Source organism: Synchiropus splendidus, chromosome 13, assembly GCF_027744825.2.
Source record: "Synchiropus splendidus isolate RoL2022-P1 chromosome 13, RoL_Sspl_1.0, whole genome shotgun sequence".
In the NCBI taxonomy this organism is placed as follows: Eukaryota; Metazoa; Chordata; class Actinopteri; order Syngnathiformes; family Callionymidae; genus Synchiropus; species Synchiropus splendidus.
In genome coordinates this window covers 1,346,483-1,413,175 of record NC_071346.1, presented here as the reverse complement: position 1 = coordinate 1,413,175, position 66,693 = coordinate 1,346,483, and the positions used below count along the sequence as shown (strand labels likewise).

General features: G+C 50.3%; 8 protein-coding genes across 23 annotated transcripts; 7 read left to right on the top strand and 1 right to left on the bottom strand.

Annotated features, from left to right (window-relative positions):
• Positions 1-29,627: 29,627 nt before the first annotated feature.
• Positions 29,628-30,540, top strand: LOC128769665 (ATP synthase subunit g, mitochondrial-like). The gene is made up of 3 exons (XM_053883581.1): positions 29,628-29,724; positions 29,924-30,084; positions 30,361-30,540. Exons 1-3 carry the CDS (start codon positions 29,673-29,675, stop codon positions 30,457-30,459), a joined length of 312 nt encoding a protein of 103 aa, XP_053739556.1. The 5' UTR covers positions 29,628-29,672; the 3' UTR covers positions 30,460-30,540.
• On the bottom strand, positions 30,522-38,724 carry ift22 (intraflagellar transport 22 homolog (Chlamydomonas)). 7 transcript variants are annotated; one of them, XM_053883575.1, is made up of 7 exons: positions 32,573-35,261; positions 31,806-32,467; positions 31,653-31,729; positions 31,283-31,365; positions 31,090-31,173; positions 30,827-31,029; positions 30,522-30,757 (listed from the first exon to the last, which is right to left on the bottom strand). In XM_053883575.1, exons 3-7 carry the CDS (start codon positions 31,689-31,691, stop codon positions 30,609-30,611), a joined length of 558 nt encoding a protein of 185 aa, XP_053739550.1. In that variant the 5' UTR covers positions 31,692-31,729; positions 31,806-32,467; positions 32,573-35,261; the 3' UTR covers positions 30,522-30,608. The 7 variants fall into 7 exon arrangements, with proteins under 7 accessions (XP_053739550.1, XP_053739551.1, XP_053739555.1 ...); XM_053883576.1 differs by lacking the exon at positions 31,653-31,729 and having other exon boundaries at positions 32,426-32,467; positions 32,573-35,260; XM_053883580.1 differs by lacking the exons at positions 31,653-31,729; positions 31,806-32,467; positions 32,573-35,261 and adding an exon at positions 37,960-38,517 and having other exon boundaries at positions 31,283-31,363.
• On the top strand, positions 32,006-38,056 carry LOC128769663 (outer dense fiber protein 2-like). 3 transcript variants are annotated; one of them, XM_053883571.1, is made up of 16 exons: positions 32,006-32,404; positions 33,344-33,464; positions 33,526-33,657; positions 33,745-33,819; positions 33,896-33,967; positions 34,036-34,152; positions 34,224-34,409; positions 34,751-34,860; positions 35,780-35,915; positions 35,973-36,083; positions 36,151-36,260; positions 36,335-36,455; positions 36,665-36,765; positions 36,835-36,997; positions 37,055-37,180; positions 37,244-38,056. In XM_053883571.1, exons 1-16 carry the CDS (start codon positions 32,301-32,303, stop codon positions 37,379-37,381), a joined length of 1,923 nt encoding a protein of 640 aa, XP_053739546.1. In that variant the 5' UTR covers positions 32,006-32,300; the 3' UTR covers positions 37,382-38,056. The 3 variants fall into 3 exon arrangements, with proteins under 3 accessions (XP_053739546.1, XP_053739545.1, XP_053739548.1); XM_053883570.1 differs by having other exon boundaries at positions 32,363-33,077; XM_053883573.1 differs by lacking the exon at positions 36,335-36,455 and having other exon boundaries at positions 32,367-33,077; positions 36,151-36,255.
• A 2,789-nt stretch (positions 38,725-41,513) lies between the features above and the next one.
• LOC128769144 (mucolipin-3-like) lies at positions 41,514-47,299 on the top strand. 2 transcript variants are annotated; one of them, XM_053882499.1, is made up of 13 exons: positions 41,514-41,681; positions 42,111-42,342; positions 42,408-42,575; positions 42,898-43,051; positions 43,204-43,282; positions 43,351-43,447; positions 43,507-43,606; positions 44,128-44,234; positions 44,299-44,448; positions 45,420-45,521; positions 45,584-45,706; positions 45,774-45,980; positions 46,044-47,299. In XM_053882499.1, exons 2-13 carry the CDS (start codon positions 42,115-42,117, stop codon positions 46,194-46,196), a joined length of 1,668 nt encoding a protein of 555 aa, XP_053738474.1. In that variant the 5' UTR covers positions 41,514-41,681; positions 42,111-42,114; the 3' UTR covers positions 46,197-47,299. The 2 variants fall into 2 exon arrangements, with proteins under 2 accessions (XP_053738474.1, XP_053738473.1); XM_053882498.1 differs by having other exon boundaries at positions 41,515-41,681; positions 44,125-44,234; positions 46,044-47,298.
• Positions 47,300-47,442: 143 nt separating this feature from the next.
• Positions 47,443-52,405, top strand: ssx2ipa (synovial sarcoma, X breakpoint 2 interacting protein a). 4 transcript variants are annotated; one of them, XM_053882496.1, is made up of 14 exons: positions 47,443-47,690; positions 48,865-48,987; positions 49,162-49,307; positions 49,756-49,962; positions 50,036-50,146; positions 50,228-50,363; positions 50,428-50,503; positions 50,575-50,755; positions 50,919-51,066; positions 51,137-51,246; positions 51,313-51,486; positions 51,547-51,664; positions 51,774-51,927; positions 51,988-52,405. In XM_053882496.1, exons 2-14 carry the CDS (start codon positions 48,945-48,947, stop codon positions 52,154-52,156), a joined length of 1,773 nt encoding a protein of 590 aa, XP_053738471.1. In that variant the 5' UTR covers positions 47,443-47,690; positions 48,865-48,944; the 3' UTR covers positions 52,157-52,405. The 4 variants fall into 4 exon arrangements, with proteins under 4 accessions (XP_053738471.1, XP_053738470.1, XP_053738472.1 ...); XM_053882495.1 differs by having other exon boundaries at positions 48,753-48,987; XM_053882497.1 differs by having other exon boundaries at positions 47,443-48,987; positions 51,319-51,486.
• Positions 52,406-52,620: 215 nt separating this feature from the next.
• Positions 52,621-53,945, top strand: LOC128769148 (guanine nucleotide-binding protein G(I)/G(S)/G(O) subunit gamma-5-like). Its single transcript, XM_053882505.1, has 3 exons — positions 52,621-52,772; positions 53,383-53,525; positions 53,623-53,945. Exons 1-2 carry the CDS (start codon positions 52,692-52,694, stop codon positions 53,506-53,508), a joined length of 207 nt encoding a protein of 68 aa, XP_053738480.1. The 5' UTR covers positions 52,621-52,691; the 3' UTR covers positions 53,509-53,525; positions 53,623-53,945.
• Positions 53,946-54,219: 274 nt separating this feature from the next.
• On the top strand, positions 54,220-65,052 carry gpt (glutamic--pyruvic transaminase). Of its 4 annotated transcripts, none has more exons than XM_053882502.1 (12): positions 54,220-54,311; positions 57,765-57,951; positions 61,385-61,474; positions 61,539-61,647; positions 61,718-61,851; positions 61,929-62,172; positions 62,719-62,798; positions 62,870-63,006; positions 63,076-63,250; positions 63,319-63,474; positions 64,425-64,537; positions 64,594-65,052. In XM_053882502.1, the coding sequence occupies exons 1-12, from the start codon at positions 54,235-54,237 to the stop codon at positions 64,682-64,684; spliced, it is 1,593 nt and encodes a 530-aa protein (XP_053738477.1). In that variant the 5' UTR covers positions 54,220-54,234; the 3' UTR covers positions 64,685-65,052. The 4 variants fall into 4 exon arrangements, with proteins under 4 accessions (XP_053738477.1, XP_053738476.1, XP_053738478.1 ...); XM_053882501.1 differs by lacking the exon at positions 54,220-54,311 and adding an exon at positions 54,574-54,756; XM_053882503.1 differs by lacking the exon at positions 54,220-54,311 and adding an exon at positions 57,031-57,396.
• On the top strand, positions 54,767-56,746 carry fuz (fuzzy planar cell polarity protein). The gene has a single exon (XM_053882504.1). It carries the CDS (start codon positions 54,897-54,899, stop codon positions 56,193-56,195), a length of 1,299 nt encoding a protein of 432 aa, XP_053738479.1. The 5' UTR covers positions 54,767-54,896; the 3' UTR covers positions 56,196-56,746.
• Positions 65,053-66,693: the final 1,641 nt, after the last annotated feature.

The window sequence follows — 66,693 nt, the reverse complement described above, 5'->3', positions numbered from 1 at the left end:
ACATTTCAGCGCTTCCTCTGCTTTTCTGAGGAATGAACCAAAATGTTAGCAATTGAGCGTCAATGCTATTCAACCACCAGTAGTGTGGAGAAAATCCCGTTGATACCTTTCCTTCTTTGTTTGCTGTGGGTGCCGCGCCAGGGAAAACGGACTGGTAAATGAATAAGTGAGTAAATATAGAGAGGTGTCAGCGGTAGGGGCCTCAGTGATCTGTAAACAAATCAGTTCTTCACCCGACAAAGACCTGGGGAAGGTTCGATGTTCCTGAAACCCCAAATGATGAAAGCAGAACTGCACAGCATGAAGTCAGAATTACTCTGCAGGATCAAAACACAAATAAGGACGTGGACCTCAAGCCTTCAACATGTGACCCATGTGAGCCTGAATGTACAGGAGCCTTATGCTGCTTGGAAAAATGAAAAATAGCAGCCTGGCACTTGAAAATTACAGCAGTGGAGGAGAAACAGAATGGAAGAGAAGAGAGGTTCACACTCTCATGTGCTGAAGCCTTGTCTCACAACAATAGCTTCCCCCTGGTGAGCCAGCTCGCCGAAAAATACGAGTAATAAAAGTGCACGCTGCTCAGATGTGTGGACGAGATGACAACCTTGGAAGCGGTAAACACTCGAGGCTCCCATTCTCAGCGAGATGCCGTGTGAGGAGGGGTTGGAAGGTTGGACGGGGTTCGGATCAAGGCTGGAGATACGACGTGCAACGAGTGCAACACAGGGCAACACGGGTTCCTCTTGAACTGAACTGCGAGCTGAGCGCCACATCACCAGAGGAGGAGCAACGCACACAGACATGAGCAGGAAACATGCAAAATTAAAACCCCCAGAGTGCCACTTATCCAAGTCTGAAGCTGATGCAGGTGCCTCCAGGACCTGATCGCTGATCCAGTACCTTCAACTCAGAGAGCCGTTTATCCGGTCGATGGAAGCGAGCTGCTTATACTGAACCCTAGAAGCACAGCACCTCTGTCTGCTGAGCATCTGGGCTGAACAGGACCTGCTGCAGCTATTTAAATACGTGAACAATCAAAACCAAAACACTGGACCACGCTCCTTGTGTGAACATGGATGTGGCGCAGTGATCGGATGGATCATTTCAGCCTGGATCAGACCCAATACCGACCCAGTGGATGAGCTGGGAGCCTCCCTAGTGGGAAGTGGATGGACTTCTGTGTCAGAGGGTGAGGAACCAGCATCTAACGCTGTAAATATGTCTGTCTCCCCAGGCCTCAATTAAAAGAAAAAAAAAGACTCATTTCAACAGCGACTTAAAAAACAACAGACAGAAAATCAGTCAAATCGAGAAGAAAAACTAAACAAGAAAATACACAAAATTAGATTCAAATTTCCTCAGGATGAAATCTACCTTCCAAAAAAGCAGCCGTGAGATTAACACTCAGAGACACAGGCAGAGTCCAAGTAATAAAAGGTTTCCTTTCAACACACACACGCACACACACACGCACGCACGCACACACACACACACCCTCACACACTCACACAGTCCGCGTGTGTCTTGGTGCCCAGTCTTTTGACAGCGTGCCAGTCTGAAGTGCACATTTCCACCGCGCCGCCGCCTGTTCCAGTAACCGGATGGCACACTTCCCTCTTTTCCATGCGAGGAGCGGAGGAGCAGGGCAGGACGGAGGGTGTGGACCATTTGAGCGGGCACTTCTCATGCCTCGCTGGCAGTTGGAAAATGGTTAGCTGTGTTCTTCGTTTGATGTGACTGACAGAGCTAATGGAGAAAACAAAATTTGGGGTTGAACCAGTTTGGCTCGCTGACCTTATGAGCCCCCGACACATGTGGTGAACCGTAAAATAGGGCACTTAGAGGACATGACAGCACAACAGAGCTGAACTCTGGCAGGTTGCTTGTTCTGCTTAAGCTTGAATGACCTTCATGAGCAGCCTTCTGTTTGTAGCAAAACCAGGGCAACGCACAAATCAGGTCGAGTTGTTCCCCCAGAGGTGAGCGAGGAGGTACCAGCCTGGGCTCCAGACAAGGACTCTCACCAAGCTGGGGCTCCGGTGACTCACTAGTTTGTGACTGAAGCGACTACAGAAATGACATGTTGAAATGACAGTGAGGCTCTGAAAAGTGTCAGTCAGAGGGATGGTGATGCTGGGGGTCAGCGTTGACCCGTCCGAGGCCACACCTCCAGCACACTCAGCCACAGAGAGTTTCTATCGGACAAGTGTGTTTGTTGTGGCAGGAGACCTTTCCACGAGGACCAGCCAGTGCCCACGCAGTGTGGACAGTTGGAGACGGCAAATATTTATCTTCCTCTGCAACTGTAGCGACGACAAGAGGAGAGGGGTTTGGAATAAATGTCCTGAGTGAGTCATGGTGTTTCCCATCAGGGGGTTTCTCCAGCCAGGACATGCTTCTAACAGGTCACCTGACCAGCGTCCGGCGAGCTGAACCTGAACCGGACCAAAGACCGTGTCTCCATTACAAGATAAACTTGTTGCTATAGCAAGAGGAACAAGCCCTGTTGAAGTGAGCTGACACACGGAAAGAAAAGAAAAGAGTCAACACAAAGTTAGTTCAGGTCAAAGTTCGACTCGCGCCATGATTCATATCTGGTTTGATGGGGTTGGAATCATAGCAAATAATGTTCGTTCTCCGCCGTCACGCTGCTTAGATGTGACGGCGCCTCATGCGCACACAGGTGGGATGCGAGCACAGTGAGTTCCCTCAGGCTCCCGGGGTCTGGGTCACGTCTGTCTGCCACTGTTAGGGACGGTCACATTCTCCTTCTGGAGGTTTCAAGCGTCACGTACGGTGGAGTTCGTGGAGCGGCTTGTCAGACGCGCTTCGGAGGCGAATCCTGGGCTGCAGCAGTAACAATATCTGTCCCTGTCAGGACCAATGGAGCCACATCAAGTGCGCGACGGGGCTGGAGGCCGAGTCTGCTGCGCCTCCGCCGCCTCGCCCCCTAATGAGGGCTGACGAGAACACAGATTAACGACGGTCTGGCTTACGTTAAGCTTCACGAGCCTCTGATAGAGATGAAGCGGTGGGTGGCGCTTCCAGCCCCCCGCTTGGCTCCACGCTCCAACTACGCTGAGGTCATGTGCCATCAAAGGCCAGCCACATGTGGCAGCAGTGTGTACGGCAGGAGTGAAGCTCCGCTGACCCCAAATGATCCGATCAGTCCGGGGCAAAGGTCAGCGACCTTGACCCTCAGGAGGAGCATTTTCAGCCTCTCGCCATCAGCTGCTCCTCCTGCTCCGCCCCACACGCTGACTTTCCAGTGGAACCAACCAGAGTTCAAGCATCCCAGCAGACAGCTGCCTGTGATTCCACTTCCTGTTGGTGAGTTTTCTCAATGCAGCCACGGTGGAGCGGGTCTGGTTCTCCATCAGACCCAACTCTTTCGCTTGAAATTTCTCTTGCTTTTTCAATGTATCTCTTGTGTGAACAGCAACTTGGTGAAGAGCCGCATGTGGCCCAGGAGCCATGGGTTGGTCAGGCCTACTCTCCCTGGTCTGAGGTGATGGGGGTGGCAGGGTTCTCAGACTGGAATTTTCTTTGGGTCTTGCTCGCGAGTGAGCGAAATATTGAGTACGAGCTGTGGTCCAGGCATTAGAGGCAGGGACCAAAGAGCAAGGTCACTGATGCCAGCAGGCAGAACAAGGTTCTGCGGGGGGTTCTGGATCCTTGCATTAAGAAGCATCTGGTCAGGATGCTTCCTGGGTGTGAACTGGGCCTCTCTACTCCAGTGGCTGCCCCCACAATCCAAGCCCAGATAAGAGGAAGAGATGGAAGGAGAAACATCATGTGAGTGGCGATGATCACGCCAGGCCTTATAGGGTCTCTGACATCAAGTTAGAAGAGATGTTTTCATTCTGTGGATACAAAAACATTCAATGAAATATGGTTTCCATATACGACCTTAATTCCACCGTGATCCAGTGTCCATCACCATAACTGGGGCAAACACCGGCGGCATCTTGTGACGTAACCAGAGGCACCAACTCTGCAAACAAGCACTGAAGAGGAAGGAAGAACCGAAACAAAGGACCGGTTTTATTCGAACCTCGATGCTCTGGAAGTGAAGACTCGCCTTCACCCTGCGTTGATGTGACTCCACTTTTACACGTCTAGTGCAGCAGAAGCAATTGATCCACCATGTATGATGCACAGCAACTCATCCAGAGTTTGATGAGAAACATGAGGAAGCCAGGCTCCGCTGGAATCATTAATGAGCGGCTTTAAACCCACTTGTGAAGGTGGGCGCTAAACAGGACCTGCTCCCCAGTAAAAGCTGCTGCCAGAGAGCCGTAGACCTCCCAAACACTCTGACCCAGGCCGTAAAACTAGGCGAACAAATTACCTCAAACTTTATCACTCAGCAAAAAACGGCGGGCGATTGCTCGCTGGCGTCACATGCTCTGCACCACACGCTAAGATCATTGTTTCGCTGCTGTTTGAGCGAGAAACGCTGGCAGCCTCTTGATGTGTCACGACAGCGCCCCGGACATGTCGACAGCCAGACTTTCACCAGGGCAACAGAAAGAGCTCCAGGAGTTGAGGAGGTTTCAGGGTGTTAAAATGGCCGTCTCCTTTAGACGGCGGGTGGCGGGAGAGTGTGTCCGAGGTCCTAATGGAAGGTCCAGTAGCTCCAGAGAGAAGCCGCTGAGACTCAGACCCCCTCCACTCTTTGAACCTGAGTCCTTGACTGAGGTTTTCTGAGTGGCTGCGTGGCAGCACGGCAGCACCAGACACTGACTGCTCATCAATGAATCCACATCTTATCCGGTTTGGACTCAATCTCCCTGAAATCTTGCACATAATTCCTCCTCACAGTAACAGAGTCTGTGCTTGATTGGTGACTAATCCGCTGGTGATTCACTGCTGTTTCCAGTGAATGAAGGGAAGCTACACTGGAGCGGGGTGTTACGGGCAGAACAGGAGGCTGGGATGAGACCGAATGGTCTGGGAAGGTTCTTCGTCATGAACCTGGGCCTGGTGTCTCTGAAGGTGGTCGCCACATTCGTGGGCTTGCTCTTGTCTTGTCTGTCTCTCACTTCCCAACGTTCCGGAGCAGACAGATGCGCGTAGTTTAGGGGAGAAATCTTGAAGCGGTTTTCACGCCGGCTTCTCTGAGCCCCTGGAGCGAGCTGGATCGAGCTCACTTTCTGTCTGGAGACGTGCGCTCGCTCCAAACCGCAGCTCTGACTCATGGGTGCATGAGCTGAGGACGGGGGGAGTGGGCCGACGAAGTGGCCGGGAACGATCTGTGGCGCAGCTTCAGAGGAACAGCGGCGGAACGCTCGCGGCTGCTGCAGACCTCGGTGCCGCCGTGGCCTGGAATAACAAACAGCAACTGTCAGGAGGAGCAGCGAGGATGGTGGTCTGCGCTGAGGACGGCTTCCTTTCAATGTTCAACGTCAGACGCACTCAGTGCTGACGCTAACTCAGGCCAGGGTCGTGTCTTGAGCTGCTCGCTGTCTGTGAAGCCGCAGGTTGAAACATTCACTTCAACGCAAAAACCTCCATGAGTCAGCTCATTTGGAGTCAGGATTATAACCCAGTTGATTCATCAACAACAACAAAAAACACCTGTCACAAGGTGCTTTACGTCAGAACAGAAATCAAACCACACTGCAGCTTCAGCTTGAGACACTGAAGGACCTGTTTGATCCCTGCTCTTCACTGGGTCTGTGAGGTCACAGCTAAAACCTAAACTGAATTTTCAGGGACACAGACTACACATGCAAAATAAAAAAAACAAGGCTAACAAAGAAGAAAGCCATCATGGATAGTCATCAACAATTGAAGCTTAAAATATGTTTTGATGGGACTTTTGGTTTCCTGGAAGAGAATATGATAATATGAAAAGAATGGCTACTGAGTTAATGTTTATGGGATTTATTATTTTTGTTGAATAAAAAAGTGTTTCCTTTTAGCCCTGGTTTCAGTTTTTGGCCGACCAGTAGAAAGATTGTTGTCAGGTGTGCAGCTTGATGGTATCTGTCTCTGCAAATATGCGCTGCGTGTGGAGATCACAACATGAGATGAGATGAACTCCACATGACAGTAGACCAGGGGTCACCAACATGGTGCCCACCAGGTAACCCGCACAGACTGAGGCAGTAGCCCACGGGCGGTTAAAAGAAAAAAATCCTGTACTAAACAGAAGTGTGTGCAGAAGCGATGGCAGCCCTTCAGGTCACACAGGAGCTGGCGGCTGCTAAAAGGTCGGTGAACCCTGCTTTAGATATTAGAAGGATAAGATCTTGAATATCAGAGAGAAGAAGGGAGAAAAAGAACATTTTTCTGTGATAACAGTCCAGTTGTGTTACAGATATCTGAGTAGATTATAGCAGGGGATATTTGTGATCAAATTAAATCAATGAATACACACGTAGACACACACACACATTGGTGTAGAATGCCGCCATTGTTTCTCACACACACACAGAGCTGAGTGGAAATGAGCCATGACAGTTGGAGAGTTTCTCAGTTGAGTTTCTCAGCTAAAGCGGAGGCACGGCTCCTTCCTCAGCGCAGATGGTTACAGTTGCAGAGGTGGCAGGGAGCCAGTCCACCTCACTGGAGGAACTGGAGAACCGTCTGCTGGCCACGGTCCAGACAACGGCGTCTCCTTTGCACATCAGACGGACGCAGCTGCCTGTTCACTCCAGAAATCACTCTCTGAGGACGCTGCACCTTTCTCTGCATCATCAAACAAAACAGAGACAAACACAGTCGTGTGTCTGCCGTGGGGTTCAGATGTGTGTGTTGTGGAAGAAGCCCGGGTCAGATGATCAAAGTGAAGGTCAAAACCGAGCCCAAACAGCCGGGAGCCCCGCTGGCTCGCATGGATAACACACGCGTCCTCTTAGGAACACCTTTCATTCATGTACGACCAGAATATTTCCAACTTATTACGTCCATGTCTCGCTGACGCTCCAATGGCCGACACAGGATCATGAGAAGCTCACACCAAGGCTCCCTCCGACACCCGCCGCTCCTGTGGCCCGGGCTGAACCCCAGTTTATCCTACTACCGTGTGCGGTGAGTTGTCGTCACGTTTCTGCGCCGCAGCTTTGATTCTCTGCCTGCTGGAGTCCGGCAGCACAGCAGCAGTCGTGGTTCACACTCTGGCCATCGGCGAAGGCGCAACAGTGAAGAAAAAAAAACTCGAAATGACGGCATCCTGACAGGAGCGTCGATTACGTTGAGCGACTGCGGTGAGCGCCGGCGTGGTCCGGACCTGTCACTAATGTGGAGCAGCGTCTCGCTAATGACCTCACTCCCGAGCTGCAGCTCAGATTTCTGGCTCCCGGCACTCTCCGCTGGTGGAAATGAAAGCGGCATGGGGCCGGGGTCGACTGAGGCGGCGACAGGATCCAGCTGAGAGCATGTGTGTGTGCGTGAGCCGCTCTCCACATCTGCTCACGGCCTGCTGACAGGCCGGACCAGCTGACCGGACAGACAGAGGCAGGTTCTGGATCTGACCTGTCGGGGGAGCAGGACGCCGCTCACATGGTCCATGGCTGAGTTGAACCCTAGACGATGGAGCGAGATATGAGCGTGTGTTGAGTCATCTGTGGTCTCATAGTTGAGATGTTTCGGCTCAGGTTTCACATTCATGACAAGGAGAGCGTCCTCCGCCCTCAGATGAACCTTCATCCCTGCTGTCCTCCAGCCTGGCGTCCCAGCCTCTGAAGCCGGTCGACTTTTTCTGGATGACCTCATGGAAAACAGCAGGGCCTGCGAGAACCAGAGTGGAATGATTCCTGTTTTCTCAGTAACCTTGAGAGGATGTTTGAAGCAGGTCTCTCTGTGAATCTGAACGCAGCCATCAACATCACAACACCAAGCCTGGATGCCGTATTCCCTCAGAGGGAGGGTTCGTGAGGAAGGATGTGCTTCTGAGGTGCTGATTCATCTTGTGACGCAGCAGAAAAAGCATCACCATCAAAGCTCTTTCTGTCACCACAGTCTCCAGGAAGTTGATTCAGCTTCAGCAGTGCGTTGTGTTTTAGCTGCTTCTGGACGGCGCTGGGCACCTGACTTTCAAACCTCCTCCTGGATCCACATGAACCCCAGCTCTTCCAAGAGAGACACTCTTGAAAACGTAATGACATTCTGAGTTATGCTGTTTACCAATAAGAGCTGAGCTGAACTGAACCATCTCCTGCGCCTGACCTCACGCACACGCAGGCTCGCTTTCAGAAAGGAAAAGTGAAAATGTGAGCTGCTTATTCCTGCCACACAGAACATGCGCAGGGATTCCCACAGTGTGTTTGGGGAGGAAACTCGAGTGCCTGGAGGAAGATACGAACATGACATTCTGGACTTTTGCTGTTGTCCTGCAGCACCAGCCTCTGTCAAGACAGAGAAAATGGGGACCAGTTGCAGAAGTGACGATTATTGTCGTTGTTGGGTGTGTTTGTTTAGACTTCCAGTCTAAAACGTGACATTGTAAAACCAGACTGAAACAATAATCGAGTCTATTTTGATTAGAAAATGTCATCACTTCATTATATTTAACGTTAGAGCTAATAAAGAGTTTCACATTGCCACAGCGGTCACAGTACAGATCCGAGGAACTCACGGTTGCAGGTTTGCATCAGTTTAAACAAACAAATGGATGCATTATGTCATGAGCTAATTCAAGATATCAGACTAAAAAAACGAGGCGCCACAGTCGGCTATATCGCCAACTGAAGGAGCTCTCATGAACGCCATGTTTACCTGGCTGGTGATGCAGGTCGGAGGGGTGGGAGGGGCAGATAGAAACTGGAACGTTGCTTTGGCGTCGCACGGAAACGAAATAAACAGAAACGCCGTCAGCTTAAAAAGGAGCGCTGTTTATGAAAGAAAATCCTCCTCACAAGGAGCACACATTCCCAAAGTTAGGTCACATGAACTGAGACAGTTTCGACAGAAAAAAAAAGTCTGACCACAAGAATCGACAGGTATCAACTGTCACAAACAAAACCCACTAGTGACCACCACCAAAAACAACAGCAAGAGAAGTCACATTTGGATTGTTACACAATGAGTGGGTGAGAGAAAGAGGCTAGTTTCCCCTGTAGAATTTAGGAATGAAGAAAGAAAGGGGCTCCTTTCTCGGCCACGAGGGCCCGACCTGTGCACGTCCCGCCATTGTTTCGATAATATACTGAATAGCTTCAAAACAATACGGTTCCCTGATTCCCTTTGGCCCCTCACATGTCAGCAACAGCAAGAGGCTGCGCGGGTGCTTTCTCCGCGAAGCGACCGCTCGCTAGCGTCCCGTGCGCCTGCTCCATGGCTTCCTGCGGCGGCGTGAGTCATGCTTTGTTCTGCTCATGTCGTATCCCACGGCCTGTATTTCCCATCATCCTGACACAGATGTAATTACACAGTGGACGTGATGGAGATGCCTCTCCTGCGCCTCAGCCTGGATCTGGACACGGCAGGGATCAAAACAAGCCCGTCTCTGTTGTAACCGCCAAAACAAAGAAGCGTCCCAACGTGGAAGTCATCAAAACAGCATGTTGTGAGTGAATGGAGCCTCCTTCCTCTTGTCGCCTCTAACCAGTCTGCTGCTGTTTTTCATGTTGTTTTCCTACACAAGGTTTGGTGCGATAAAAGCGAGCGCTCCGGCCACTGATGCCTGAAGAACGTGGAGCTGAGCTAGTGGGCAGCGTGTGCGGCTGAGGGCCGGCCCGTTTTAAAGCTCGTCCGTCGCTCCTGTGTTGCAGCGAATCGCTGGCAACGTGCTCAGTGATAGCGTCTTTTCAGGCGAGCCCGATGCCCCTGAGGTCTGAGGGCCGTGACTCATGCTTGAAACCTTTGCGCCTGCGACACAGAGAGAGGAAATAAGAGCCAGATGCCAACAGATATCCACAAGCACATGGCTCACGCGACAAGACCCGCTTTGTTTGTGTGTGTGTGTGTGTTTTCTGGCGCGAGCGCTGGATGGATTCAGGTGATTTTCCAGTGTCAGTCTTACATGAGAGGCTACATGTGATGTTTACAGTCCTGAGAGGCACCAAAACAAAACAAACTGGCTGCAGAGCGCTGAGAAGAGCCTTTGTATTGCAGCCTGAACAGGTTTGTCCGACGGTTGTTCGGTCGATTTACTGACACTCGACTTCTCATGCCGTCTTTGAGACTTCTAGCACCACAGCAGCTTTACAGTGGTTCATAACACCTCAACTTTGAAGCTGATTTTTAGCTTGTCGCTAGAAGATAAAAGGAACGTCCCTCTTCACAAGGTCGCCGCATTTTCAGCACTCAAATGTGTTGCAAATGAGAAAACACCATCTGGTCTAAACAGGACCCAGGAACCGTCGTCACTGACACTCGACAGCACCACTGCCACCTACACACCGTTTCTATCAATGATATTTCAAATGGTAAAATGAATTGTGTGGATAAATGTGGGTGGAAGTGAGCTGCCTGGCAGTGTGCTTTTCTAATCTTCCTGACGTTTTAATCCTCTAAACCTTGTGAGGACTATCCAAAATGTCCTCACAAGACGGTGTTAAGACTTGGCACTCACAAGTATGGCAAAACATAAGCACACACACTCGTGCTGACAGGCTTTCGAAGATTACAGTGAGTACACAATCTATGAACGAATACCTAAACTACCAATGTTATTGAGAGTAGTGTGGTCATCCAGACCAGGGCAGAGACCAAGAGCAGACTGAAGACAGAACAACCAAAGAAAGCATTTCTGTTCTTGATTTCTGTTAGAAAAATGTCTAAGTGTCTACTGGATACACACACACACACGGTGATGACTGAGATGACTTATTCTGCTAGTAAACGGGGACATCTTGAAAACAAGCAGAGGAAACTGCTCTGTATATGGAGGAGGAGCCAAAAAAGAAGGCTGAGATGACGCCTCTGTGCGGCCCGGCCGGGCCCACACAGTGAAATCACCAATCTGGCAAAGCTTCCTCCCGACTGCATCAGCCGTGAAGGAGGCTTGATGTCTCAGCTGGCCTTATGACAACTCAGAGACTGTACATCTGGAGCATGAGAGGAGGCTATTATGCACGATAGGGATCAGTCCCTGGAGAGATCCATCATTTGTTATTAACCGGAGGATGGACGTCTTCCATCATGGCGCTTACAAATTCATTCCTTCCATGAGTGTTCCAGGTTGTGAGGGGGGCGGAGCCAGGTGTCTTTCAGAGAACACTTCTCCACAAACATCCATCAGCAGCTGAACAAGGACGGCGCTTAGACAAAGACTCAAGATAAACGCGTCCACTCCGTGAGTCATCGACCCGCAGAGCTACTGCGCGTCCCAGTGAAGCCTTTCAGTTTGACACGAAGAGACTCGCCATGTTTACCCTGCGCGCCATATTTCTCTCCCTCTGTTTGTGCTGCTTGACAGAAAAGTCCGATTCGGTGTCGAGTCCATTACAGCTCATTCACAGTGCAGTCAGCTGTGCAGCGCTGAAACGGGTCTGACGGACTCACATGGGACAGGTTGAGTTACACGCCGGACTCTATTGCCATAGAAACACAGTGCTGCATAAGGTCACGGAAATATGAGGATACATGTGACACCGAAATGATCCGCTAAAAAGTCTTTAGTGATCATGTACTTTATACCTCAGGGTTAGGTTCGGGTCATATACACTATTGATCGATTACCCTCTTCCTGCTGAGACATTACAAAACTGGCCTCAGGAGAGTGGCCCACCGCTCCAGGGAGATGCCGTTACTCCTGCCTCCTGAGGCTCAGCGATGCAGTTGTTGGACTCGCCGTCACGACAGGTCACGGCAGGTCAAATGCCACCTGGGAGCGAGGACATCTCGGAGTGGTACACAGCTGCCTCATGTAGCCCTGTAGCTGTGTTGTAGATGTGGCCCTGGCCCCTGAATCTGACACGTGTTTGTCATGCTTGCTGAGCTACTCTGATATCTAAGCTCTAATTCACCTCCTAATCTCTGAAGAAAGAGTTTGTGCCGAGCTAAAGCTGTGAAATCAAACCCTTCCCTCCACGCTGAAGCAGAGAAGGCTGGGGCCCCGACACGCTGCTCCCCTCCAGGCCTGGGGCAGGTGCAGCGTGGAGTCAGTCCACATGGACACCCAGCTCCAGCGCGTGGCCCCTGAAGAGCAGCTCTGTCAGTTGTATCTCAAGCTCACCGCAATCCATGTGGAGGTGCTTGATCAATCGTCACAGGTATTTCAGATAAACTCATCTCACAATAAGGAAACCGAGTTGATCCTGAAGACAGAGGAGCCGGCCGCGTCACACACGGGCAGGCAGGACAAAAGCCCTTTAATCATTCACAGGCTCCAAACGTCCGGGCCACTTCAAAGATGCGGCGTGTTTCGCAGCCCACTGCTTAATAAAACTGACTTTCTCCAGACTGTTTTCATTCAATTAAAGTGACAAAAACCATTGGACTGCTCACATGTGATCAGTGACACGTCTATAGAAGCGCAGGAGCCAGATTATACAACACTTGTCGTCTCCGCTCGTGGGTCTGTCTCCACTCAGCGGCCCAATGAAGCCGCCCCCGTTTAAGTGCTTCCATGCCGCCTTTCACAAACACGAGCATGTGACCCGTCTCCTGCCAATCCAAGTGTCAGTAAACATCAGGGTCGGGCTGAAGGGGCTCTGGCTCCCACACGGATGTGGGGCGGGGTGACTGCAACCTACTGGCTGATCCATCTCACCCATCACTTGACTTTGCTGTTTGCAGCGCCACATCCACTGATCCTCCGGAGCCTGTTCCAGACCCTGCTGCAGCTGACATGTGGCGGCCGCTGGACTTCCATCGCTGGCTCGGTGATATCAGACACTGAGGAAGCCACTGCCCCGCACGACACCCCCGTGAAATCAGTGTTACTTTTACAGAGAGAATTTCTCAGTGCAGGCCCGGTGAGGAGGGTCCGTTTGGGGGGAGGGTCGACCAGTGCTCGGCTTCAGCTGTTGCAGCTCCTGATTCTGACGATGGTCGAGCTGAAGGTTTGATACATTCATGCCTTCAGTCGAGGACGTCAATTATAACCAAGAGTTTCATCTCTAAAAACTCTGTCGTCTAATGCAGTGGCTCTCAACCACATAGGACTCCTGGGGGAACTTGGAGGTAATGCAGGGAAATACATTAATAAGTCAATAAAAAGTGCAGAAGAATATTGGGCAACGCTTGACTCAAATGGCCCCTCTGTAATGCAGGACATTCATAAAGCACATACATGGTTTTAACCCGGAACCTGCCCACACAGTGTAATATGATTAAACAAGAGAACACAATTCTTTTGAATTCTGCACCTTATAAAACTGAATAATCCTCAATACAAGGGACCCATACAAGATTATGAACCTTCCTAACAGCCTTACAAATGCACTAATAATGGATTATAGATGAGACATTGAAGCAAAACTGAATGTTGCTCTCCACGTGAGATTTATGTCTGTTTTAAGTCTTTATTTAACATTCTGTTAATACAGTTTATTTATTTATATCATCTATTGTGAGTTGGTAATGAAACGGTTCATCAAAAATGATCCTTTCGCTCCAGTCTACAATGGATTTCTTTGTTTTTTATAGTGACGTTGCAGCAGCCAGTCAAGCTCTCTAGACTTGAAGGACGAGGTGCTCTATGCTGGACGTCATGAAGCCAGGCGAAGGCAGCAGAAGGTGCTGCGCCGGAGAAACTTGATGAAGTAGGATCTGACTCGCCTCGTGAGCAGCGGATACGTGTCTCACTCGACACTCCGAGGCAGCTGCTGGAGTCTGGGCCCAGGCAGACAAAGAGATCTGGGCTCTTCCTTTAGAGAGCTCTGACATTTGGAACAAAGAAGCCAGTTATGCGAGCAGCTCTTTCGAGGACGGGCAGACTGACAGGGGCCAAATCAGTCGCCCACGGAGGGTGTGGTCGGTCGGCCATGACTCACACGGGCAGTCGCGGGAAAACAGGGAGGCAGATGCAGACAAGTTCACAAGCAATTATAGGTGCAGGATCCTGAGCACGAGTCCAGCGCACGGCTGAAGCGAGCCAGACCAAACAGCACTTCCACAGATGCTCTCCGGAGCGTCTTGTTCTCGTGAGATCACGCCGCATGGACAAGCTTTGTCAGTGGCTCGGCATCCACTTCATCTGAGTCAGTGACGGAGGCCAGACAAATAAACAGTGTTTACTGGAGGTTGAATGGATCTGCTATCAGCCGCAGTCGCCACTGTCTCTGCCGCTCATTGAGCAGCGCAACAATGTGTGGTTCAAAGAGACGGAGGAGATTCGGCCAATAATGCTCCAGCTAACAACCCAGCTGTTGCCGGGCAACATAATATTTGTCCACTAATAGCAACTAATGCATAAATATCAGTCGGCTTGGCAACTCTCCAAACACCACCTCTTTATTTGAATGGCCATTTCAATGAATGAGTCTTTAGGAAACCACGCAAGGAGGAAGTTTCCATGACAGTGTTTGCATTAGTCAGAGCAACTGCAGAGGAAAATATAAATCACTTTCCTTCACTCAAGCTATGAAGAAGCAACACACTTAGATCGGAATATAGTTCTGTGATGTGAGGACAGAAGACAAACTGCCCCAGATGTAACTTAGATCTTCTTTCTTGTATATATTGTGCAAACATAAATCCATAACCATGTTGCTGTGTTCCAGTGACCTGTCTGGGAGGTGGGAAGTGGGAAGCACATTGTGAGTTCCTTTTGACATATTTCATTGATTCAGAACTTCTACTTCCTGTTCATGTTCGGGAAAGCCATTGCACACCCAGGGTGGTGAGGATTCTCCCTCTTGTATCGGTCACAACTGAAACCTTAAAATTTCCAAATAGAAAATTCCGACACTACCGCATGTCCTCAAAATACACGGATACATGCTTCACCCAAGAGAAAGAAATGAGAAAAACTACAAACCGGAGCCATGATGCGAACGCTCCCGCGGACCGTCACCTGCAGAAGAAACGTATTCCTTATTTATTTCAGCCTGATCTGCTCAAGCTGTTAGCCCACGCAGCTTGATGGACGGTGGTCTGAAGTGGACAAAAAAAGACATTCAATAGGGGTTCATGAGAGAGGACAAATATTTACAGCAGTAAAAAAATATATTTCACCTAAAAATACAATCAGACTGTGCCAGAGTAAAACCCATTGTAATCACCCCAGTTCTCAAAACCAAAACATCGAATCATATTTTGTCCTACATCGTTTTATTTTACTCACACGTGTTTAAATTTGTTGTCAGTTTGAGCACTGGAGTGATGAATATCTCGGTAACAGAAAGGTATATGATATGAAGGTGCTTTTTCCCCAGTATAAGAAGTACAATTAAAATGACTCATAGAAAGACTTTTAAAGAAGAAACGGAAGATCTAAACATGACGAATCAGTCATGGTTAGAACTGAAACGTGAATGAACAAAGAAAAAAAGTGTCATTTCCTAAACTTCACCTCAGGTCTCAGGTAACAAACCTGGTCGTACGTTGGTCTCCTTCTGCAGTGGAAGCTCTTCACACTGAATCAGATTTGGGGCGACAGAGAGCTCCAGTTCTCTCTGCTCAGCAGCTGAAGAGCGCCAGCCTCCATGATAAAATCATAAAGAGAAGGGAAGAAAGGACGAGGGGAAGCCTTCCATCGCCAGCCCTCCGCTCACACGCCATGCAGTCCTTCACCTCAGCTGGTCTCCACCTTCCTCCGTCTCAGTTTCCTCACACCACTTTAGCCTGATAACGTAGTGTAAGGTGAAGTCAGAAAGGCTAGTGAGGCGACACGTCTGGCTTCAGAGGACGGAGAGGGAGCCAGGTTCAGGCGCTCGCAGTGATGGAGCCAGACCCCACAGCTTCTCCTCGCACAGCACTGTTAAAACTTCACATGAAAGAGCCCAGAAGAGTTAGGCCACACTGAAGCCAGATCAAATGAGCGGCAGGGGCAGAGAAATGGCTGCGGCGTGGCACGTGTTGGGCTAACGGCGACCAGATGTACGGCTGCCGCTACATGGCTGGGCCTGGATGCCCACTCAGACAGGAAAGAGATGGCAGCTGGGAGCCATCAGCCTGGAGACGATAGCGTGGGCCTACACAAACACCGTCAGCCGGACCTGCTCGCACAACGTATCTGCAGCGTAACATGAGGATGCCCCGCCCACCGCCACGGACGTCAACTTCCTGCATCATAATTTACTTTTCATGGCTGTTGCACGGTTGTTTCGAGGCACCGAGTGACCCTGAAAGCAGAAGTTTCCTCACTCCCCCTCGGCAGTTATTTAAAGAAAACTTCCCATTCTCTTCCCCCTCTCTCCCTCTGTCTCTCTCTCTCCCTCTCTCTCTCTCTCTCTCCCTCTGTGCTGGGTGTGGTTATTTTGAGTCAAACTTGTGTGAATGATGTAGACGCACCAGAGCAGACGCTCTTATTCAGTCCGCACCCTTCAACTTCTGAGGAGTTTGGTGAAGGTGCAGCTGGGAGTTACGCCTGAGCACGGAGTTTGGAGCCTGGAGAGGGAAGCAGAGCAGCGCGTGAGAGCTGGACCCGGCTCTGAAGGTAAATCACTGGAGCTTCTGTGGACCTTCTCACTGCTGCTGTTTCACTCAGTTGGCTGCTGTTACATGGATTCAGCGAGGATGAAGTGAAATTGACGGCTTCAAAAAAGAGTTTGAACTCGTGAATGTTTTTCAAAGTGGAATTCTACTGTACTTACCGGAACAAACCTCAGTGGGAGCACAACGTTTAACAGGCAGCAGCCACGTTTTCCAAGTGTGAGTCATCAATGCAAACTAGATCAAATTGGAAGTGGAATGAATGTTTTTTCCTGCTTCATTCTAGTTAAAATCCACCCTGTGATTTTTTCAAAAAATCCTATTTATTCACTCAATATAGAGAATTACTGATGTCCTGGGAATCTTCCCGCGGCGGCATGGTATTTCACTTTCTACAGGAAATAAGACTCAAACGCTGGTACACAGCATTCAACACGTGGCAGTTAGACTTTAAAGCGACTCCCCAGTTATTTATGTAAAATAGTTCCAATAATAATAACAACAGTTCCCTCTGACTCCAGAAATCCAATTATTAAAGCGCAAACTAAGCTGAGTCCCGGGGACTGCACTTGATTGGAATCGGTGTTGCGTATATATGTGTATATATACTGTTTTATATTTAAAATATATTTATGTTTTATATTTTATATTATCTTTTATTTTGTCAGGAAAAAATGTAATGATGCACAATGTGTATTGTGAAATGAAATTCTATATAATATATATTTATAAAGCAGTTAAAAATCAACAACACAAGAGCGTCACTAAGTATTGAGCGTGTATTGCCTCGGCACCACTCTGAACACTGCTGAAAAGTCTCATTTAAGTGCAGTTGTATCTGTCCTGTAGCTAAATGGTTAAACATACATTTCCCGTGTGTGAGTGATGGTGGTGTGGCTGAGGTTTCCAGTGGGACCTGGGCTGGATCAGACCTGCTCTCTGTCCTGGTCCTCCACCAGCAGCAGCTCAGTCTGGAGCAAGTGAGCGCTGGTTTATGGGACGTGCTTCCTCCGCTGCCCTCTCTGGCTGAGCAGCTTCCTCCCTTCACTCTATACGTTCCACCGTGAGCCGACGTTTCCACCTGACATCCTGATCTCTGCTCTCCCGTCCGTCTGCGTCTGCTTATTGAGCAGCCAAATTGAACGGACTCTATTGCTCTCCATACATTGGTCGTTTTAATGTCAAGTTCACATTTGACTTTTTAACGTTGCAGTCAAGTATTTTCTAACGCTCTTTATAATAACGTTGTTGTTGACAATTATGATTATAAATTGGACATTTTGTTTAAAGAATTAGAAATGTGTCTGGTTACCAGAAAAAAAAAACTTTCATAGTCAGTGCTTTCATTTTGTTTTAAAGTGCAAAATTTACGTCACTAGCAGCATCTTAGCTTATTGAGCGCATAAAATTGAAATAAAGAATAAAACAAGTGACAATATGAGGCCGGAGTTTGAAAAACGCAGCTCAGTTTCAAAGGTTAAATGATGAAGCTCAACATCAAGTCTCCTGTCCATCGCTGGAGCGGGTGATGGTGTGAGAAGCTACATGCTAGTGACCAGAGATAAATGCGGACCAACCAGAGTTTGCAGTGATAGACAGCACCGTCGGTGAAGCCACATTTCAAAGCAGACGAAGAACGTGAATCAGCACTGCAGCATTTGAAGAGCAGGAGGGAGTAAAAAACAACAAATAAAAGATGACGTTCGGTGGAGTGAGGAGTGGATTTGTTTTTCTGCGGCGTTGTTTACAGGAAGTTCCTTCAAACTGCATTCTTGTTACTGCATTTTTCTCAGAGGCCTGTAAAAACCCTCCTTCACTGACGTGTGGGAACGAACAATAGCTGCTGCTCGGCTGCTCATTTGTCTCTTACGGAGCCTTGACTGAGGACCGTAACTCTGGGGTCCAGCGCACGTGCATGTGCGTGTGTGTGTCTGCACTGTAATCATCAGTGTTATTACAAATCATTTCTTCTAAATCAAACCTTCAAAATATACACATTTTCCATTTTTTTAATAATCATGTAAAAAGTAAAGAGGCTGTTTTGAAATGATATTTATGATCCAGGCCTGAAAGTGAAAGCAGAACAAACCTTAACGGATGGTGGAGGAGAAACTGACGCCTGCTCTCAGTCTTCCACGGGTGGAGGACTGGTGACAGGACTGATCCTCTGTCAGGACCAAAAAGAGCGGGCAAAAGCAGCTTTTATGCTTTTCTTTTTAGATTACATGAATCATGACCAGTTTCCTCCCCTCAATATCGTCGTCGGCCAGAGACTCAGAGTAGAGTTACTCCACTCTCTCTGCCCTGGAAAACTGAACTGAACCTTAAAGACCAAACTTTAAAAAGACCAAACTTTCACGTTCCCTAAGAACTATCTAGAGAACATGAGCCCAGTCTCGAGGAACAAGTCTGTGTTTGAGATTTGCTCTCAAATCCAGAGTTACATCCCGCCACAGTGGCACAGTGACACCCGAGCGATGAGCATGCGCTTACAGAACGAGGAGGCAACATTGACCTGGTGCGGCGAGACGCAGGCGAGTGTCTCCACTCACTTCAGGTGCTCGATGTTGCTGCAGCTGAAATGGTGGAACAGAAGTGAGATGCAGTGTCTGCTCAGTAAATAAGCAACAAATGACTGGGATCATGTCGACAGGCTTCTGATCTGTTTATGAAGAGGTTCTCGCTCCGAACTCTGGATTAATGGATCTAATTCTCATCACGCAGCATTGGGTCTGTGTTTATTGCTCTATGACAAGAGATTAGTGAGGAAATCCCCACTTCTCGCTCAGCACGAACACACACACACAAGTGAAATCCATCAAGCCGATTGGTTCCTGACGACGGTGTAGGTGGGCAGCCTGGTTCCACACGTGTCAGGTGACATTTCCAACACACAAGCAGCACTCAGAGAGCAAACCGTGGCACGGCAGGGCTGAGTCTGTAGCCAGCGCTGCGCCTTCTTTCAGGTCCGACGGCGAGTCGCAATGAGGGTGCGACGAGCGTTTGCTCTGGCCTGTCATGAGCTGAAGCGTGAAGCTTGAACCACGCTGCTTCCAGGACTCTTCACTTGAAGAATCTCGTATTGTAAACAAAGGTTTTTCAGGCTGCTAACACACGGTAATGAAGTGATCTAAAGTCTAAAGGTATCTACACGCGGCGTCAGTAGTTGGAGCTTGAAGGTCACAGCAGAAGAAACTGATGTCTCAGTTTCTTCTGCTGTCACAGCAGACGAGAGCGGTTCGATCGCAGTGAAGCGGCGCGTCGGTGCTCAGGGCTGTGTGAAACCATGGTGCTGAGGAGCGACACATGCGTCGCTTTCATTGACAAGTCCCAGTCAGATGTGGGTCACACCAGGGACATCAGGACGGCAGATGAGCTTCCTGAAGGCAATTTCTGGCTGATATTCTTCATCTATTTATACAAGTACAAGTACCTGACAAAGGCAGGACAGAAGAGAAATGTGTTGGCTCTCACAGGGTTGAGTGGAAGTGAGGGGAAAACACGCAAGGTCAGTCAGTGAGGATCATCTGCTGTCAAGGTCGTGAGACTCAGAGATGAGCGACTGATATTTCAGGTGAAAAGATTTGAACCAAGCGAAGCACAACTTGGACATAGCGTGATTTTTTATTTTCCTCCAAAACTTCATTTTCCTGCTTCTGAACTGATCAGATTCACTTTCATCTCATTCAATTTAAACACTTTCAGCAAAGATCGAGCATGTTTGGGAAATAGAAGTCGAGCGACAGTGTCCACAGTGTTGCGGTCTTCATTGGAAAGGCGAGTGTCGTCTGAAAGACTCAAGCTGTTGCCTAGAGTTAAGACCCTGACAGTGCTCAGACTCAAATGTGGAGACGCTGAGAGCGAAGTGTTGGGCAGAAGGCCTCGCTTCAGGACCGTTCTAAAGGACTGACGCTGGAGTCCCTAGAGATTCCCCTGCTAACAACCTGTGGAGGCCCATTCTGGCTTGTTACGTCGTCCCCGGTGACAGGCTGCTGCAGGCGACACGTGAGCTGACGTGGAGGCAGCGATCAGACACACTGCGACCGTGTCACGGCTCTGAGTCACTTTTATTTTGGGGTACAGTGATCCTGCAGACGGGGTGGTCCCTCCCACAGTACAGTTGTCGCTGGGCGATCGGCATTGTGAGGCGACGAGGGAATGTAGACTGGCAGTCGGCGCGGACGCGGGCTGGCGTTGACAGGCCGCCCAGCTGCGGCTCCAGACCTCGGTGACGCAGGCCCGTCAGGTGGGTCCAGCTCCCATCGGTAACCAGATCCCCTGGAAGCCAACTTCAGCAGTTGCTGTCGGGGATTTGGAAGCAGTGTGTGGCGTGAGGACTCGGCAGGGAAAAGCTTCAGGAAAACTAGCAGCAGCGACGGAGAGCGTTTCACGGAGCTGCAGCACCTGTTCCTGCGGCGGGATTATCGCTCGCACACAGGCCGTTCTGGGAGTCACATCCTGGTTCTGCAGCCAGATTAGTTTCACTTGCACCAAACGTCTGCGTCTCACCTGCAGCTGCTTCGCTCGCCAGCAGCTCTGCAGAAGGTTGTGGGTTCCACTCTCAGTCCGACTGGAATGATGAGATGAATGATGCGTCGCACATCAAAAAACATTGTCTCTTTTAATGGACATATTTGTACTTTTTCAGTATTGAACACTTATCAAACAATATATCAAAATAAAAGTGAAAAATACTTCACGATCAGTCATATTTCAAAAGTAGTTGTAAGATAAAATTGTGTTATTATAATCAACCATAATGGAAATATGAAGAATGAGTGACAGGAAACATGAGCGTAGCTGTGGTCTGGTGCAGTACGTCACCGTCACTGAGAAGGTTCTGACAGAACACGGAGAAGCTGTTTGTATTTACTCAGCTGTGCTGCTACTTTGGTCCCTTACTGTTGAATATGAGCTGTGGATCTTCCATGAATGGATCCATAATAGTTGGGTGGCACTAGATGTCGCTACAGTTTCCTGACCATGAATCACTGGAAAGCTGTGGTGGACTCAGCCGGGACAGGAAGACAGCTGTTTATTCTGGACTCATCGCTCATATCTCAGGGTTCCATCAACTAGCGTGGAAATAAATATTTACCAGGAGCCGCCTCAGGAGCTTCTGCTGCCGGAGCAGTGGACTTTAGCTCGCGGGTCAGCAACCTTTGGCTACTGGGGGAAGAGAGAAGGATTCTCTTACTACTAGTGCTGCTTCCCCGCAAGCTACTACTTTGGTATTTTTAATGCTACTTCATTGTTTGTTGGTACGATTACTACTACCTCTGCTGATGTACCGTTACTGTCACTCTGCTGCTGCTTAGTATCATACTCCTGAGTCCTCATGTTACTGCAATACTTGCCCAAGTTTGAGGACATTTTTGTTTCTTCTGCTGCTGTTCTTACTTGTAATACTATGTCTGTACATCATACACCACTCCAACGCCTCGTACTACTATCACCCCTTTAATCACTGCAGCTTCTTCTTCTACTCTTAGCAGTGTTAGAGCCACGAGGGCAGCAACGATTGCAGTCGATTATTTACTCAATGTCATGGTTATGCAGACGTGTACTTATAATAATTTTATAGACAAATGATACTATTTACTGAGGCGGCGGAGAGCGAAACATTTACTTCTTGCTGGGGGAGCGCAAGAGAGAATCTGGAGTCCATGTAGTGAGCCTGAGTGTGGGCTGATGGATCACCATGCCGCCCTCCAACACGCCGACAATGGGCCGCCACACACCGCTGTTTGTGCAGGTGTGTCAGTGGCAGGGTGCAGAGTGTGTGTTCAGGTGTTAGCGTTCAGAGCGTGCGGCCCCATTATTGCGCCGCGACGAGAGAGCGAAGGAGCAGCGCCACAATGCTCCGGCTCTTTCGCCCCACCGCTGCACAGGCTTGGACCGTTGGTTTGGCTGGAGGGATTCCTGGCAGAGTGATTTGGTTTTCATGTGATGTAAATCACATTGCCAGGGATTTCCAACCAGCTGGATCCGAAGCCGCACGGGCCTGTGCAGCGCAGTGCTGCGAGGAGGGGCGACACGATCGGGACACACAACACACACACTGCTCTGCTCACGCCGCTGCAGCGCTGCATGCTGCTGCAAACACGGAGCCTGAAGCACCACTGAGTCTGAGGCCGTGTTTCTCACAGAGAGTCATTCTCCAATAGAGGCAGAGAGTGAGTCTGTTCGTGGTGACGGTGCACGCTGGAGTCCAGGCCTTGCTTCAAGGGGACGTTGACAATATGCTGCAGAAGCTCTGGGAGAGAATCTCTTCCTCATCCTCATATTGCATGACAGATGAGGAAGAGTATCACCCAGGGGATCAGATAAACGTCTGTAGAAGCCACGTAGCTCACTGTGGCTGCCACCTACTGACGTCAGGACGGAAGGAGTGGAACCAGTCAGGTTCAGGATGAAGCTGACTCACTGTGCTCTGATGATACCAACAATCACAAGTAGAATAAAATCCCATCAATATCCGTATATATTTTGATGTCATTCTGGATGCTAACAAATAAATATTCTGTGAGCTCAATCTTTCCATGTGGCCGGACACTTCTCAGTTGGTGACACAACAAAGGGCACGGATGTTTTCTGTGCAGTTGGTGGAGAAGTTTGAATCATCGACGACAGTGAGAAGTTACTGAGATGCTGCTGTAGATGATAAAGATGAGATGATAAGAACAGAATGTAAAGAATACATTCTCAGTTAAGATCATTACGAAGGTATCGTCACCCTTCTGCTGCTCAACTAAAGTTGCTGTTGTGAGAGAGAGGTTCTTCAACAATGGACACTCTTCCTACTCAACCTGTGGCGAGGACGAAGCCGCCTCTGGATGTGGCCGCGCCTGGGTTTGATGGAGGCTCAGGACTTAGCTCACTCTGTGAACAGTTCACTCAGTCATGTGTTCACAGTGGCTAAGTTCCGCTCCTCACAAACACGTCCAGCTTCTGCCGTCCACTGTTTAGACAGCTGACTGGGACCGGGACGCTCCTGGCTGCGGGCCAGCGGCTCAGCGACACGCTCATTGTTTTGGCTGAGTCATGAAAGCAAACGCTGGAGAGGAGCCCGGCCTCTTCACCGAGGCTGCGGCTCAGAGAAACAGATGATGCTGGTGAGCGGAGAGGGAAGGAGACGGCCTCGAGGAAGGAAGTCCAGGAAATGGCCCATCGGGAAAACAAGTAGCAGCGTGATGGTGAACTCTGAGCTCATCAACGGTCTGGGTGGCCGTGAGCCTCACCGCCGCAGCGGCTCCTGCAGGATCCTGAACTGGCTCCTCTGGTCTGGAGCGTTTCACTGTGAGACTGTTCTTTTGCTTCTCAGGTGCTGAAGCAGGAGGAGACGCCGGAGACATCTGAGGAGGGTTTGGAAAGCCTCGACTGGGAGAGAACAGAGGAGAGCGCTGGAGCGTCCACGGGCCTTTCTCAGCCCCGCCCACTCGCCTTCAAACTCACACTTCAAATCATGTAGACATACACATCGTCGGCATATGATTTTTGATTTACTTCATGAGTTACATTTTTCATGTACTGCATCTATTTATTTAAAATCTAAATATAAAATCATTAGAATTCACTCACAATTATGTGAAAAAAAGATCAATTGATTCAATCACATATAAAATATTTATTATTGCATTTTCATTCCCTGTGATTCATCGATTTTACAGTCACTACCACAGAGCACCAGGACCTATCTGAGGGCCCTGGAGACATGACTTGTACGGAGCTGTTCAGCAGGTCACTTCCCTCCCTCAGGCCACAGTGAGGCCCTGACTCAGACTCCACGTTTGAGAGCCAAAACCACCATGTGTCGGTTGCTGTTCCCCGTCCTAACACGGCGCTACACAGCCGTCAGTGTCGGCTCTCTGCCTCCCCCTGAGGTGGCAGCAGGTTGGTGCGCCTGGCTGGGCTCAATCTCCTGTGCCTACTGAGCTGATAACAGTTTGATGTAGAACAAGCACTGGCTCAGTTCAGCAGGAACCGGAGTTAGGCCCACTGCAAACATCGCGGTGGATCATCCAGCCTTCGGTTATGCACGTCACATCTGCGTGGCCTGAGAAAGAGTGCCGCCGCCTCACAGGAGCGAGGAGGACGTGTGGGAGACACGGAGCCCTCCCCACAGAACCTCCGTGCGTGTCCACCCATGATGGAGGAAATCTGTCTCTGTTGGTTTGGAGTGAATAAAAGGCCACAGGAGCAGAGTTTTTCCAGCAGCACTCGCCACTTCAGTGGAGCCCAGGAGGAGCCCCGGTCCTGGGCGTGTCTGCGGCAGCAGGTGCCGCTGAGGCCGCTTCTCCTGGGACGGTTGGCTTCTGTGGCGGCGCTTCATACGCTCAAGCTCAGATCCCACGCTCTGTTCCGTTCAGAAGATGATGGTTCCATGGCATGGTGTGTTGAGCAAACTGAACCCTCAACAAGCCGCCACTTCGTTCCAGTGAAAGCGTTTCAGCGCTTCACTTATTTTGAAAAAATAGATGAATTTCACCACTATGGGACAGTGGTCTAATCTAATCTAAAATAATCTAAAATAGTCTGATCTGATCTCATCAATTGTTGATATATTAATCATATATCTATTTATACGATTTATCATTATTTATTAACTTATCTTTACTTATATTTTATTTATTTTGTCATGATATTTGTTTATATATTATGGGGTTTTTTTCTTTGCTGATGCTTTGTGAATGTCTTAGATGTTTATTGTGTAGTTTGAATGTCTTTGATATGTGTGTTTGATATGTGTGTGACACGTTGAATTATTCCACTGTGGGACTAATAAAAGCGTCTGATCTAATCTAATGTAAAACTGTGTGTCTATATGACTTATACTTTCATACAGTATTGTTTTTATATTCTGGATTCACTTTGGCCCTGGCCCTGATCTCAGCACAGGTACCTGTGACACTCCAGTCCAGTGTCAATCCAGAGCCACTGAGCGGCAGCTTGATGTTGTTGTTTCAGTGGCGTTGTCATGGACAAACACCCAGAACGGACCGGGGTTCACAGCAGCTCCACACGTCGGAGCAGCTGTGCGCCGACTGGCTGAAATGAAGGCAGCGCTAGTTGGCAAGCCAGCGCTTCTATTTATACTCGGCCTGGCCCCAGCACTAATGCAGGATTTTCCACATCTTGAAATGTAAGACAGTCAAAACACTGCTGAGATGTTTCTCGCAGGAAAAAAAGCAGGTTTGCGTGACAACATCATCCTTCCCATCCGCCACAGCAGCAGCTGCGCCGGCCACATTCCGGGTCCGGTCTGTCTCTGCGAGGAAGGAACGTGTCAGGGGAAGTTGCTCCTCCATTTGTTTGTCTTCATTTCCACGATTGCAGCTGAAGGATTCATTAATGTCACATGGTTTTTCCAGTCGTATAATCTGTCTCCCGTCTCATGTGACTAGTCAGAGCCAGAGCTGCTCAGCATGGAGACGCACCGGCACCTCGTCACTCCCACCAGATCTGCTGGCCTCGCAGTGGAAGAAGCGGTGTGAGGAGCTGTGTTGAGGCAGGCCGAGCCCTCAACACCCAGATTTGGAGATAGATACTGGGTCAGAGGAGCAGGCTGGGCTCCATCACCGCAGTTCCACTGAGGGACTGTGGAAGGAGCTCCACGGGTGATGCAGCTTCACTGGGCCCAGCGTTTCACCTGAGTTCATCTGCTGCAGAATACACTCCAGATATGATGGAGATCAGAGGGGCCAAGGAGCAGCCCTCATCCGGTCAGAGCAAGACTAAATAGATCGATATTGAAAAGCAATTCAAGATGTATGTTCTGAAATATAGAGTCTTTATAGCTTATATTTACAGCTGTTTGCCATAGTTATGTTCACAAGAATTAAAAAGATTTTATGATTTATTAGACCCGACTCGACCGGACTTAAATGAAAACTGTACAAACTAAAATAATATCTAACTTAACTTGGTCCGATTTTGTCCTATTTTATATTATTAAACTCACAAAACTCATGGTCAATTCAAGACCTCTTTTCTCCTGTACTGTCTTCTGGCCCTCACAACATTGTGGCCCCTGTAAATTCCCTTCCCAGCCTTGGATGGGGTTCGGCCACCTGGAAAACTGCGAGGTTCCACTCACACTCAGGGATTGTTGCTGCAGGAGTCACTCCCAAAGATCGTTGTGAAACTGAGGTGATAGCACTCCAGCACCTTGCTTCACTGAACCTCCGTGGGCTCCCTGTCCTCCAGGAAGCCTCCTCCCTCCCCTCCCCCCTGCGCCACGCCTCCAGTCTCCAGCGCTCTGAAGCAGCAGCCAGAGTGGGAGCGATGCTGTGTTCGCGGCGACCGCATCCTGCCGCGGAGCTCTCTTCCCAAACACATCACACAGCTTCACTTTTAAAGCTTTAATTGAAACCTGCTGTTTCCCCGAGCCTCCGGATCATTTACCGTCCCGCTGTAGCTGCACTCAGACACGGCGCAGCAGACCAAGCCTTTACAGTTCACCAAAACTAACCAGAACTAGAACTGAAATCGCTTTCGTTCACTGGAACAAAATAAAAGTTTTTCATGAAACAACTGAAAGTGCATTGCCTGTTCAAACCCAAACCAACTAAAATTATTCCAAAATTGTCCTTGTTTATTTCATACAGAAGCATTTTGGTTGGTTTTACAACAGCAGTATGTCAAGGCCGTGATCACTTGTGTTCACTTGTGGCTCTAAAACCAATATAAACTAAACTCAAACTCATTAAAACTCTCTAAAATGAATTAAAACTAACTGAATTTGAAAGACTGAATAAAAACAAAAACTGATGAAAAATCTCAAACTACTGTAACCTTGCCTCCAACATCTGGTGCAACCTCCTGAGAGACTGAGATGGAGTGTCCTATGGGCACTTCTTCACTGACAGTGACCCGTTTCTGAGGTCAGTTCCCCTCAGCAGCAGCTCAGCATCGCCACTGCTGCCGCAGCAGGGAGAAGCTCAGTCGTCCAGGAGAGACATCTGCTGAAGTGAGGTGTTCCGCGCAGTCCAACTGGGAGGAGGCCCCGGGGCAGACGCTCCAGGCTCCAGGGAGCTGCTCCACTGATGGCGCTGGCCCTTCTGGACGGCCATCACTCCTCCTTGGATGAAGACTGTGTTAGTGTGTGGAAGGTTGACCTGAAGGAGAGACTGTCTGAGAGGCTGGTGCAATGCTAGAGTTGTTTTCTGAAGCACAAGCTCTCACTCATGGAGCCCGAGACATTCCAGATGGAGCAGGAGCTGGATATCAAGTTTGAGTTAGGGTTCAATTCAGTTGCAGTTGTAGTTAGGGTCAGCATTTGTTTTACTCCCTAAAGTGAGAGGTTGGTCTTTTGCCTCAGAACTTGAAGGACAAATCCTACTCTCTTGACTTCCTTCCTCTGTCAAAATGTCAGGAACAGGAACTACTTCCAGACTGGCATGTCTTTCCACGCCCAGAACATCGGATGCAGAATCTATAAGACTGAAAGCAAAGGTCACAGCCGACACACGCAGATCAGAGTAGAAGTTTTAATTTTATTTTATTTTATTTTATCATTGCATGGTGTACCAAAGCACTTTCCTAATTGGTGGGATCCTCACTGACAATAAAGCTGATTCTGATTCAGTTCAGTAAATGCTGAAACAAAACAGTTCACCGGAACAGAAGCAGGAATCAAAGAGTGGTTACTGAAATTCTGCAGGCCCTTCACGAGCCATGAAAACAAGCCTGGCCCGGAGCCTCTGCTGGCACAGGACTTATCTCTTGGCTTTCACCCGACACGGTCTCTGCTGCTGTTCTTTCAGTCAATATGCGTGTCAGTGGTAATGCCTGACGCTGAGGCGCTGATGTCATTTGTTTGAGTCTCCGTGCACCAGTGTGTTTTGTAATGAAAGAGAAGCTTTAGCGCCCGCTCCTGTCTCGCTGCCTGGCCTCTGCCTCAGTAGTCTGCTCTTAAACGTGTTGTAATGACCTGTGCCATAACCATAAGGTTCGGTCTGGCTTGTTTGTATCACTGTGCACAATAAGGAAACCTGAGGTGCAACTAACGTCGTCTGCCTGTGAGACAATGTCTGCTCTTGTGGTGAAGTTAATGGCTGTAATTACACAACTGAAGAGACAAGTCACGAAACACCGAGCCGGCGCAGCACGAGTGAGGGATTCAGGCTGAGCCTGACACAGACACACTTCAGAGACAAACTCTCAGAAGCCGTCACTGAAAACCTTTCAAAACACCACTCTAGTGTGGGATAAAATCCACTCTCCACAGCCGTTTCTCCCCGCAGGACTAAACATTTTCCTCACGCTCTCACGTCACCACAAACTTCTGTTCTCAGTTCCTCACAGTTTTCTGATGAACTGCCGTAAATCAACCTTAAATCAACCGAGAGAGGGCTGAGGTTCAGGCTCCATGACAGAGTCACGTGACGATGTGGTACTGCCGTTCGCTTTCCTGACGTTTAGAGGGATTTGCAGGGACGTGTGTGGTGCGTTCAGTCGGGCGGGCAAGAGTGAGTCCATGACCTTATAACCTGATGTGACTGTGTTCTGGCACGTCACAATTCCATATCCGATCATTCATCATGAAAGTAATGAAATTACCAATAAACATCACATCACCGAATGAAGCGTTATCGGACACAAACGGAGAACTTCTGTTAGGCTGTCTGGCAGTAAAAGCGCGCCATCTGGCGTCCAGATTCTATTTACTTTTTGTCCCCCGATTTCACTTTACACTTTTTTTTCCCGGATTTCAATCTAAACAAACCACGATGAGTGGGATGGTAAGTGTAGAAACGAAGTCGGAATTTGTTTACAACTTGAAATAGTTGTGAATTGAAAGTAAAAATATTCACCGTTGAAGAAAAGTGTGTGTTTGTTTGAAAGAACTCGGTGTTTGTGATATTAATTTGCTTGTTTTTGTTTTGAACTCCGCTTTTCTCTGGTCATCGAACGGGCCTCACTCACAAGATAGTATTAGCTACTGTATATTCAGGTTCCTTACAGGGACAACCAACAGAATTACACCTCTATTTCTGGCTAGCTACATTTCCGGAGACATAATTCTATCTCTACTTGGTCGGTTGAACTGTGAGGCACAAAAAGGTTATTTTTTAACGCGGTTATCGCTTCAACTCATTTTGTTGTGAAAATACTAACCCGGAAAGACGTCAGATCACTTCCCCTTGTCGTGAGTCACTTCCGGGTTGCGGTCCAAGATGGCTCAAACGGTGCAGAAACTAGTTTCTAAAGTGCCTTCTTTAGTGGGAGGTAAGAACAATGACATGTTTTAAAGGTTATTGGGATGTACCGACGTGTGACGACACGTTGACCTTTACGTTTTTAAACCAGGTTAAGAGCGTGACCCTTCACAGGTGTCAAAGTGACCGCACGTTGTCATTCAAGCTCAGTACGTGCCTCTCAGTCGTGTGTTGTTGAATGAAATGCGTGTGTCGCCCTCGCTTTCCAGCCGCTGTCACATATTCCAGACCCCGGCTGGCGACCTTCTGGCATTACGCCCGTGTGGAGCTCGTCCCTCCGTCTCCCGCTGAGATTCCCAAAGCGATCGAAGCCGCGTCAGGACTCGTCAAGAGCTTCCAGGCAGGTCGTGTGGGACAAACTACAGTCAAAGTAAGTCCGTCACCCGAGTCCACGGGTGTTTGCTGCCTGTTGGAGTTTGTAGCTCACGTGCCTGGGCCGTGTTAAATGTGTCTGAATAGCGATGTATTTCATATTATTGTTATTCAACGCTGCTCACTGAGCTATCACTGTGCTGTTCAATTGCTACAATGTGTACTGAAATAACAGCTAAATGGGAAGTGTTCTGCGGGTTATTTTGTTGTGTCAGTCTTTCAACTCTTTTGAAGTGGATATCTTGTCACAGCTTGTGTCTCTTTGTTATCTTAGGATGCACTGAGAAACGGACTGGTGGCCACGGAGGTGCTGATGTGGTTCTACATCGGAGAGTGCATCGGTAAAGGAGGGCTGATTGGATACAACGTCTGAATGTTTGGTCGCTCGCCATCCTCCAACGTGTCATTCCTCAGCAATACCAATGTATAAATAAACAAATGGCTATACTTTGAACTGTCTTTGAATTTATTAACGTAGCATTGATAGGATGACATATAAATACACTAAATTGTGAAGTTGCATCACATGATGATGGACATTTCTTCTCTCTCCCTGCTCTCAGAAAGAGCATTCACCACATTCCCCAAATATCTACGGAACTCTTTCCTCACGTCCTCCGACTCCTCCTCCAGGTTTGAGTGCAGGAGTGGAAGTCTGCTGAGATGAGGAGCTGCAACACAGAGAGCGACTCAGAAACAGAACTAGTGACTGAATGACATCGAATGAGCAAGCAGGTCACCTAAAGGCAGCCGACCCTCCTCGACCTCACTGCGGGGTTTATGGTGAGCGACCAGCAGGCACTGGCTGTCCTGCAGGCTCTGGGAGGAGATGAACATGGAGTGCCAAGTCTCGATTTCTTTAAGGTGACTTGGAACATCTGGATTGAATACGATCACGACGCCGCTGGAGTCCTTCATGACGGCAGGCCAGCAGGTTTCGAACCTGAGAGAGAAGGGTCAGGTTAAGACGTGCACCAGTCGATCTCTGTGTGAGGCCACTGACTTGAAATCTCCTGAGCAGTCCCAGAGTTCAACTTCACATGTCTTGTCTCCGCTGCCCTCAGGCTGGGACTCAAACTCCAGAATCCTTGGTCAAAGAGTCAAACAGAAGTCAGTGATCTGACTAGAAATTATCTTTAGAAATTTAACACTGGCTAGAAAATGATGAAAACCATAGATACAACGCGCAGCGCTACCTCACTCCCTGCGTCGGCCGATATTCGCCGCCCACGTTTTCTGTTGTGTCTGACAGGAAGTTTGCAAGAACAGTTTTCCCGCTCTGAAGGACAAGCGAAGGATGCATCATCTATGCAGTACTACTCTAAGTAGATCAATATGTAAAACACAAATAGATGCCTGAGCGTGGTCTCTCTGTACATTTGGCAATGATAAACAAGGATGCGGCTCAGTTTGACAACCAACTGAAAGCAGTGTTTGCAAGTGTCATTTTAGTAAAATTACGAGCTGAATAGAATTAATGCAAAAACCACTATAAATCTTGTCAACACAAAGTGGATAACCCAGAATCAATACTAATATTTCGTGGATTAAACCGTCGCTACTCACCTCATTCGGGCCAACAAACAGAATTTTAGCTTTCAACATGTCAGCTAATCGCAGCTTTAGCCTCCCGGCCTCTCAAGCTGATAGAAAAAAAGTGTCGAATTTCAAAATGTTTTTATTTGAGGACAGGAGCCTTGTCTTGCTTCTACAACTCACGTTTTTAATTCCGTGTGAAAGAGCGACAGAGCTGCATCGCGCTGCACTGTAACTTCACCGTAAACTTCCTGTTGGTTTCTATGGTTTCTGCTGCGGCCCCAAGTATACGTCTACTGATTGGTTGTTTGCTTGCGATTGACGCCCATTTTAGGAACAAGTAGCCAATCAAAAGCAAGTATATTGCCATGTGTGATCCCATGAGTATCCGCATTGGCCAATCATCAGAGTTTGCGAGTAGCCTGTCATGTAAACGAAACGAAACATAAACCTCAGTGTTATTGTTAGTAGTTTGTTTGTTTTATAGATTAGTTTAATCCTCATTCACAGCGATTCTAACGGTAAAGTTCTTTGCTACAGCACTGCAGCAGCCAAAGCGCGTAGCAGCTGTCACTCAGGTGTCAGCTTCCCTGACAACCGCAAGAGTCCTTCAGGATCCTTCCCAAACACTGGCAACCGCTCCTCGGCCTGTCGCCTCGCCAGCGACCGTCGGCAGGCATGTCTCCGGGGGAAGACTGCCCGACTCCCGCTGCTGAACTTCTGCCTCAGAACTGCGGAGGACGAGGGAGCCAGAGCGGATGCCGGACGGATAAAAGCAGCGGGTGAGACACGCTCATATCCACCTGTTGCATCTGTTGTGAGCGATGGCTTCCTAAACTAGCTCCCTGTAAGGCGACAGGAGGAGGCAGAGGAGCAGGTTTGTGTGAGAATCCTCAGGTGTCATTGAAGTCATCATAAACTGGGAGTCAGAATGGAGAGAGCAAGCTCACGTTTAGACGAATTTCACAGGAGGTAGATCCATCTGAACCACTATCGTAGTGGCTTAAGTTGAATCTTTTGGCAATACTTGCTCTTATCCTCCTACTTTTGAAGCACCGCACCACGAAATGTCCTCTCCAGATGTCCTCCTGCTACCTCATCACTCACTGGCTTTCATCAGCTCCCCATATAAAGGGCAGGGCATGACAGAACTAAGAAGTCTTCGCCGCACATGAAAGCCTCCTGCAGCTGAGAGACGCGGCGCCTTGCTCACCACTGTAGTGCGGCAGCTTCACGCCAGACAGCAGGAGCTTGGTCCATGGATCGAGGCGAGCTTAGGAGCGACGTGCACGGAAACGATGGCGGCCTGGCGGCTCATGCCGGCGGAGCGCTGGAGAACGCAAGGAAATCGCTGAGTAGCTTCACATCTACGTCAACACAAGACGAGCTGAGTTCCAAAATCCTCATTGGGGACGTGATGTTCCGCAGCAGGTTACTGATGATACCGCATGAACGGTGAGGTCCTCGGTGTCGACTTAAACACCTTCATCAGCAGATGTTGAAATTGAAAGTGTGTTCTTATCTCATCGTCATCGCTTGTGTAACCACACTCTCTCAGTCGTGCATGAGAGGTCAGCGCAGTCATCTGGGAGAGGCTCAGACTAGAACCCATGTCTGCCAGAAGAGCTGGAGGAGGTGTCTGCCCTCCAGCTGCTGCCCCCACGACCCATGAAAAGTGGGTATTTGAGCGTGAATCCTCAAGTTGCTCTGGGTTCTTCTAGCGTGGATCGCACCGATGCCAAAAGTCAGATGATGAAGATACTGACGGAGGCCGAAGCGGCTGCAAATTCTGCTGCCATCCAGCTGGTGTCCTTCAAAGACGAGCTGGAGGACAAAGTTGCAGTAAGCGTTTGTGAAGGTGGGAGCCTTGTGGAGGTCCTAATCTTCCACTGTGTTGGTGAAGGGCAAGAGAGCGTCCGCGGCCGACCGTCAGCTCCTCACCCGCCAGAGAGGACTTCTGCTGGAGAGGCTGGACGACTTCAGAAGAATCAACAAGACCGTGAGGCAGAAGCTGAAGCAGCTGCAACATGCAGAGGTCCGTGTCACCACCAGGGATCCAGGATGTGGTCCTTGGCCATGAGCAGCTTCTGACCAGAGCCTTTCTGTCTTCCTCTCCACCCAGTCCTGTCGGGTGGAGGCCGACCGTCAGATTGATGAGCTCATGAGGAGAATCACGCTGGCGGAAAAGGAAAACGAGGTGAGAGTCCCTCCACAAAACTTCATCTGACTTCTATAATGAGACGAGTGGCATCACTGAACCGTTTGTCTTCAAGCTCCTGAAGTCCAACTTGATTGAAACTGAAAGAAGAGTGGAGGAACTGACGGGTCTGCGACAGGAGGAGCAGGTAATCACCTTCACTGGTCCTCTCCATGTGTGTGTGTGTGTGTGTGTGACATGGCTGGACCACGGCAGGAGAACATGAAGATGGTGGTCCACAAGGCCAGGTCAGTGGAGGCCACGCAGTCTCACCTTCAGACGCAGGTCTGGAACAAGGAAGCTGAGAAGGATGGTCTGACTCTGCAGCTGCAGGTGAAACTCCACAGGACTGTCGCCAACCTTCTCAGCTGGACGGCCCCTCACTCACCTTCTGCCTCGTCCAGACGCTGAAGAGAACCGTGGCGGAGCAGAAGACGGAGATGGATCATCTGAATGGGGTGATCAGGACTCTGAAGGAGAAAGCCCAGCTGGACAGAGAGATTCTGAAGAGAGCCAACCGGGCCCAGAGGCTGAGAGCGGAGAGATTTGAAGCGGCTATTCAGAAATGCTCCGCTCAACTGAAGAAAAAGGTTTGAATCGAGTGCAAACGCGCCCCTTGTGTGGGAGTCTGGAACAGCAACTGTTGCACTTCCACTGTGTCATGTCACGATCACAATGCTACACGGATCAAAGGAGCAGGAGTCACTTCTTTTCTAGCCATTTCTTTACACAAATAGGATTTGAAACCTCATTTAGCATGAGGCTAATGTGAATGGGAAATTCCATTGACATGCTACTGAATGTAGCGCTCGCCTCAGCCATCATTCTCTGTGCACCATATCCATGCATCCCATGACTTCCATTCTGAGAGGATGGCAGAAGACGTCTGGCTGAGGGCATCACCGTCCTGTCCTTGGTGTTTGTCCCGCAGGACGTGCAGCTGGCCAGCGTGTGCTCAGAGAGGGACAGCAGGAGGAGGCTGAAGGAGCAGACCACCTTGGAGAAGGAGCAGGTCGTGGCTCAGGTCGCTGTCCTGAAAAGGTGATGGTCACTTCTCACCTCTGAGATGAACAGTCCGAGCCTCCCCGCTGCCATGAGGCCCCTGGGCTGGCCCCTGGCTTCCTTCTGCCTGGGGCCACTGCATCGTGTCTCGAAAGCCTCTCATAGAGCACAGAAATGCAGCGTATTCAGCTGCTAGAAGTTGTAAATTTCCCACTTCACTAAAGTGAACCGTTTAGCATAGAAAAGGTGCCAAACAATATTGTCCGAAAATGTTTTTATTTTTTAATTTTCATGATATAGTTTTGTTTTGTTTTTGTAATTTCAGAATGTTTTTTTGGAAAAATGAACTACTCAGTTATGTAAATTAGTTTATATACAATTATTAATTAAAAATAAAATAGTTTTATTAAACACAATGAATAATAATAATAATAATAATCATTATTATTATTATTATATGTTTTGTATTATATGTTATTGTAATATTATTATTATTAATATTGTATTATGGATGATTGCACAGTATTAACTACCCTTCACTGGAATATGGTCACCTATTATTCTGCTACTACAATGTCTACAACTGCTACTACCATTAGTAGTATTACTGTTTTTACTACTGGAGAATACTGCTTACTTAACTTACTGCTTAACCACTATTTAATAGTGCTAATGTGAATCCTACTGGCAGTGTTACTGTTACTATTTATACTGTTACTATTTATTTGCTGTGTTATTACTGCTACTACTGCTGCTGCTTGTATTACTACATCTACTACAAATTTTAGTAGGATTACTGCTTTCACTACTGCTACTACACTTTTAGAAATATTACTGTTATTACTACTACTGCTAACGTTACTGTGTTACTACAACTACTGCTGCTGCTAGTACTGTCAGTGATACTGCCTGTGGACTTGCTGGAGCGATGCGACTCATGGAGTGTGACCGTGTGCAGAGAAGTGGCAGCGCTGACGTCCAGGCTGCAGTGGGAGAAGGACGAGATGAGCGCGGCCAGCGCTCTGGTGATGCAGCGGGTGGAGACGCTCATGGCTGAAAACCATCAGCTCAGCGTGGATAAGGCCACTCTGAAGGTTGGGTGTGGAGCCGAGACGGTGTGAGACGGAGCTGACGTGGCCGTGTCTCCTCAGACGTGCGTGTCGGAGCTGGAGCAGCAGCTGACCGACTGTGAGGCGGCTCTGATCCGAGAGAAGGTCCAGTCTCAGGAGAGGAAAGAGCAGTCGGAACAGCGTCGCCTGCAGGTGGGGATCATGGCTCCCGGCCTGGTGCTCCTCCCACTCATGGAGTCACCACGCCCCTCGCTCCTAGGTGACTGAGCTGGAAGCTGAGGTGAGCCACCTGAGGGGGAAGTATTCCGACCTCCTGGAGCAGACGTCTGCAGCTCGAGAGGGGAAGGAGAGGAGAGTCGACAAGGTGAGGTCCACACTTCCATCCCTCTGCAAGCCACCATAATATTATGACCATCTGGCGCTGCGTCCGGAGCTCAGGTGAGGCAGGAGCTCCAGAGGATCAGTGGCGTGAAGCAGGAGCTCTGCCAGTGTCGCCAGAACCTCCGGCGCGAACAGAGCAAGAGCGCCAACCTGGGCGAGGCCGTTCGGCTGGCGCGGGTCCAGGTCTGAGGCTGGAGTGGAGTGATGTTTGACACCAGTGTGGCTTCCTGACTGTGTTGGTGTGTGAGTGGAGAGCAACTGTTGAAGCTCAGCATGCTTCTCCTTCCTGGTCAAACCTCACACTCTTCTACACGTGTTCCTCAGCAGACGCCGCTCTCCTCCTGACGTGCACGAGTCAAAGTGACCTGACGTGTTTCTCGTGTGTCCCTCAGATGGCCAGTCAAACCAGGCTGCTGATGTCATCAGAGGAGATGAGTGTCTCCATTCAGGAGGCTAATGCTAAGCTACGAGACCAAGTCTACGCTCTGCACAGGTAAGCCAGGTCCTCCTCCCCCTTTGCCCAAGTCAGGGTCCGTGTCAGACCTCCACGGTGTGACCTCAGGAGAATGGAGCTGCTGTGCCAGGAGAAGTGTGAGCTGGAGAGGAGCCTCAGAGCTCAGGAGGAAGCGCAGAGCCACAGCACCAAGCAGCTGGACGAGAGAGCCGCCACCTGCCAGTCTCTCAGCCGCCAGCTGGAGGCGGCGCTGCTAGACGTGAAGCACCAGGTAACATGGGTGGGGACGCTGCTGGTCTGAGCAGATCCACTGACACGTTTCCTGCAGGTGGACGCGGTGAGCCAGCAGGCGGCCGCCAGAGAGGAGGTGCTGCAGGTCAGGATCCTGGAGCTGGAGGCGGAGAAGAGCACGCAGGAGAACCAGCTGAGACTCCTGCAGCAGAGCAAGTCCACCGTGAGTGCGCCGCCACCGCTGAGTCCTGCGCACGCCGATGTCACCTGCGCCTCTCCTCCTCAGGCGGAGAAGCGCTTCCAGCTGCGGGTGAAGAACCTGCAGCTCAGCCTGGAGCGGGCAGAGAGCCACAAGCAGAGCATCCAGAACTTTGTGGACTTGCTCAAGAACTCCTTCCACACCATGTCCGCGGAGGGAACGTGACGTCACCCGGCTGCTGTTTTCCTGTCTGGATCAGGACCATGGAAAACTCTTCCATGTGATGAGGAATAAAGGCCTGTGTTCAACCACAAACAGCTGCAGGCTGCAGCTCTCTACCATCACTACTGCTGCTGCTACTGCTTACTAATACTGCTACGATTATTACTACATTGTTACATGGTGAAATGAATGGATGAAGGAAGCATTACTGTAGGGCACCATGGGTCAGTGAGGATGAATGAACCGAACACTTTTATACGCTACAGGTGGAAACAGCACCATCTAGCGATCAATGCTAAAGCGACACGGAGGAAGCGGTAAATAATAAGTTCGTTTCTCGAGTGTAAAATGAACGAAACCACGGAAATGCTTTTAACGTCCCGTGCAGATCAAAAAGTCAAACTGAGTGCACGCGGACAAAATCATTTGACAAGGCGAAAAGTGACCGAAAGTCGTGACGTCACCAGGCAGAATCAGGAAGTCCGGGTTTATTTCTCTTCTCGTAAAAACTGAAACTGCAATGGTTCCTCGTACTTTCCACTCCAACTAGGCGAAAAATCCAACCGGTGGACGGGCTCTGCTTGAGTTCGAATGTAGCGCTCGTGCTTTCCTCCTTCACAACGGACTCGTGAGCGTGTTTTGTGGGGCACACCTGCTTTATCAGTTCCCCACTGAGATGATGGACGTTCCTCAGCTGACTGAGGATCAAATGGCAGAGATCAAAAAAGACGTGAGTACGGTCGAGCTGTCGCCATTTTGGTTCGAATAAAACACTGTAGATGCGGACTGGTATCGACAAACTAGTCCCACGTGCGCGTGAAAGAAGTCTGGTGAGGGTGAATTGAAGAAGTTGTTTTGCCAGGTGAGTCATCCGAAGCAAAGCGCAGGAGGAAGAGCACTTTTCACTCTCTGCTTTTCAAACACGGACTTGGTTTTGTAGTTCTGTTTTTGGCACTGATTTGTCTCACTAGTGTCGTCATATGCCCTCGTCACTTTGCATGTCTATGTGATGACTCAGCGTTTCCCTCGGGACCCCTGAGACCCCGGCCTCACCTCTTCCTGTCCCCCAGGTGCTGACGCGGCTGCGGCCTTACCTGTGTGACAAGATCCGCGCCGACCGCCACCTGGACTTCCTGCGCTCCCGCCGCATCCTGACGCGGGACGACGCCGAGGAGATCAGCTGCAGGACCACGCAGACCAAGCGCACGGCCTGGATGCTGGACATCCTGGCCGAGAACCCCCACGGCCTGGACGCGCTCATCGACTCCATCAGGGAGATGCGCTCGCAGAACTTCATCGTGGCCAAGATCACAGACGAGGTGCAGAAGGCCAGGAACGAGAAGCTGGAGTCACTCCGAGGTGAGGAAGAGGTCACGCTTCGCTCTAGTGGCTTTAGATGAGCGTTACTGAGCTGCATCACCAGGGGAGGGCGCCATCCACCCATGTAGCTCAACGGCACTTGAGCTTTATGACGTGTGCCGGAATGTCACAGCAACAATATCAAGTCACTGGTCACATACTGAATTCACATTGGCTCTCGAACAACATGTCATGTTGCATCAGTGTTTCAAGCGTTGTTTTTTTCACTGGACATTTTTAAAACAATCATTTATTGGGACACTGCTTATGAATATCCCATCATACACTTTAGTTATGGTTCTCACGTGTAGTTACAGTTACTGTTGAGGCCAGTCGCAAAGCATTTCAGCATTTCAGCACCACCACGTGCCGCTGTTTCATCCTCTCCCTGTCAGGCTGTCCGTTATCATCAGTTACTGTTTGTTTAATGTTAGAGAAAATTGGATACTGGTATTTTATATACATTCCATTTGAATATTCGCACTATAAATAAAAAAAATGGGAAGATTTTGGCATCAGAAATGCAGATTCTGAAGGCTGTAGCTCCCGTTCTGTTCCATTTTTTTTATTTATAGTAAGAATATTCAAATGGAATGTATCTAAAATACAACATATATGATTCAGCTTTTCTTTCTATAAAGTAAAACATATTTAACAGTATTGTTGATTCATTTTGAAGGACAGGAATACTAATAAAATGAGCATTATCATGAAAATAATTTACAGATTCCAAAGCTGCAGTGAATGAATGAAAATGGAGATAAAATGAGGAAAACCAGTGTGCTAACCACAGTGCCCTCTTGCCAGCCGCCGCCTGCTGCACGCCGGCAGCCAGCCTCCCCAGCTCCTCCATGGACCTCTCCCGGACCTTCTCCACCGAGTCCACCTTGCTGTTCCACCCTGAGGGCGAGCAGAGTCTGTCCGCCGCCGGCTCCCTCAAGCTCCAGTCCTGCCAGAAGAGCGAGGTGTCGCTGCCCACCCCCGGAGCCAGCGTCACATCCTGCGTGACGTCGAGCAGCAGCCTCCCCAAACCCGGAGACCCCGGGGCTCCCCCGCTGCCGGACGAGACGCTGGAGTCCACCACCGACATGGACGTGGGATCTCCTGGCTGCAGCAGCACCGGAGGGGAGTTCCAGCCTCTGCGCTCTCGCTCGCTCACCCCCACCCCTCACTCAGGAGGCTGTTAGGTTTCTGGAACTGAAGACTGTTTTGACCTGGTGACCATCTCGCCTTCCGGGAAGGTTCCTGCTACAGCTATGTTGATGTCATTAATCAGTTAAATCTAGACGGTTACAAACCCACACTCCAGCTCAACACACTCACACCGCCCACATCCTTTGAGATCTTCACCTGCCTGATCCACCTGACTGGACCTGTGAGAGACAGAGCTCCAGACCCAGCACCTCAGGAAGACTGGGCCCAGGCCGTGGTGCTCTGCTCCTTTCTCTCCTGAATGTGACAGACCGAACTCACCTCTGCTCCCATCGTTCCCTCGCTCACCTGACACCTGGATACCTCACCGTGCTGGAGCTTTCCCTCACACTCGGAGGTCACGACCCTGAAGTGGACACTGGCAGGCAGTAAAGCCAGAGGACTCCTGGACCATCCGGTTCGTGGACTCTGCGTCATGTTCCTCGGCAGCTACAGGTGCAGACAAACACTGGACGGCTTCTGCCTGAATTAGAACATCACCACTACAGAAGACTTTGTTCGGAAACACAAGCAGGTCTCAATATGTGACTTCTTCCTTCGCTCCAACTGACTTTTATGTTTTCATGTTTGTTTACCAATCTCTTGGCAGATTGAAACTATGTTAATAAAGTGGGTGTGGTCTGACTGAGACTCATAAAACAGTCCAGCTGAATGAAACAGGAGCTAGGAGGAGGCCACGGGATGCACCTGGAGTTGCCGTCTCCCGGCTGACCTGGGAACACCAGGTGATCCCGGGGAGGGTTCCAGGCTGTTGCCCTGGAAGGGGATCATCTTCCTCCATCTCCCCCTGTCCTCTGCTTCCTCTTCTCTCAAACCTACAACCCTCATGTCCTCCTTCACCACCTCCATCAATCTCCTCTTTGACCTTCCTCTCCACCTTCTGCCTGGCAGTTCCAACATCTTCATCTACCAATGTACTGGCTCTCTCTCTCTCTTCTCTGTACGTGTCCAAACCATCTCCATCTATCCTCTCTGACTTTCCATCCTGCCTGCACCCGCTTCTTCACCTCTTTCACACGCTCTCCATGGCCGTGTACAGTTGGGCCTCAGTACTTCAAACCCCCCACCTTCTTTATCTTTGCATCCTGTAACTTCACCTGTCCACTTCGGTCCCTCCCATTCACACACATGGATTCCGTCTTACTGCGGCTGACCTTCATTCCTCTCCTTTCTGAGGCAAACCTTCACCTCTCTAGCTTATCTTCCACTGGCTCCCTGCTCTCACCACAGATCACAATGTCATCTGCAAACATCATTGTCCAACCTCGACAATAAAACATTTATTTAGATGAGTAGAACGTTTGAGGGTCAGAGATGTCACTCCAGCCTGTGGGTTTCCATGGGCTCAGCCAGGGAGCTCTGTCACCACATGGTTTCAGACTTGACTCCTCACTGACCTTTGACCTCAGACAACAGCCAGGTCTGTCCATCAGCCAGTCAGTGTTGGGCACTTCTGGCTCCCATCCGAGCAGCATCGGTTCTTTGGGACCCGCCGCTGACGTAGCACGTTTCTAGTTTCACTTCCTGTTCCGAACCCAGCTGAAAGTGCTGAACCAGCTTTGCCAACACGGACTCGCTCGTCACTGACAGGGCTGCAGAGATGCTGCTGCTGAGATGAATGTGTTTTGGAAGAACAGGAAAGTGACGGGGGTGTGACAGTCGCAGAGGCTGCTGAGTTCAGTCGGGACCGGAGTCGCTGTCAGGAGGCTGTGTGGCAACGTCCTCCGCACAGGTGACGTTCTCCTTTATCTCCATTGACGCTGGACTTTTCAGCTTCCTCAAACATTCTGTAGGTTTCTAGAGGTTTGCTGCCAGTAATTCAGATGAAGAAGATGATATTTATTTAAATATCGAGGCATAAGGTTGACAGAAGAGGTTGGTTGTGGATATAAAATGTGAGTTAAAGCAGTAGAAAATGGTTTCCTCACTTTCGTGACCCCTCATGATCAAGTGTCCTTGGCGTTTCCTACGACTTGTATTGTGTCAGGACTGACTATGAAGCAGTGATAAGTCGGTGATGTTCGATCTAGAGAGTTGAATTCCGAGCCAGTCGCAGCGTGAGGGGTGAGCTGAGGCAGGAGAACCTGTTAGATAAACATCAGAATGACTGGAATGATGGAACTTTCGCAGTGACCTCGGCGCATTTCTGATGTCGTGACAGTGACATGGAGGAATCTGAACCACTGCTGACGGCGAGGTCGGAGGAGAGGGGGGTCAATGCTCAGTGCAGGTGGAGGGTTTACTCCCGCAGGGTGGACCCCAAGGTGGTGGAGGACTTCAGGAGGAGGCTCAAGTACTTCTTCATGAACCCCTGTCAGAAGTACAGAGCCAGAGGCCGCAAGCCCTGGAAGCTGATGCTGCAGATCCTGAAGATCGCCATCATCACGGTGCAGGTTGGTCACACCGCGCCCCGACTCTCACCCACGCTCCCCCTCACCACCCCCCTTCTCTCCTCCAGCTGGTCTCGTTCGGACTCAGCAACGAAATGATGGTCACCTTCAAAGACGAGAGCCTGATGACGTTCAGACACCTGTTTCTCAAAGGATACAAGGACCAACATCTGGGACGCTACGCGCTCTACACGAGGGCAGACGTGTACGAGCACATCGACTTTGTCATCAACAGGGTAACCACTCTAACTCTAACCTTGGTCTGGTGAAAAAGTGGCTCCCAGATGACGGGGCATCCAGGAGAGACTCAGACTACAACGATACAGCCGCTTCATCTTTCCCATACTGCACTGCAACACTCTCACAGCAGTTTCATTTAGATCTCACTTGTGTTCTGATTCAACTCAGGGGGCATTAGCTTCCTGGATGAATCTCTGTGGGTGACCTTGACCCCCCACCTCCAGAGGTCGTTCCACCAGTTTCCATCGTCCCAGGACAAACACATGATTCACGCTGAAGCAACTCCAGCGTGTTGATTCAGTCCTGCCTGCGTTGCAGTTTATCAAGCTCCATCATGTGACGGTGGGCAACCTGGCATACGAGAAGGTCGACGGCGAGGTGACCCCGCTCTCCGTGTGTCAAGAGTTCTACAGAAACATCAGCCTGGACCCCGGACAGGAGACCTTCAACATCGATCCACGAATAGACAGAGGTAAGCGGGCGGCGCCACGTTGGTCTGCTGAGGCCTTGTTGTGTCTGCCGCTGCGTCGCCATGGAGACTGACTCATGGAATCAATCAGACGCTCCTTGTGACTTCCCCAAAAGAGGAAGTGGGATGGAAATAAAACATTGTCCTCCTCACAGAATGTGTTTCCATCCACCCGATGCAGCCGTTGGACAACAGCACACTGGCACAGTTAAACGCCTCTCTGGACTTCGAGAGGTGAGCCAAGTGAAAACACTGGTTTCCTGCTGAAGGAGCTGCTGGCTGACGGGGCTTTGTGCGCTCAGGCTGCTGTCACTCCAAATGAGCCTGACTTTAAAAACCATCAACCTCCAAACTGTCAGACACCACGAGCTGCCCGACTGCTACAACTTCCACATCGCGGTGAGTCCCCCGGGCTCGGGCCCTGGAATCGGACGGTCACAGACCAGGTTCTGTTTCAGGTCGTGTTCGACAACCGCGCGCACAGCGGGAAGATCAAAGTCGACGTCGAGAACCAGGTGAAAATCTACGAGTGCAAGGACTGGAACGTTGAAGAGACTTGTAAGTTCAACTCTTACCATGGGGTGTGCAGCGCCCCCTGATGTTCCCCTGACACAACACATGACACAGCTCACCGTCCAGACCTCTTCCCTTCATCTTGGTTCTGCCAGTCATTTTACACCAAGCAAGTTCAGGCTTCCTGCCGTCCACATGTTGGCGTGTTGCCAGCAGTCGCTTTGGGTCGGTGCGTCTCGGAAAGGGGCCGAAATAACCGGCCCATTTCCAGATTTGCTCCGTCACAGGTCCCGATGCCTGGGACGCAGCCCGGCGCAGCTGAGTGGAGCAGTTCAGTTGGAACGGCCGCCATCTTTGTTAGTGAAGACTACACCATGATGAACCCTGAGCAAAATGAGCAGTGGTTTGTCACAAATATCGCCCCCTTCTAAGGGCCCTCAGAGAGGCCTGAGGTGGCTTTGCCCTCGTGGCTTCAGACGCACTTGGTTGCCGTCGCCTTGTGCATCAGGCTGCGGCTGTCGAACCCTGATTCCTATCCACACAGCAGCTGTTGTGATCTCCAGCAGGGAACGACTACCTGCTGCTGATGTTCGACTCGCTGGTCATCCTGGCCTGCGTCACCTCCCTCATCCTCTGCATGAGGTCCATCATCAACGGAGTCCAGCTGCAGTTCGTGAGTCACAGCAGATCCCCCCTCAAGAGACCGGGCTCCGTGACTCGTACTCTCTCTCCCGCAGGAGTTCAACATCTTCTTCCACGCCTACTACAACAAGCGAGTGAGCATCGCCGACCGTCTGGAGTTCGTCAACGGATGGTACATCCTCATCGTGGTCAGCGACAGCCTGACCATCACCGGCTCGGCGCTGAAAATTGGGATTCAGACAAAGGTGGCTAGTTTGTGGGGGTTTTCCTCTCACATTCGCCGTAGTGTTGCAGTCAAGACCACAGCAAGACCAAGGCATTATCCAGATCGGGACCAGACCAAGATACAAGACCAAGACATTTGGAGATCAAAACCAAGACTAGACCGAGACATTTGGAGGTCGAGACCAAGACATTATCCAGACCAGGACCAGACCAAGATACAAGACCAAGACATTTGGAGATCAAAACCAAGACTAGACCGAGACATTTGGAGGTCGGGACCAAGACATTATACGGACCAGGACCAGACCAAGACATTATCCAGACCAGGACCAGACCAAGACATTATCCAGACCAAGACATTATCCAAACCAAGACCAGAGGAGGACATTTCAAGGTTGAGACTGAGACCAGACCGAGACAGTCAATATAAGGAGTCTCAGACTGAGCTGCAGTGGGCGCAGGCTCACACAGTGAACCAATCAGGAGTCAGCTGACACAAGCAGCACCAGTCTGACAAACATTGGGTCTCCCCCTGCTGAATTAGGAACAAAAACCTGCCCCTGCTGTCGGCCTCCAGTGGATCAGTTTGATACATATCAAAGAAAACTGAACAAGAATCTTTCAAATGAAAGACTATGTTTCCCAGTCATGACAAGTCCTTCTGTCCGTCTGGACTGGACTTGAATAGAAATCCCGAGTCCGCCCAGTCCCAGACAAGTGAAAATTCCTTCGTAGACCCTAAAGAAGTGGCCATCAGACCGAGACCCATCTCGAGTCCTACACCACTAACCTGCCGTGTATTACATGTGCACCAATCACAAGGAGTCAGAAGAGCGAACTGGGCCCGGAGCTGGTTGTCAGCAGGTTTTCTCTGGAAACAAAAGCGTGTCTGTCTTTGTGCATGCGGAACTTTACCAGTTTCACAATGAGACCCCGGAGTGTTTCACTTTCAGGGGAGCCAGTGAGCTGACGGGCTTCCTTTTCTTCACAGTTCCTCACCGACTACGACGTGTGTAGCATCCTGCTGGGGACGGCCACCTTGCTGGTTTGGGTGGGTGTGATCCGATATTTGGGCTTCTTCAGGAAGTACAACGTGAGTCTTGACACATTCGCGTTCCCGTCCGAGCCGAGCTAACGCCGACTCTTCGGTGCCAGATCCTGATCTTGACTCTGAGGGCAGCACTTCCCAACGTCATCCGCTTCTGCTGCTGCGCGGCCATGATCTACCTGGGCTACTGCTTCTGCGGCTGGATCGTGCTGGGCCCTTATCACGACAAGGTGGGTCAGACTCGCCCTGACGCCGCCGCGGCACCCTGTCAACACCTCGCCCACCCTGTGCTTCCAGTTCCGGACCCTGGACAAGGTGACCGAGTGTCTCTTCTCGCTCCTCAACGGCGACGACATGTTCGCCACCTTCCTGATGCTGCGGGACAAAAGCTACATGGTGTGGCTCTTCAGCAGGCTCTACCTCTACTCCTTCATCTCGCTCTTCATCTACATGGTGCTCAGCCTCTTCATCGCGCTCATCACCGACACCTACGAGACCATCAAGGTCAGTCCCGGCCGCTGGCCGCCTCACAGCGTCCGCTTTCTAAAGGGCTCCTTCATTTCCCAGCATAACCAGCAGGACAAGGCGCCGGTGTCACAGCTTCAGGCATTCATAGCCGAGTGCAGAGACGAGCCCGAGTCCGGACGCTACCAGCTGGAGGAAGAACCCCCTTCATGCTGCAACTTCGCCTGCTGCTTTGGATGCAGAGAGAAAATGTAGACCAGACCAGAGCAATCCGGTCCCCAGAGGGTCGGGGCGGTGCAGGCTTTTGTTCCAGCCAGTCCAGCGCTCGCAGAACAAGCAACAACAGACTGACTCGACTCTTCAGACACCCGAGTGGTGAGAAGGTGTCGCTGACTGCTCGAACAACAACCTGCACCCACGGTGGCCCTACCTGCCCTCCTGTTTCAGACGGATGTAGCGCCATCGACTCACCAGCAGAGGGTGCCAAAACCCAGAGGGCGTCAAAACTCAGGTTTATGTGTTTAGCATATTCACTTTCATACGAGGGTAAACTACACTTTTAAGATCTATTTTATTAGCACGTTTAAACTACAGATATAAACTATACGTTTCATGCTTTCGGGACAATATTACACTGTAGGGGAAAAGGGGGAAACACATGTGGTTATAGACTGGGAGTGGAATGATTTAGAATAAAAATAGAATACAGTAGTGTGTCAATCTAATCTAATCTAATATAGGACATAACAGTTCAACAGTGAAGCGAAAGAAAATGAAATCACTGTATGAATTGATGTATGTGTGGGTGTGGTCTGGGGGAACTGAAGGCCCAGGAATGCTCGATCTCAACACAGTTTTCTGATCAGAAATACGTTTTCTAATTGAGGAGCTGTTTTATAATAGTCTCAGATTCTGTTTCGGACTCTGTGAATCAAGGAAAGCTCTTCCAGAGCTCCATTCAGGACCTGCCTTCATAATAATAATAACCACAGCCAGTGAAAACTCAAAGGTAGCTTTATATCTATTACTGAGCACTTTATAATGGAGCCTGTGGTGTTGACACTTAGTCGCTCGCCTCTCCATCATCCAACCGGCAACACTGCAGTGAAGCCTGCAGACAGACCTTTTCTTGTTCAAAGTTAGCTTATGTTGTTGATGGATTCGAACTGACCACACTGAACATCACCTTCAGGTGTGCAACGTGCACGTGTGTTCTGTCTTTGACAAGTGAATTCCCTCAGTGTTGACGAGGCGATGACGATACAACAATTAAACCTGTATTTGGACCAGTATTTTCAGCACTGTTTTTGTAGATGTGAGGTGTTTCACTCCATGTTCTAAGTGACACGGATCGATCAATAAAGACTGTGAGAGATTTTTTTTTTCAGGTATTTGTTTTTGGTATTTTTCTTCGTGGCGCGCACCAAAGTTCTGGGATGCTTTCAGCGTTGATTTATTTCTTCATATACAGTCGTCCTGTGTGTGGCGGGATGGTGTCTGCACAGCAGCAGCGAGCCCAGTAACAGCGGGGGATGGTTCGATTCCCTCGCTGGATTATTAGTGTTGAGCAACACAATCGGCTGCAGCTGCGGCGCTGACTCGTCGCGCACCCGCGCTCCTCCGCCGTCACTCACCCGGCTCTCCACTGGTCCACACAGCGCCTGGCTTCGGACGGACCCGCCCGGGACTTCACCTGCAGGGCTCCTCGGAGGCGGAAGCGGGGCTCGTTGACCCAGGAGCGACGGCCAGGTGAGTGTGGCAGGTTTGCTAACATGCTAACACCTGGAGCTAAACGCTAACTCCGCAGGATCACTCCAAGGAGATTTAATGTGCGAGACTAACGGCAACATTAAGCGCATGTAACCTCCGTTTTACACGCGGAATTCCACATGGAAGCCGATATAACCAGCCAAGATGCTTTCACGTCAGATATCATGATGAAAAGTTACATGACAAGAGTTCAACTTGATTCAAACATGCGCTCTTGAACAAGGTTTACGGTACCGAAGTGGCGTCATTACACTTCACTATGAAAGGAAAGGTACATTTCGCGTGTTTGGTTGTTGAACGCAGATGTTTTGTCAGTGTCTTTCCACTGCTTGTTTTTGAAGATAAGCTTTCGAGCTGCTGCGAGTGAAAGATAAGTTTGTATCGACTTAGTTACTGCAAACAGTTTTGAAACAGGTAAAAGTTTTTTTTTTCATTTAAAAAGCCTCACTCTCCTCTCTGTACGTAGAATACTCGGAATAACACCGCTAAAACATCAGCTGACATTTACGTTATTGCTATTATTACAACGTTTCAGGGCAAATCCGCCATAGTTTTGTCAAAGATACAAGGTACAGGACCGTAGTTATTGTATAGTTCTGTATAGTGTGTGTGTTTATGTCCAGTGTTCTCCAACACAGCCAGTTCTTACTGAGTTTGTGCAAATGTGTCCGTCATGATGTTTAAGTATGACGTCAGAACTAAAGCGTGTGTTCAAACGGAACTCTATGATGGACCATAAACAAGTGGCGCTGACTCACTGTTGCTCTCCAGTGGCTTCTGTACTGTCTTGTACAGTCATTTTGAATGAAATGTAAAGGATGAAATCTGCCGTGTCGTGGCGTGCCGTTCGTGCAGGCACGTGATCGCACGCAGAAGACCCTGCTCGGAGAATGTTCTTGACATTTACTGCAGTGAACTCCGTGGACTTGTGGGAGTGGCCAGTCCTTGGCTGGTAAAACACGTTTCACAAGACTCGGCTGCTGCGTGTTTTTCTATACAGTGCTTGTTGATTTGGGATCATCTCACCCCTCTGCAATCTAGACAGCAGGAGGTCAAGTTAAAGCCCACCCTCGCCGGGGTGGGTGCACATCTGCTTTTAATCCGGGGTGAAGCTTTGGCTGAGATTATCTCCTGGTCTGATGCTGTGCTCCAGCGATTGTCTGCCCGGCTGCTAATCCATCCGGTGGTTGGAGCCTCATGCGCCTGGCAACCGGTGCCTGATGCTCCGGTGACATGGGCGAGTGGTGGAACCACGTGCCAATGGAGACCTCTGTGGGTAAGCTCCTCCACTCCTGCGGCTGATCTACTTTAAAACTGTAAAAATAGAAAACCTTTTCATCTATTTATATCGGTGCTGGAGGTGACCCATATCTCCATTTCAGAACACCAACCTAGTTATGCGCCGTCAAAGACGTTCTTCTGATCTGCTTCCTGTCTTTTCTGGTGCCAGGGAACTATGAGATCTCCAGCATTTCCCACATGTCGCCCTCCAGACAGAACCACCCTCCTCCGCCTCTGTCTAAGAGCTCTTACAATGTGATCACGGTCTTTTGCACCGACGACAACGTACCTCAGTGCATCTCCTACATCAACCAGGTGCGACGACCAGCTGCTTCATATGCTTCCATTCACAGGATGTCGCGCTCAGGTCTCTGAAGAGCAAGAGAACTTCATCACAACTCCTTCGTTTCAGACTTCTATCAAGAGCATCAGGCTCTAGATCAGGGGTCACCGACCTTTGAGCAACCGTGAGCTACTCTGAGGGCACTGAAGGGCTGCCCTCACTTCAGTACAAACTTCGGAAATCACCATAAACAATGGATGATAAATGATATTCCCCTCAAATACTCATCTCATTGCTGAGTTTTCACTAGAATTATCAAGGGTGTAACAAAAAATGAACGAAAATCAAACACATTACATGATTATTTCTATATTTTTTTAACAGTATAGTAATCACTATCGTGAGCAAAAATACCTGATTGTCATTGATAAAATGCTCCAATGAAACAGCTGTGCCATCTCTCTGGCGTGTGCTCCTCAGGAGCTCTGCTCTCTGGGACTTCCCATGAGTATCCAGGCCAGTGCTCCGGGCGCTCCTGGTGTGAGCTCGGCGCCGGCCCTCAACGCCATGTTTGAACTCCTCAAGCTCCACCGGCGCGACATGGGAACGTTGGAGGACTTGGAAAAGGAACATCACAAGAAGAGCAGCACCTTGGAGCACGTGCAGATGAGCAACTCCAGACTGATGGTACTCACACGCTGAAAGATGAGACTGGGGTCTGTGTTCAGACACAAAGCAAAGTGAACTGTGTTTCCACCAGGATCAGTTGGAGTTGTCCATGCGGGAGAAGTCGGGTCTGCATGAGACGGAGAGGCAGCTGCAGCTGAAGATCAAGACTCTGCAGAGCTGCCTGAAAACGGAAAAGGACGAGGTAAAAATAAAAAGGACTTGAGCTTCAGCATCCACTGCTTCAGTTCTGCTCACTAGAGCTCGGGAACACATCTGCACACAGGTCCAGAAGCTCCAGAACATCATCGCCAGCCGGGCCACCCAATACAGTCACGACGCCAAGAGACGAGAGCGAGAATCTGCCAAGCTCAAAGAACGTCTGAGCCAGCTGCTGATCGACAGGAAGGACAAGCGGCTGGGTGCGTGCGCTCCGTGCTGCTGTCGATCAAAGGTTGACATCTGACTCTTGCTATTCTCCTCCAGCCATCGACGTGCTGAACTGCCTGGGCCGGGCCGACGGCAAGCGCAGCCAGTGGAAAACCACCAAAGCTGCTGTCAGGTGTGTTCCGCATCCTTTGCTTCACCAGGGCCACGGGTGTGAGCTTCATTGTGAGGACTGGTTCCGTGCAGCCACGAGGGTCACATGTACAAGTCCATGCTTGGCGACTATGAGGAACGCCAGCGCGCGCTGATGTTGGAAAATGTGGAGCTGAAGAAAGTGCTGCAGCTGATGAAGAGAGAGATGAATCACATCCTCAGTCCTCCACCGTCGTCCAACAAAGCAGCGTCGGTGGAGAGCAGCCAGGAGCAGGTGCTTGACTTGGCCTCTGAACAAGCTCTATAATATGCGCTAGATCAAGTGATTCACACTCACATATTTGAGTAAGAAGCTTAAAAACAAACACTTGGCTTGGGCAGCCTTCATAGTATCAGATGGTGTGTGAGGATTACAGAGCTCTGATCTCTGTTCTCAGGTGGAGTCGGATGGAGAGGAGAAGCTCGGCGACTCCAGCAGGGAAATGCTGGACAAGTCCTGCGAACAAGCTCGAGAGCAGCTGACCAACAGCATCCGGCAGCAGTGGAGGAAGCTGAGGACCCACGTGGAGAAACTGGACACTCAAGGTGGGCCACAGTGGAGTGCGAGCGGCCTGTAACCGGGTCAGTGACGCGCAGGGTGCTTTTGCCTTCCAAGCCTGTCAAGACGTGATTCCGAGAGAGACGCACGAGGACGAGATGGAGAGGATGAGGAGGGAAGTGCAGCAGTGCAGGGAGTTCATTCACACTCAGCAGCAGCTACTGCAGGTCTGCCCTCGGTCAGGTCCGACACCGTCGCTTGCATGCTAACGTGCTAACATTCTGCGGGCCTAGCAACAGCTCCACGCCTCGTTTGACGACGACACTGCGTCGCTGCTGAACGGCTGCTACACCCTGGAGGAGAAGGAGCGGCTCAACGAAGAGTGGAGGCTCTTTGAGGAGCAGAAGAGGAATTTCGAGAGGGAGCGGAGGAACTTCACGGAGGCAGCCATCCGACTGGGCCGAGAGGTACTGGAGCGGGTGAGCTGAAGGTGGCACAGGTGTCCTGATCAGTGTGTCTCCGGGCAGAAAAAGGCTTTCGAGGAGGACCGGGCCTCCTGGCTGAAGAGTCAGTTCCTGAACATGACGCCTTTTCTGGACCGCCGCAGGTGCTCGGTGGCTGACGGACACAGCGCCTTATCCATCAGTACGTTCTCGACCCCCGGTCGGCTTATCCATCGTGACCGACCGGAATGTACCATCAGAAGAGTGGAGACTTGGATTAGCAAGTCAGTTTTCTCCCGTCTGTGTCATAGAGAGTGAGCCGGAGGTCCGGATGTCGTCCAAAAAAGCGGCTCCAGCCAAGTCCTCTGCCTTCACTACCTTCTCAACCCCCAAAGTTTCTCAGACGCCTGCTGTGCCGTCCACGGCGGAGCTGTACCGCACTCTGCGCTTGGTTCCAGACGGCAGGTGACTGCTCCCGCTCGGGGCCACTGTCTCCTGGATGCTAAACTGTATTTCCACTTGCAGCTCGTCCAGGCATGCAGGCAGAGGCCGCTGGCAGGAGAGCCACCCCGCGGACGACGACGACGACAACGGCGGCGGCAGCGCAGCACCGACAGCCAAGTCCATGAACCGACTTCGCTGCAGCAACTTGAGCGTCTTCACTTTGGGAGAAGATGAAAACGGCCTCACTTGAGACCCTCCACTGCCCCTGCTCATCTCAGAATCAGACTTTTCAAACTGATCAAAACAAAACGCACTTTATTGATCTGACTTTTTTATATATGTTCCATATGGTATGTCAGAGGCGAGTCATCTATTTATCTGGATGTCTGTGGAACACAAGACTTGATTCCGCTCCTTCTCACTTTAAGTAGTGCAATATGTATTCGTTTCTTTTTCACTGAAGAAAAAGCACAATAAAGGTATTTTTTATTAAACTGAATTCGGTGCTGAAGGATTTTTTTATTCCTCACCTTCCACGTTTCTTCTAACGACCAGGATTAGCTAAAACTTGTTTTTTTTGTTTTTGTAACATTAATCGATGAATAAAGGCGAGTGCATCAATGAAGGCGTCAATGTTGTAATACTGACCCCTGCCGGTCATTGTACTGAGCTACACCCGCGGGTTCGCCGGAAGCGGAAGTCGCCCTCCCCACATTCGCGCTAGCATCACGGAGAGGAACTCCCTTCGCCGCCCATCCTTCTGATTACTTCAACAAAGCTCCAAAATGTCTGGATCCTCCAACCTTGTGGCGATGAAGAAAGCTGTGCAGCAGCTGCGCTTCGAGGCCAGCATCAACAGAGTGAAGGTTAGGCTCATTCCGCGCTTTATCGCGGAAACATTCCTACCGTTAGTCGGTGCGGCTAACAGCGTTAGCCGAGCCCGAGGCTCCTGGCGTCAAAGTTCTCCATCCATGAATGAATCACTGGGCGTAGCTATTGAATAATGCAGCGTGTTCACTACCTTCTTACTTTTAACTCGACAGTAACGTGTTTAAAACGCCGATATTCCATCGAACGTTAATAACGGTGGTTCAGTTGAGCTATTGTTGTTAGCCATGGGTCTGTTATGTCTTATTAGAAAATCAGGTTTCATTCAACAAAGTGACCGTTGAAACCATATCACAGACTACAAACTGGCTGTAAGTCCTCTATATGTTATTATCGACAGACCATCTTTATGTCTTGGTAGTAATTTATTTTCTAATTTTCTTCACTGTAATAATAGGCAGTGAAATAGTGCTATAGAGTTACAGGCGTGTGGTTGTTCTCATTCTAATTACAGCTCAGTTCCATATATGTAAACATCTAATCTGATGATCGTTTTGCATACAGAAGATAGTGTCTAGTGGATTATGATTCTGTCATAGTAAACAGTTAGTCCTCATGGTAACTCTCCGTGTGGCCTTATGTTTGCAGGTGTCTCAGGCGGCTGCCGACCTGCAGCAGTTCTGCATGCAGAATGCTATGCAAGACCCGCTGCTCACCGGAGTCTCGTCCAGCACCAACCCCTTCAGACCGCAGAAAGTCTGCTCCTTCTTGTGATGCCGCTGGACTCATCGGTAACCCAAGCGCTGTTGTTTCCACTTGCTAGTCGACTTTGTTGAGAGACGTCAGTAGCTCAGCCGCTCAGTCACCCTCTCGTTCTGTCCTCCGCAGACCAACATCTCGATGCTACAGGGAAACGTTGACCTCAACACTGCTCCTCATGCCAAGCCATTATACTGCCACCAGAAGTCTTGTGGGTGTAGAACACATTGTGTCAGAGAAGATGATATTTTGAACCACAGCTGACATGAGACGGCAGTTTTATTTTTCATGGCACAGTGTGATTATTATTTTCCAGTCGATTCTTGTGCCTTTTCTATTTTAGTCATCACACTTATGGACTTTTTTGTATTTAATGATTGAAAATGTTCTTTGTTACTCTAATCACGTGAGTGTGAATTGAACAGTTTTTGCTAATAAACTAACCGGCTCCAGTTGTCTCCTTTGTTGTTGTTTAGCAATTTGCGTTTTGGCTCAGTGTTGTTGACGTGCCGTAAAGAAACCATAGGTCCGAGGTCATTATGTCATCTACAATGTTGCGGTGATCCAAGCCTTTGTTTAACCACAACGTTCTGCTCCCAACACAGATTTGATGAGAACGGACTTGTTCCTTGTTACGGGTGGCGGGATCTCTAACTCTGACTGTGGAGTTCAGCTGTCAGCTTTCTTTTTTCCTCAAAGGAGCTCAATCAGTGACACTTGTGGGTGGTCGTCTCTGTGTCTATGAGGTTTGGAAGACGCTGGCGAGCTGTCCAGGGTGTCCCCCACCTCTTGTCTGTGGCAGTTCAGAAAAGTCAAAGGTGAGTAAATCGTTGTTTACTTTGAAAGGTGACAAAGTCTCCATTGGCTTAATAGCTACTTGAGTTAAAAGTCAGATTTTCATTTAGGAAATTCATTTGGCGCTTCAGACTGAACTGCACATCCGAAGACAAGATCCTAACTGGATTATAAATCGGCCATTTTAAGATTTATGTTAGTGATGTTAACTGTATTTATCGACTGTAAACTTGCGAACGAAACCTCGCGATAGATAACTCAAATCTCGATTCACGTCTCGCGAGATTTGAACGTCGGCGCGCCGAACAAGCGCCAAACTGCTGAAAATAGATGCCGACTGGTGACTAGAAGCCGGTTTCGTCGTCAGCTTGACCGGTGGAGGTGACACATGCTCGCCGACCCACACAATGAAGCCCTTTTCACCGCCGACGGAGGAGTGAATCATGGCACCGCGTTGCTGTGGAAACGGTAACTCCACTCTTAGCATTAGCATTAGCTGGCTGAAGTTAGTGAGCTGGGAAACCGCGGCATGTTCGGCGTCTATCTGAGTTGCCAGGGTTCGTTTGTGTGACCGGCTGAATGGTGTGCTGCCGCTCAGTCCCACCGCGATGCTCCCGGACGGTTCAGTTCAGCTCCTCTGCCTCACCGCCAGCAGCGGCGTCCCTCTGTTCACCAGGGGCGCCTCCAGACCGCTGCCCTTCTCGGTCATCGGCTCCCTCAACGGCGTGCACATGTTCGGAGGAGGCCAGGGCGCGTGGCTGTCCTCCTGTGAGAGCCAGGGCGGGGGTCAGGTGGTGTGGCGGGTCTTCCACCAGAGTCTGATGCTCATAGCTGTGAGTGGAGGGCAGCAACAGAGGAGCCCGGCCCAGGAGACGAGCAGCTCCTGCCGCGATGACCCCATCTGCCTGGACCGTCTTCTGGAAAACGTGTGGAGCTGTATGGTTCTGGTTCTTGGCCTGGACGAGCTGATGAACGTGAGGAATGTGGAGCGGCTCAAGAGAGACCTGAGGTCCTGCTTCGGCCTCATCGACCAGCTGCTGGGAGACCAACAGGAGGGCATGCTGGGTCCCGTGACCCACTGCGCTGACACCCTCCTGCCCCCAAACCCCACCCTGGTGCAGGAAGCCGTGGAAGGCTTCGCTGCGGCTGCGGACAGCGAGTTCGGCTGCCTCCTGGTTCACGGGCGGATCGCGGCTGCAACCGAGAAGTGGTGGCGCCTGGCGCCACAGGAAGTGGTGCTGCTGACCGCCTTGATCCGCTCCCTGTCCTGTGGCGGAGCTGTGTCATGTGACTACCCGGTCTTCTTGCCTCACGGCAGCCCCAGCGTCGCCCACCGGCTCCTGCGCTTCCAGCTGCTCCCAGGGGCAGACGTGTGTGTGCTGTGCGGGCCCACGCCGTCCCTGTACCAGGCGGAGAGCCAGCTGGTCGGGCGCTTCTGGTCCCCCCTGGTGGAGTGTTTAAGAGACTGCCTCGACGTGGGACAGCGCTGTCTACCCAAGTCCGTGTCCCTGCGCCCCGATGTCCTGGCTCTGCTCCTCATCAGTCGTGAAACACGGCGCTCCATCTCTTGTGTCATGACCCCTGCCAGTCAAGACCCCCCTCCGCCCCCTCGAGGCCGTGCCTGGGAGCTGCTGAAGCTTTTCTACATCTTCTGCATGAGAAGGTACTTCAGACAAGAGGAGTCGGGCTCCTCAGAGGCCCAGCAGGGAAGCGCCGAAGACTTTGCTCTTGGATTTACCCACCAGCCCCAGCAATGTTACCTGGTCACAGACGAGTGTAAGAGCTACGCTCTTCAGACGCCACAACACCAACTCTTCCTGCTGTGTCCGCTGGCGGTGCCCACGTTTGCTCTGCGATCAGTCGCGACACAAACTCTCGCTGACGTCACTGCTGCCACCGGCTTTTAACTACTGAGCTGACTATCGGTCACAAGCACTGCCATCATGCTGACGCCGAAATGAACCTCACTCTTGGTGCTCGACTGACTCTGAAGGGGAAGAGTAAACTGTGAACTTGAAATGTGCCTCCTCTATCAGCAGGGCTTAATCTGTACCTCATTTTGTACCTGAATATAAGAATTTTGATTCTAAAAATGAAGAAGTGCTTCTAAAATTCAGAATCACTTTTTCTTCATTTATTGAAGTCTGACCTGTTTTGCATAAATAGGATATTTATGTGGAAATGTCGCCATCTGCTGGTTTTTCAGCCTCGCATGCAACGCAAACTCCAATTCACAAGTATTTTCTGAACGTTTTCAAGCGAGTAGATATGTCGGTGGACTCAACAGTTCTGCTGCTGGTGAGTCATTCTCTCTGTGTTGAACCTGGATGGTTTTTCACTTGAACCCGTGGGCAGGTCAGGTGGTGTGGGGACATGGTGAGGCAAGTGGGAGGGTTTCCATTGAGTCATCTCTGTGTCTCTGGTTCAGGATGTTCTGTCACCTGTTCACACATCAACCTAGAGGGCCACCGTGTTTACAGCCCCGCTGCGGGGTCAGGAATTGACAGAAACATATGGAATTATTTCGTGATTCAGTTCTCCTTCGAGCCAGGGGAGGGAAGTAAACCTGCAACCTGACTCATCACTCGGTGTCTGAAACGAGTCCAGTTAAAAAGAAAAGAATAGAGGAAGTTCGGGCTTTTTATTCCTGACGAAATGTAATGTTTTCCAGCAAAGTGAAATCAAAGAAGTGCGACTTCCCTGTTCTGTCCGGGTCACCTGACGCGCACTGACGTGAGGAAGCTGGTTTGATATCATTCAGAACAGTTGTTTATGAGTCAAAGTGTTGAGCCTGTGTTGCTTCTGAGTGAGACCACATGTCGCTGCTCCTCACCCGTCAGAAGCGCCCTGACCCCGCCACTATATCTCTCTGACCCCGACACCGATATACACCCGGCCGGGCGGAACCGACCCGAACTGTTTGTCCGGCCTCAGTAAACCTGCTGGGTTACACTTTTGGACCTGGATGGTAAAATAGGAGGAGCGTTGTCAATGATTTTGGAGCGGCACCTCCCTGACCCCATTGTGCTGCGGAACAAAAGCGAGGTGCTCGCTGGAAGCGGCATCCGTCCACAGCGGCCGAACCGAGCCGTGATTGACAGCTGCAAGGTGCGTTTGATAACAGCAAAAAAGGGGGCGGCGGGGGACCGAACCCCCCGAGTGGGTTGGGCTAGAGTCGCTGCCATGCGTGCAGAGAGCGAACCCCCGAAGTGTCACTTCAGCTGACCCAGCTGACTGAGGCCCCGTTATCACCCCGAGGGTCCAAAGGTCTGATCGCTCGGCGCTGTGAGGAGCGCGCTCTCTGCCCGCCGCTTCTCTTCACCCAGTCGGCTTCTTTGCGCTGCTAAACCCAGAGCCATGTCAGCCACACGGATGCTGTCCCCCAGGACTCTCTTCCTCCGGGTCAGCGGCGGCGCGAGCTCCGGGGTCCGCTCACTCACCTCTCGCCCTCTATCCTCCGCCTCATGTCCCGGCAGGAACCTGTCCAGCCTCAGCCCGCCGAGACAAGGCATCCCCAAGGAGAAGATGACCGAGGACGGTGCGCTGTCGCGGGCCAAAGTGCTGACCATCGACACCATGAACCCCGCGGTGAGGAAGGTGGAGTACGCGGTGCGGGGGCCCATCGTGCAGCGGGCGGTGGAGCTGGAGAGGGAGCTGTCGGAGGTGCGTACATCCCCGGAGCGCTCACACCCCAGGCCTTCATCAGATTAGACTGAACATGATCCCACCGAAAATAGAGATTCCTATTCTCGCGATGGGAAAGTAAAAGTTACTGACAATAAATGAATGTACATACAATATTTACCTACTTGAATATTTATAGATATAATCAGGGAAATGTAAAGGCGTAACAGAATAAAGCTGAAATAATAATATATATAATTATATCTAATAAAATAATAAAAATAATCTTCTCTTCCTACACTCTGTTTCAGATTAGATTATTAAGATTTGAACTCATAAACTGTTGACTGTATCATGTCAGTTCGGGGGCTGAAGCTCAGCTCCGTACTTTTACTACTTTTACTCAATAATTGTATTCTAAACAATAACTGTAGTTTTGATCATTATGCTTGGACATGTCTTGGCTCTTACACTCATCAAACACAGATCTTCTGAGGCTCAATGATGCATGCTCAGGTCCCTGACTTTCTCCGTGTGCCGTCATTGATTCGGGAAAAGATTCTATCACTACAAACACCTGTCGGGGAAGTGTTATCTTTACTGTGAGATGGAAGTATAGAACAGGATGACTGGTGCTCTGTTGATAACCAGGGACCTGATACTGGTGTGGTCTTTAGTTCGGTTGTGGTCCCCTGTCCGGACGTTGTCAGGTGAGGTCCCGCGGCTCATATCACCACGTGTTCGTGACTCCATCCGCAGGATTTCCACAAGTTATTTCTGAACCTCCCCAAACATTGCAGTGTGAGTTTAGTTTCGTCTTCACTCTGGCGGTTGGAGGCCACTCAGCAGAAGCTCGTGGGTGACCGGAGCAGAACGTTCTAGCTATCAAAGCAGTCTCGTCTGTTATTCATTCAATCCTCCTTTAATTATTATCATGCTGTGGCTGTCTGCGCAGCATCAACTGTGGGAGAGTGACCTGCTGGAACATATCGGGTTATTGTTCACCCTCCGGGGTCACGTCAGGTCATTTCGAAGCAGCGAGCGATTCATACTGAGCCTGTCCAAACATAACTTCTGCTAATGTTTCTGCCACTCGTCTGTCTCATTGTGAAGTATTGTGTGCTGTTCACGAGGAACCTGCTCCAGATCATCTCCATAGTGACGCTGTTGAGGGCAGGAAACACCGGCGTTCTTCCATCCACCGACCCGTTTCATTATCTCTGTGCCAGCTTGTCAAAGTCCACCGCTGATTACAAATTTCATCATTTATTTTCCTCGGACACGCGTCGTTAATCACTAACTCCTGCCTGTCGATCATCCTGCGCCGCTGTTTCTCTGCCGGTCGAAGTCCAGGAGACATTTATGAGTGTGGAGACGCAAAACCAAGCCGGAGGTATTTCAGTGGGACTGAATGGCAGTGGCTGGGGTGGAGGTGGTCTGCGAGTGGCTGCAGAGCGAAGGAGAAGTGTGGCCTTGAACTGGGACGGGAGCGGAAGAGATCCCGGTGAAAAGTCTCCTCCCGCTTTATTTGCTGGCGCCTGGTCAGTCTGCAGCGCTGATGTTTGCTTTGTGAAGCGAGAGCTGTCCTGAGTCTCAGTGCGCTGCCCCTCTCCACTCCCTGAGTGGAAGTCATTCAGTGCTGAGGAAATCTGACGAGGATTTCAATTCAGTCTGACTCCGTAACTCAGAGACACCGTCATAAGAGCTGCTGGCTGAGGCCGAGCCCCCACTGGACGCTGGGGTGAGAGTTCGGGTCAGAAGAAGTTTTTGCACAGGCAGTGTCGCGAATGTGACAGGCCATGTTTCAGTTCAGAACCAGAACAGGTCAGTGGCATTAGACCCAGCAGGACTCTGGACCTGGGTGGCACGTTGTGCTGACCTCTGGAGGCTGCTGAGGGCTAAGGTTACCGCGTCACCATGTCGGGCTCTAAATGCAGGCGTGGTCAGTAAACTGCGGTCACGAGGGTCAAGCCGGGCCAGACATATCTGGAATATCAACGTCATCAACTCCAGGACTGACTAGAGCAAAGGTCATCTGTGAGACGTAGCAAGTCATGGAGGCGTGTACTTTGAAGTGACTTCCACAGAAAACTCCTGGAGGTTAGAGTCTCTGCCTCACGCTCCTGACCCAGCCATCCATTCTCTTCTGAATCAGACTCTCCTTCTTCAGACGTCCTCGGTCCTGCTTCCATTCCAGCCTGTTGGAGTCCAAACAGAGATGACGCGTGCTCATTCTCCGGCGCTAACACGCCGCTCTTTTATTTAGCGCACAATGGCGGTCGTCAATAGCAACGGGGGGATAATGAGCCAATGGTCTGTGGCCCACTGTGTCGTCCTTGCTTGCTTCTAATGAGCAGGAATTCTTCTGACGCTCCATGGTTGGGTGTGAGTTACATCCTGGACCTTCCTGTTTCAGCCTGCTCACCAGCGCCTCACACAGCGTTGCGTAAGACTTCAGCTGGAGCAGCGAGGGTCCTGTCAGGTCTCCTCAAGTCAAATGTCAGCAGGGGGCAGTGTCCCCCACCCCGGGGGGGGTTTCCATTGGCTGTCCACCGGAGACACCCCTCTGGCTCCTCCAATGAGAGAGCCTCACCATCATGTGGGCTCACAGTTATCAAGCAAACACGCTGCTTTGATTTCGGCTGGGTGGCGGCGGGTGGCGGTCGCAGTTGTGCAAGTGTGATGTCAGCATGTTTGGTCAGCTGCCTGCGATGGACATTCACCTCAGCAGTGGACGAGTGAGTTTGTCAAAGCTGGGCCTCGCCCATCTGTCACAGCTATAGACACCCGAATGGGCCAGTTCCACCTGCAGCCATGGGTTCCAGGCTGCTGTCAGTGTTGTTCAGGTGTCAAGCTTGGAGCTGAATCTGTCTGGGAAGCCTTCAGTAAACCATGACCACAGTAAAACAATTGTTTCAGGACAACAATCTCCAAAAAATGATCATTTTCCACTTTTAATCACACGACAGTTGAGCACCAGGTTCATCTTTGTCTTCTTCCTCTTTGGGCTTCTCCTCTCACATTGGATCACCTTCCTCCATCTCCCCCTGTCCTCTGCTTCCTCTGCTCTCAAACCTACAAACCTCATGTCCTCCTTCACCACCTCCATCAATCTCCTCTGTGGCCTTCCTCTCCACCTTCTGCCTGACAGTTCCAACATCTCAACATCTTCATCTACCAATGTACTGGCTCTCTCTCTCTCCTCTGTACATGTCCAAACCATCTCCATCTAGCCTCTCTGACTTGGTCTCCTAAACACCTGAGCACATGTGCTGTCCAGGTTGCAGCCCCAAAATGTAGTCAAACGAGTTCAACTGTTCAATTTGTGGCTAGTTAGTTGAGCTTTAACCCCTAAATTGCCCACAGGATCATAGAGAAACCCTCAAAGTCAGGTTGTTTGTGGATGTAATTCAATACAGCAGTTCAGTTTCCTGGGCCGCGTGCGACCTTAACGCTCCTCTGTGACCTTCAGGGGGTGAAGAAGCCCTTCTCTGAGGTCATCAAAGCCAACATCGGGGACGCGCACGCCATGGGCCAGCAGCCAATCACCTTCTTCCGACAGGTTTGACCCTCGCCTCTCAAAAGGGGTGGAGCTTGTACTGCAACTGTCCGTCCTGTGTTTGAAGGTGATGGCGCTCTGCTCGTACCCAGAGCTGCTCAACGACGACTCATTCCCTGAAGATGCTAAAGGCCGGGCGCGGCGGATCCTGCAGTCGTGTGGCGGGAACAGCATGGGTGTGTGCTCCTGCCCCTTGGCTGCGGCGCGCTCCTCTGTGGCTCACGTCTCCTGCTCTGCCCCCCTCAGGGGCCTACAGTGCCAGCCAAGGTCTGGACTCTGTCCGGCGGGATGTGGCTCGCTACATAGAGCGACGGGACGGCGGCGTTCACTGCAACCCGGACAACGTTTACCTGACCACGGGAGCCAGTGACGGCATCGTGGTGCGGACCCTTGCAGCGTGGAGGTGAGATGGTGTGAAAAGACTCTGAGCGTTTCCTCCCCCCTCACATGTCCTCAGACCATGCTGAAGCTGCTGGTGTGTGGCGAGGGAGCCAGCCGCAGCGGCGTCATGATCTCCATCCCTCAGTACCCGCTGTACTCGGCAGCTCTGGCTGAACTGGACGCCGTGCAGATCAATTACTACCTGAACGAGGAGCGGTGCTGGAGCCTGGACATCAGCGAGCTGCAGCGAGCTTTGGACCAGGCCAGAGGTCACTGCAACCCTCGGGCGCTGTGCATCATCAACCCTGGCAACCCCACTGGTCAGAGACACTCCTGAATTCTTCTAACCGCTTGCTGTCACTCTGCACCAAGGATGCAATTGGAGTTTTCATTAGTTTTGGTTTGGATTTAGTTTAGGATTTTAAGTTTTTGTCTTTTAAATTCAGTTCATTTTTAACTACCTGGCTAGTTATAGTTAGTTTCAATATTTGAAAAATGTTTAGTTTCAGTTTTTATTAGTTTCAGTGTTAGTTTTAGTTATTTGCTTTTGTTTTTCTTCCTTCAGTAGGGGGTTTTGGAACAAGATGAAGATTCAAATAGATCACAAAACAGTCAGTAACAAACACTCAACAAAAGGCACCAAAATGAAGGACAATTTCGCTATAACTTTAGTTCGTTTTGTTTGTTTGTTTTTAGTTTGTAAACAATTTGTTCATTTTTATTAAAAACTTTCGCTATTATTTTAATTTCAGCCAACAAAAAGTTAGTTTTCGTGAACGATAAAAACCTTGCTCAGCACTGGTCGACAGCATGCATTATATATTTCGACCACTAGATGGCGGCACACTCACTGCCTGGTGTTGCAGGTCAGGTCCAGAGCAGACAGTGCATCGAGGATGTGATTCGATTTGCGGCGAAGGAGCGTCTCTTCCTGATGGCCGACGAGGTACAGGCTTCCACCTTGTACCCACAATGCAAGTGTGTCGGACACCGGCGAGCGCGTCTTGCTCCTCTCAGGTCTACCAGGACAACGTGTACGCAGAGGGCTGCCACTTCCATTCCTTCAAGAAGGTGCTGTTTGAAATGGGGCCCGAGTACTCGAACACCGTGGAGCTGGCGTCCTTCCACTCCACCTCCAAGTGCTACATGGGCGAGTGCGTGCCGAGGCTGGACCCCGCTGAGCGCCTCTGACCACGCCAGCTGACCGTGTGCTGCCTCGACAGGTGTGGCTTCCGCGGGGGCTACATGGAGGTCATCAACATGGACGAGGAGGTGAAGGCGCAGCTTTCCAAACTGGTGTCAGTGCGGCTGTGTCCGCCTGTTCCCGGCCAGGCGCTCATGGACCTGGTGGTCAACCCTCCTCAGCCGGGAGAGCCCTCCTACCCCCAGTTCATCAAGGTGAATGTTTCAACAGGGGTCATTGTTAGCGTAGCATTAGCGGTCCACTCAGCGTCATGTTTCTCCAGGAGCGGACGGCCACCCTGAGCGCTCTGGCAGAGAAGGCCAAACTGACAGAGCAGGTCCTCAACACGGTCCCGGGCATCAGGTGCAACCCAGTCCAGGGCGCCATGTACTCCTTCCCTCGCATCACCATCCCGGAGAGAGCTGTCAGAGAGGCACAGGTCGGTGAGGCTTCACTGGAGCTGCGCCACTGAAGTGAATGACTGAAAACGTGTTGAGGCTTTACAGCAGAGGCAGACTGGAGTGACTAGACAGCTGGTGAATGCACCGTGAGCCACTGCGATGCATATACTGTCAGTGGAGGTCTGCAGCTATGTTTGAAGCTTTGAGCAGCGTCTCTAGCTCAAAAGATGGTTGAGCCACGGCCCCGCTGTCTGTGGCTGCAGTCTGAGCAGGCTGTGACCTTTCCCCTACTCTGCAGCTTCGTCGCCACAGCAACGCTCCTCCTCCCTCTCACACACAGTGAAAGTCAAAAGTGCTGCGTCATTATGCTTCAGACGACCGTGTTACTTACTCCCCGAACAAACGGCCGTATCTCGGAAACCGTAGCAGCGAAAAACCTGAGACATGAATCCTGTGAAAGGGGAACTGGGGGAAAGAAAATGGCGGAGGCCCAGACTCGCACACCTCCTGAGCAAACCTTCATGAAGCTGCAGACACGTAAAAAACACTCTCACTATCACTTGCCCTCACACAGTAACAGAGGAAAATGGCGCCCCCAGTTGTAGAATCCAGAAAGTTGGAGGGAAGTGAACTGGAGGTCTGACTCCTCCCTCCAGTCTGTGAGCACAGATGTAACATCGCTTTGTCTCGCCTCAGGACGAGAAACACTCGAGTGAAGGAGCTTGTTCACCAAAGCTGCGATGCACCGTTCTTTATCTCCTTTCATCACGCTCTCATCACCACAACCTTCACGCTCACCTCCTTCAGGCGCTCAAGTGTTGAGCGGCCGTGAAACACTCGCGCTCAGCAGCAGGGGTCGCCATTGTCCCTCAGCAGAAGCACATGCGTTAGAGCTCCATCTGACCATTTAGTGGTTGCTCTCTTTCTGAAGATACTTTGTTCAGAAAAGTCCAAATAGTGAGGAACTGAAGCAGCTTTGGTGCCGCAGGAGAAAGGCCAGCAGCCCGACATGTTCTACTGCATGAGGATGTTGGAGGAAACTGGGATCTGCCTGGTTCCTGGAAGCGGGTTTGGTCAGAAAGACGGAACCTTCCACTTCAGGTAGGTCACGAGCCGCGCTCCGCAGTGGAAGGTCCTAACGGTGGCTCTCTGACCAGGATGACCATCCTGCCTCCCGCGGACAAGCTGAGGATCCTCCTGAACAAAGTCAAGGAGTTCCACCAGAGGTTCACGCAGCAGTACTCCTGAACCCTCATTCCACTCGCATGTGACTGTGACTCAGTGCCTTCACGCAGACCCTGCCGGCCTCTGCTGGACATTTGTGTGCAGGACGTGGAGGTGACATTGGTTTAGACATGTGGATGGATGGATGGATGGATGGATGATGGATGGATGGATGGATGGATGGACAGCAGGTTAGAGAAGCAGCGGTGAGTATGACGTCTGTGTGCCGAGCTTGAAAACACCATGTGAAAGATTTGCATTCCTGCAGCTGATACTTGACAGGGACGACGTGCAGAAGAGTCCCGCTGTGATTTCTAATGTTTTGTAGATGAAAACATGGTTATTTATACCTCATTGTCGGTGATGAAGACGAATAAAGGTGTTGAAAGGAATGTGAACAAAATCATGATGATGGTTGGGAACACATTCTTCAGCTGATGCTCTCTTTGGCCTCATGTTTGTTGTTACCTTAGCATCCAAGAAAGGGGCCAAAAAAACACACAAAAAAACAAACTAGATTGTTGCCCAAAACACATACCATCACAAAAAAAGTGAAACAGAAAAGGATCAGTCCTGAATTAAACTATAACATTAAAAATGTGTTTAAAGTGTTGCTTGCTAAAGTTTAAAAGAGACCTCTGAGTTTCGCCTGCTTATCTGAGAGTCACCGGGGCAGCAGTCAAAACAAAGAGGCCCAGAACCCTGCTGCCCCACGTCTTGCCCGCCATCATCTCCCGGGTCTGCCCCGGGGCACCCTCCTGTGGCAGCAGACAGCATGATGGTGAGCTGCTGTGACAGCCCTGCAGGAAACACGCTGACCTTTCCGTGACCTTCAGGACTCCTGTACCTCACGCTGGTGGCAGGGTCAGACTTGCTGTCACTGAATGTTACTGAAAAGATTGTAGGCGAGTCAAGATGGCGGCCAGCGGGGGGAACCTCATGTCCGTCAGCTTTAATTATCTCTGAGCGAGGAGCTTCCTGCGCTGTAGCTGCCGCCGCCGCGTCTCCCGTCACGCCCGCCGCCGTCCACTTCCATTAATTGGGGAGGTTTCTCCCGGCGCTGCTGACACCTCCGGCGCTGGACGGCGGTCATTAGTCGGGGGGGAGCAGGTGAGGGCCGGAGCTCTGACCTGTCCTGCTCCTGACACCCACCAGCCTGCTGTCATGTGACGCGTCAGAACATCTCCCTGAAGCCTAATTGGCTCCTCCATCTCGGCCTCTTTCAGACGCTGGAGTTCAAGTTATTGACCACCAGTCTGAGACTCATCACTCAGACTCAAAAAACACCAGTGGATCCATTCAGTTTCTCTCAGTTTCTATGGGGCTAGAATGGAGCCAACTTACGTTGGCATTGAAAAAATATATATTGGCTGAGAAAATAAATATAGAAATTATTTTTATTTTTTATTTTAATACCATTCTAGTTTTCAACCTCAACACAAAAATGTTTCAGCCAATGTTCCTCTATTCTTATTTTCAGCAGATATATATATTTTTTTCATGCCATTCCAGCCTCCATAGGTTTCTACCACTGAATCGATCATTCAGTTCAATCCTTCTTTGTAACTTTCATCCATCTTTTCGTCTCCATCCATCAAAAGCTCGGCAGTTCCTCCATCCGTTTTCCATCCTTTTAAAGGCTCGGCTCCTACATTTCTAACTTTAAATCAGATGGATGAAGCCTCCATCTTCCTGTATTCCAGGTGCTGCCACAGGGGGCGATATCTGACCTTTTTCTGATCAGCTATTGATGACTTCCTGTCCGCCCCGCCCCTGACATTAGAGGCTTGTAAACAGAGGAAACAAAAGAGGGAGGACCCGGCGTCGCGGTGATAAATCTTGTTCTGATCAGGTTTCACTGCCCCCCACCCCCCACCATCTCAGGGTAATTAATCAATCCCAGACCAGCCCGATCGATCGGCCTCTCGCCGCTCTTGATATGTTTACACTCCTCGATTGTATTTGCCACTAAGCCGCTCGCCGCCGTTCAATCTCTGGTGACACTCCGCCCTCTGTTGCTTTTCCCCGCCGCA

Coding starts and splice junctions, on each gene's coding strand:
- LOC128769665 (XM_053883581.1), top strand. CDS start 29,673: ATGGCTCAAACGGTGCAGAAACTAGTTTCTAAAGTGCCTTCTTTAGTG. Junction 29,725..29,923: donor AGTGCCTTCTTTAGTGGGAG/GTAAGAACAATG, acceptor CTCGCTTTCCAG/CCGCTGTCACATATTCCAGA. Junction 30,085..30,360: donor TGGGACAAACTACAGTCAAA/GTAAGTCCGTCA, acceptor TTGTTATCTTAG/GATGCACTGAGAAACGGACT.
- LOC128769663 (XM_053883570.1), top strand. CDS start 32,881: ATGGATCGAGGCGAGCTTAGGAGCGACGTGCACGGAAACGATGGCGGC. Junction 33,465..33,525: donor AGCTGGAGGACAAAGTTGCA/GTAAGCGTTTGT, acceptor GTGTTGGTGAAG/GGCAAGAGAGCGTCCGCGGC. Junction 36,456..36,664: donor TTCGGCTGGCGCGGGTCCAG/GTCTGAGGCTGG, acceptor TGTGTCCCTCAG/ATGGCCAGTCAAACCAGGCT.
- ift22 (XM_053883580.1), bottom strand. CDS start 38,249: ATGACTCACCTGGCAAAACAACTTCTTCAATTCACCCTCACCAGACTT. Junction 31,174..31,282: donor CGGCCGACGCAGGGAGTGAG/GTAGCGCTGCGC, acceptor TCTTTGACCAAG/GATTCTGGAGTTTGAGTCCC. Junction 31,030..31,089: donor GACTGCTCAGGAGATTTCAA/GTCAGTGGCCTC, acceptor CTTCTCTCTCAG/GTTCGAAACCTGCTGGCCTG.
- LOC128769144 (XM_053882498.1), top strand. CDS start 42,115: ATGGAGGAATCTGAACCACTGCTGACGGCGAGGTCGGAGGAGAGGGGG. Junction 42,343..42,407: donor TCGCCATCATCACGGTGCAG/GTTGGTCACACC, acceptor TCTCTCCTCCAG/CTGGTCTCGTTCGGACTCAG. Junction 43,607..44,124: donor CTGGAACGTTGAAGAGACTT/GTAAGTTCAACT, acceptor TGTGATCTCCAG/CAGGGAACGACTACCTGCTG.
- ssx2ipa (XM_053882496.1), top strand. CDS start 48,945: ATGGGCGAGTGGTGGAACCACGTGCCAATGGAGACCTCTGTGG. Junction 49,308..49,755: donor GCATCTCCTACATCAACCAG/GTGCGACGACCA, acceptor TGTGCTCCTCAG/GAGCTCTGCTCTCTGGGACT. Junction 51,928..51,987: donor CGCTTGGTTCCAGACGGCAG/GTGACTGCTCCC, acceptor TTCCACTTGCAG/CTCGTCCAGGCATGCAGGCA.
- LOC128769148 (XM_053882505.1), top strand. CDS start 52,692: ATGTCTGGATCCTCCAACCTTGTGGCGATGAAGAAAGCTGTGCAGCAG. Junction 52,773..53,382: donor CCAGCATCAACAGAGTGAAG/GTTAGGCTCATT, acceptor TTATGTTTGCAG/GTGTCTCAGGCGGCTGCCGA.
- fuz (XM_053882504.1), top strand. CDS start 54,897: ATGCTCCCGGACGGTTCAGTTCAGCTCCTCTGCCTCACCGCCAGCAGC.
- gpt (XM_053882500.1), top strand. CDS start 57,646: ATGTCAGCCACACGGATGCTGTCCCCCAGGACTCTCTTCCTCCGGGTC. Junction 61,648..61,717: donor GTGTGGCGGGAACAGCATGG/GTGTGTGCTCCT, acceptor TGCCCCCCTCAG/GGGCCTACAGTGCCAGCCAA. Junction 63,251..63,318: donor CCTACCCCCAGTTCATCAAG/GTGAATGTTTCA, acceptor ATGTTTCTCCAG/GAGCGGACGGCCACCCTGAG.